Source organism: Podarcis bocagei (assembly GCF_964188305.1).
Source record: "Podarcis bocagei genome assembly, chromosome: 14".
In the NCBI taxonomy this organism is placed as follows: Eukaryota; Metazoa; Chordata; class Lepidosauria; order Squamata; family Lacertidae; genus Podarcis; species Podarcis bocagei.
The window spans coordinates 42338078-42403758 of record NC_138139.1 but is presented as its reverse complement, the minus strand read 5'-3'; the positions used below and the strand labels follow the sequence as shown (position 1 = coordinate 42403758).

Sequence of the window (65681 nt, the reverse complement as noted above, 5' to 3'; positions counted from 1 at the left end):
ATGCCTTATGAGGAACGGCTAAGGGAGCTGGGCATGTTTAGCCTGGAGAAGAGGAGGTTAAGGGGTGATATGATAGCCATGTTCAAATATATAAAAGGATGTCACATAGAGGAGGGAGAAAAGTTGTTTTCTGCTGCTCCAGAGAAGCGGACACGGAGCAATGGATCCAAACTACAAGAAAGAAGATTCCACCTAAACATTAGGAAGAACTTCCTGACAGTAAGAGCTGTTCGACAGTGGAATTTGCTGCCAAGGAGTGTGGTGGAGTCTCCAACTTTGGAGGTCTTTAAGCAGAGGCTTGACAACCATATGTCAGGAGTGCTCTGATGGTGTTTCCTGCTTGGCAGGGGGTTGGACTCGATGGCCCTTGTGGTCTCTTCCAACTCTATGATTCTATGATTCCTATTATCCTTGACCATTGCCCAAGTTAGCTAGGGCTATAGGGGGTTGTAGTCTAAGAACGTATGGAGGACTTTACCACCCACGCCATAAATGAAGAGGAAGAAAGAGAAATGCTCATTCAACACCTGCTGGATAAAATGCAGTTTTTCAGTGCCATTTTTGCTGTTCAAATGGAGTCAGGGATTTAGGCCCATCTGGGGAGAGCACTAACCTGAGAGTTCCGGTAGTTCAGGAAGTGGAGCAAAAGGTTTTTAGGAGAAAGGGCTTCTTCACGGGGCTCTGTCGCTTTTCAGGGCACCTCTGCCTTCAAAGCAGTTGTGGCAGCTATTGCTTGGAGAACATCATACGCACTGAGGTTCTTGAATTGCCTTGGCATGCACTTCCACAGCAAAAAGGTGTGTGGCCAAGTTTTGGATGCCAGTGTCCTCTAATAATTGACATAATCCGTAAAATATGATGGTACTTTGAGCCTTCTCAGGCAACAACTTGAGGAGGGAATGAGAGCAACAGGGAAAACATTTACATCTGCATACAGATTTCTTAACATTCTCTCCCCCACCCCCTTTGGGAGTGACCCAAAAGATCCTCCTATCTCTCTGTGTTCAAGGGCTTTAAAGAAATCTCTGAGTTTTGTGTTCAGAGCAACAACATAGTGAGTCAGACCATTGGTCCATCAGCTTGGATAGCTCAGTTGGTTAGAGTGTGGTGCTGACAATGCCCAGCTTGCAGGTTCGATCCCTGTATGGGGAACACCTGCATATTCCTGCATTGCAGGGGATGGGATCAGATGATCTTCAGGGTCCCTTCTAAGGCTACAATTCTAATTGGGTATCATCTGCACTAACTGGCTGTGAAGTACATTGAGCACTCAGCTGCAAACTATTATTATATGGTGGTACCTTGGTTTGCATACATCTTGGTTTGCATATGTTTTGGATTACAAACATGTCAAACCCAGAAGTGCGTGTCCCAGTTTGCAACCTTTTTTTGGATTACAACCCCCTTTTAGACTCCACTAACCCAGAAACAGTACCTTGGATTAAGAACTTTGCTTCAGGATGAGAACAGAAATCCTGCTCCGGTGGCGCAGTGGCAGCGGGAGGCCCCATTAGCTAAAGTGGTACCTCAGGTTAAGAACAGTTTCAGGTTAGGAACGGACCTCCAGAACGAATTAAGTTCTTAACCCGAGGTACCACTGTATAGCTGTAAACCAAGGTACCACTGTACTACCTATATTATTTTCATTTCTGGATGGCTAGGTGTTTTCACTGCAAACCTAAATGCCTGCTCTGAATTTTCAGCTGTTTGAAATTTAGGAACATCCAAAGCATGAGTATTTGTGGTCTGATCAGCTTAACATTTGAAGTGAGTCTGAAATCCTCCTGAAACCACAGCAGAGAATGATTAGTTATTCTGCCTTCCATATAACAAGGATACAATGAGTACAGAGATATTGGGAAAAGGTAAAATGGATGATTTGCCTGCTCTTTGTTACCAGAAAACAGGGAAATTAAGGGGGGGGGAGGGCTTTTACATTAAGGGATTCAGAGTCCCCCAAGGTTGTTATCAGTCAGAGAAGAATGAGCTAAGGTAAAATCTAGTGAAAGCAAGGCAGATCTTTATTATTCTATTGCAACAGAATCCACCCCACCCAGGAGGTGAGGACCCAGAACAAAAGTGTGCAAAACCTTTTAAAGACTTTACAAACTGTCCAGCTCCTTAGCCAAGGACCACCCCAAAAGCATCATACACGTGTCACAGAAAGAGGTGGTCTACAACATAAATTTGAGAGTGTAGCTTGTCTCACGTCTGTGAAGATATCTGATAACGTTTGCTGATTGCCCTATCTTGACCAGTCTGGGTCATCCTTTTGAAAAGGTAAATTAGGGCTGCCATAGATCTGGACATTACTGGGACTTCAAAGGTGGAATTGACGTCCGGGAGGAATTTCCGAGAGGTGGCGGCGTAGGCAAGTCAATAGAGAAATCTTTTTTGGGGGGGTTCAAGGTTTGTCTCAAAAAGCACAACAAATTTCGGAGTGTCCTACTTTTTACCTTTTGAAATATGGCAACCCTAGGTAAATACCTTAGTTCCTGATTCCTGTTCACAAATTTGTACCTACTGATACACAGAAGATGCTCTATTGACAGTCTGCTCTGCTTTTTTAAATTAGTATTTTATTAGAAGAATTTCGTTTATAAAAAGAGTGATGAAAAAGAAAAAGGAAAAACATGAATGAAAATAGAAATAAAAGAAAAACACTCAATTACATTTCCGTATGTTGTATACAGATGTGTATAGTCTTATTAGCCTAGTACAAATATCTTTATCAATAACTTAATATATTCTGTGTAAAGTCATTTCATATATCATTATATCCATCCAAAGAAAGTCTGTGTCTATACGCAGTCTGTTCATATGTTGCTAATGCTGTCATATTGTCAAGCTGTTGATTAAGGGGAATCATATCTCTATTCCTCCAGTTCATCAATATCAATTTCTTAGCCACCATTATGGCACGTAGATTCCGTTTTCACTGTTCCGTTTTCACTTTCCATACAATAGGTATATAGTTCAAAAGAATGTTCACATTTGAAAATCTTAAATTCCTCCGTAACGTGTTATTTATACAATGCAACATTTTCTCCCAAAACTTAGCATGGGACATTGTTAAAAATACGTGTTTCAAAGAAGCATTGCCCATATTACATCTCCATTTTACATCTCCTGCTTAACAGATACTTGCCAAACTGGATTTGCAGAGGTTTCATTCCAAGCAGTTTATTTATTTACAGGATTTACAAGTGAAAAATAACTATTTGGAAAGTTATTCTCCCCCAGATACATCCTTCTACAGCAGAGAAATATTTGGGGTCATTTAAGAGAGTCAAAATGGCTTTGGGATTGCTTTCCTGCACCATTTCAGAAAATGGTTTACATACCTCTGTATGTGTGTCCATCCTGGGTATTTATTAAATTTATTTTATTGTTTTTTGACATCTTAGAATTTGCATAATGCAAAACACAAGCAAAACAGTAGAAACTAGTTACTGTTAGCCATAATCCCCTCCCTCCCAAAATACAACTCCAAAATCAATAACCCATAGAACATATTACAGGGAGGACACTGAAATAATCTCTTCAGTTTTTGAAGGCCAGGTTAAAGAGCTCTGTCTTCAGCAACCATTGAGACCTGTAAAGAGCTGGTGCCACATGTATCTTTGTGAGGAGGTAGTTTCGTATTCTTGGTGCCATCACTGAGAAGGCCCTCTAACTAAAGACCCACTTTGAACCTCTGAGAGTGGTGGCACCACCAGGAAGATCTCCTTTGATGATCTTAATTCCTGGGCTGGTCAATAGGGGAGGAAGCGTTCTTTCAGATATTTCACATGTGTTTAAGGAATGAGAAAACCCCTTTCTTTGTAGGGGATGAAATTTAAGATATAGTGTTGAGGGAGGATCTAATAGTTTCTTTTTCCCTCCCTCCCTCCCTCCCTCCCTCCCTCCCTCCTTCCTTCCTTCCTTCCTTCCTTCCTTCCTTCCTTCCTTCCTTCCTTCCTTCCTTCCTTCCTTCCTTCTTTCGTTTCTTTTCTTTATTAGTTTGTTTCTTTTGTTGTATTATGAAAACTTTAATAACTATCCCCCCCCAAAAAAAGAGTGAAAACACCTTTATTTCCAGTGATTATTTATTTGGTACAATCAAAAAACTCTTTCCTTTGAAGAAATGCAAAGGTCAGCTCTGCAAACATGTTGCGCAGTGGGCAGCATAACATAAAAGTTTCGTGTACATTAATGTCTTATAAAATTATGGCTGGCAGAATGCAAGGGAAATATACATAGGCTATGTGGCATTTCCGACCCAAGTGTTTCTGCAAAACAGTGCAAAGAACTAATGTTCTTCAATATATGTATATACGATGAGAAGGATCACAGCCTATGGCACTGGGCAAGGGTATTTTGCAACAGCGACAGATTTGCTCTGATGTCACCATGAACTTTGGCATTCAGTGGTGTCTTGTCTTCTCTGGCTGCATTTGGTTAAATTACTGAGATGTAACAAAGGGATGGGCCAGTTGTATGTTGATTAGATGAGTGTTAAGGGAGCAGGTGGAGCTGTGATCTAAACCACTGAGCCTCTTGGGCTTGCTGATCAGAAGGTCAGTGGTTCAAATCAGCACGAGAGGGTGAGCTCCCGTTGCTCTGTCCCAGCTCCTGCCAACCTAGCAATTTGAAAATATGCCAGTGCAAGTAGATAAATAAGTACTGCTGTGAATGGAAGGTAAACGGCATTTCCGTGCACTCTGGTTTCCATCACGGTGTCCCGTTGTGCCAGAAGCGGTTTAGGCATGCTGGCCACATGATCCAGAAAGCTGTCTATGGACAAACGCCTGCTCCCTCGGCCTGAAAGTGAGATGAGTGCCGCAACCCCTAGCTTCAAACTGTTATTCTTAGCAGAATATATACGTTTTTCATTTCAACTCTTGAGTAGGAATTATTCCTCAAATTGAAAGTTGTGGCCAGAGTTCTTGGTATATCTTTTTTAGTGCATTTCCAACAAGAACTCCAATTTCTTTAGCAACCCCATAGTCGCCTTTGACTGGACTTAACCATCCAGGGGTCCTTTACTAAAGGACCATTGACAGTTAAGTCCAGTCGCAGACGACTCTGTGGTTGCGGAGCTCATCTTGCTTTACAACCATGTGCAACCATGCTCCTCAGCAACACATAGGAAGGGAAATATATGAATAACTTGGGGATGGGATAGATTAGTTCAGTTCATATTTTAATACAAACTTACCAGATTTGCACTTCCCAAACCAATACATTGGGGGGGGGAATGCAGCTCTCCTTTAAAATCCACATTTTACTGAATTTTGCAATGAAGTTTTCCAACCAAAGAATGTGTACACAGATGCACCTAGAAGTGCGCACATGAAAATAATACCCCAAAATTTGTGATGTTATGGGAAATTGTTTGCAAAAATCTATAAATTAGGTAGTGTTGCATACAAAAATGCATCTATTAGGAGAAATGCCGGCAGGAATGCCTATGGGTTTTTGCGCAGACTAAGACAAACTAATCTAGAAACCGATTTAAGATTGGAAAAACTAGAAACCAGAATGAACAAATTTGCCCATCGCTAGAATGAGCTGAAGAACTGCAAGCTGTAGCAAACTACACATCCATTGCATTCTACATAGCTGGGTCTCTCCAGATGTTGCTGGACTACAACTCCCATCATTTCTAACCATTAGCCATGCTGTCTTGTGATGGATGGGAGATGGAATCCACCAACTTCATCTGAAGGGCCACAGGAAATAATAATAATAAACATGTAACGGTGAAGAATTCCTGATGTATTGCAGGTTCACTTTGGCAACAAAGGCTGCATTCTCACTGCAATTTTGCACATTATATTTGAGCTTTCACAAGATGTAGAAAGGCAGTTCTGGAGAACTAAAGGAATGGAATGTAGTTTCATGCTCATTTCCATGTTATTTGGGTCTAGAAAAAAAATCAATTTGCAGCCCGACAACCTGGAAAATCACAGGAGCTTCACATGGCAATTTGCCCATCTTTTTCATGGGTCCATGCTATGAAGAGTTGTGAAGTGACACTCTCTGCTCATTTTAAGGCTTGTGCCTTTTCAAAACAGTTGGCCTGTTAAGAAAGCATGCTGGTATTTTGGCACAGAAAGTCATGCCGAAAAGGTAAAGCTAAGAAGAATGGTGGAATGTCAAGATATTCATATGAAGAGAAGCAAACTTAGGAGAAAGTATAGTTATTGTTGCTGGACAGCGTGAATCCCTTTGCTTGAGATATCAGAGCTTAGCAATAGATTAGGGTATGAAGGCAAGATGGGGAAACTCTCCATCATCAGAGTGAACAGCTGATTGCAGGGCGATTCTGTATATGCAAATGCCCTTCCGAAGCTAGACAGTCCCCCACTCACTTTTCCGTAAAACGTTCCTTCGCATTTTCCCTGCAGCTGTCTTTGGCAGCTCTTGGACAAACTCAATCTAGAAAAGTAAAAGACATTGACGTCATTTATCGCAGTCACGTTACCATGGCTCACAAGAGTTTAGTGCTTTTCATGTGAGTGGAAGTGTCAAGTTAATGGCTTCTTCCAGCCAACAACAACAACAACAACAACAACAACAACAACAACAACATCTCCCCCCTGAAAACGTCTCCAGTCTACAATCATTGTTATTATTCATTAGACTTGTTCGTTACTTGAAGGCCTCCAAGCAACTCAACAGGCATACAAAAATTAATATAAATATATTACACCTTACAAAGCTAGCAAAACAACTCTTGTAACAGCTGGAGGAAGCTTTGGTAGCACACTGGGAAGAAAAGGATAGCATCACGGTTATCCCAAGGCCTGGCTGGAAAAAGGAAAGGCTTGACCTGACACTGAAAATATGTCAGTGAAGGCACCAGATGGACATTGCTGGAGACAGCATTCCACAGATGATGATGATGATGATGATGATGATGATGATGATGATGAAGAAGAGTTTGGATTTGATATCCCGCTTTATCACTACCCTAAGGAGTCTCAAAGTGGCTAACAGTCTCCTTTCCCTTCCTCCCCCACAACAAACACTCTGTGAGGTGAGTGGGGCTGAGAGACCAGAGAAGTGTGACTAGCCCAAGGTCACCCGGCAGCTGCATGTGGAGGAGCAGAGATGCAAACCCGGTTCACCAGATTACGAGTCTTAACCACTACACCACACTGGCTCCTTTGTTGAATAGCCAGTTGAATAGCCACAACTGACAAGGCCCTTTCGCTTGTCACTACCCTCCAAGCCTTCCTCAGATGAGGGACCTGGAGAAGGGCCTCTGGAGATCTAAGGGCCCTAGTGGATCAGACTGAAAGCCAATGCAGTCCAGACTCTTCTTTCTCACGGTGGCAGCCAGGTGCTTCTGGAAAGCCTACAAGCAGAACAGGAGCATAATCACTCTGTTCCCTTGCAGCTAGTAATTCAGATGCTTGTTGCTACTGAAGCACAAGGAAGGAGGATCCTGCCACCATGACTAGTACCCATGGACAGGGCTGGGCAATATCTGGTTTTCAACATCGCGATATATCATTAGCTAAACATCTCGATATGCTGATATATCACGATGTCTGAAATAAGGAGGGTGCTATGTAGAGGCATTGGCTGTTTTCCCGGTTTTCCCTGCATTGTGATTTTTGCTGGAGCCTGTTCTTGTGGTTTGCAGGAGGCAGGGGAGACCTGAGCAAGCAGAGTTAACAGAGGCTGCAGGAATCGGGAGAAGATTGATAGATGGACTGTTGGTCTGACTTGGGATAAGGTCGCTTCCTCTATTCCTACACAATATCACATACAGAGAACCAGTGAAATCATTGCTGTCTTCCTGTACCTAGAGTCATGAGCAGGGAAAAGTCTCCCAGATCAGCACGAAGCCACTAGGACGCATATCACATCAGTCCAACAGGAAAGTGAGACACAACTTCTTGATTTCCCAAAGTTTGACTAAACTCCTGGTTAGGACCTGGGAAGATACTTGCCTTTCTAGGATACTTGTAAGGAGCAGTCACCTTTTTCACATGATCCTGGAGCTCCTTGATTAATTCTTCTGGGTCATGTGATAAAAAGGCAGGTGACAAGACGACAAAGGCTTTCACCACCTATAGGATGCCAATTGTATGTGCTTTGATGACTCAGAGAGAAAAAGTAGGTTTCAGTGTGATTAAGTGCTTGGTGTAGCAAAAGACACTCCATTCTATTCCCCCTTCCCCTCATCCCCCTACAGTCAGCCAGCATTTCACATTCACTAAGCATGCTCTATTCTCATGTAGTTTCACCCCACTTAGGAAATTCCCCTCTAAATATTTCAAATTTGGGGGGTTCCCCTGAGCCTGCTGTTGCCCCAACTCTTGAGCATGGATGGCGCCATTTTATCTACAGAAGGATTCTCACTTGAAGAACTACAGGCCAAGATGGATCCAGATTGGATTATTGTAACTCACTCTACGTGGGGCTGCCCTTGAGACTGACCCAGAAACTCCAGCAGGAGCAGAATGCCGCGGCGAGACTCCTTACGGGGTCCTCGCTGTGAGATCACATTCACCCAGTGCTATACCAGCTGCACTGGCTCCCGGTGGAGTACAGGATCAGGTTTAAGGTGCTGGTTTTAACCTCTAAAGCCCTATACGGCCTAGGACCCTCGTACCTACGGGACCGCCTCTCCTGGTATGTCCCACGGAGGACCTTACAGTCTTCAAACAAAAACATCTTGGAGGTCCTGGGCCACAGAGAGGTTAGGCTGGCCTCAACCAGGGCCAGGGCTTTTTTGGCTGTGGCTCCAATCTGGTGGAAAGCTCTGTCACAAGAGACTAGGGCCCTGCGGGACTGACATCTTTCCGCAGGGCCTGCAAGACAGAGCTGTTCCACCAGGCCTTTGGCCAGGGCACAGCCTGACCCCCTCCTTTGGCAACCCTCACAGAACTCTAGCCCAATGGTTGCCATTAATTTGATTTGAACTGATTTTATAATGAAATGATTTTAGAATGTTGTATTCTTTTACTGTTGTTAGCCGCTCTGAGCCTGGCTTCAGCTGGGGAGGGTGGGATATAAATTTTATTATTATTATTATTCATAAATTAATTTTGTGTTGGCCATAGCCAGAGCATAGCAAATATAACTGTTTGGAGGGAAGGGAAGACCAGGATTTAGGGATTCATGGAGGCTGGAAGCATCTCTAGGGAAAGGAAGATATTTAGACCCCATTGTGGTCCTGGTAAGATCATGCATTGGGCTGTTCCCCCCCCCCCGACTTTACATTTGTACCCAGCTGAGCTAAGGTGAGTTTGCTCACTGAGAACATTTGCATAGTTCCTCGACTTAGAAGCATCCCTGAAATGCAGTACTGCCAGTACCGCTGTCATGTTTCAAGATTTATTACGCTTTCCCCAAGCAAGCGCACTGCATGTGGCTTTCTGCTGCTGAGTATCGTGTGTTGCAGAATGTGTTGGCTGCCTGAATCTCTGTTACCTCTCCTCTCACGGGATCTGGGCTGCTGACCACAGCCGATTCCACCACAGCTGGGTGCTCTATCAAGGCACTCTCCACTTCAAATGGGCCGATACGATACCTAAGAGAGAAAAGGAGGTCAGTCCCGTGCCTTTTGTGGCAGAGCAAATGGAAAAGCCAACTGAACCAAACCTACCCAGCCGAATTAATCAAATCGTCTGATCTTCCGACAAAAAAGAAATAACCTTCTTCATCTTTAATCGCTCTGTCTCCAGTGATATAAAAATCGCCACGTTCACTAGCTGCTGTTTTCTCAGGGTTATCCTGGCAACAACAACCAGACAACATTTCAACCAATGACTGCTGATCTGTCCCTTTTGGTAATGGTGCCTCGAGATAAAATAGCAAGGCGACTGGCTCTTGGGTTGATTACAGGGCCAGCTCCAGATCTTGGAGGGTCCTTGGACCAGATGTTGTTACTTCCTCTGCCCTAACCGAGTGGGTCCTACCTCCTCCTCTCTGTTGCCTCTATTTTCTCATACGCTCCACCAGACCCTAAACCAAACCACCATGCAAAGGGAGAGTGGATGGTTTGAAAAGAGGATTAGACAAATTCATGGATGATGAAGTTACGAATAGATTCTAGCCATGATAGCTATTTTCCATCTCCACCATCGGAGACAGTATGACTGTGAATACCAGTTGTTGGGATTCACAAATGGGGAAAGGGCTGTTGCACCGAGGTCCTGCAAAGCCATTTCCCCTAATATAACACAGCTAGATAAGTTATTTCCACCAACGTATGCGTTTTATGCACTTTACCCTGGTGTATGCCCTTTTTTTGGGTACATATTCCACGACATTGCAAAATTCAGAAAAGTGCAAATTCCAAAGGATGGCTGTGTTTCAGTTTGGGTATTGTTTTGGGAAGTGCAAATGAAGAAGGTTCATCTTTACATGTGAATGGGATCAAATCCCTTCCGCCATCCCTTACCACAACCGAACCCTGTTACAAATGCAAACCCAGATCAAGAAGAGTTTGGATTTGATATCCCGCTTTATCACTACCTGAAGGAATCTCAAAGCGGCTAACATTCTCCTTTCCCTTCCTCCCCCACAACAAACACTCTGTGAGGTGAGTGGGGCTGAGAGACTTCAGAGAAGTGTGACTAGCCCAAGGTCACCCAGCAGCTGCATGTGGAGGAGCGGAGACGCGAACCCGGTTCCCCAGATTACGAGTCTACCGCTCTTAACCACTACACCACACTGGCTCTCTCAAGTGAAGTGAACATTTTCACCAGACCTGCTGGGGAACACCAAATCGAGTTATTATTATTTATTAGAAAACACTACACAAAAATGAACATAAAAACCCAAAATATCTCCATCCCGCAAGAACAGAGAAGTACAACTCATCATTAGAGCAGGGGCAGGCAACATGATGCCTTTCAGATGTTACTGAATTACAGCTCACATCTGTTGAGGCTGATGGGAGTCGAAGACCTACAATATCTGGAGGGTACAGCTTTGCCTCCCCCTGGCTTAAAAAGTTACACAGGAATATGTAGCAAGAGTCTTATGTGTTGATTTTCTTCTCCTTCCTTAGTTTGCCCACTTCATCATTTCAAACAATACTTACTAAGTACCCTGAGAAAAGACAAAATGGTCGCTTGGGTTTGATCCTGATCGCAATGTACCCTTCTTGTCCTGGAGGTTGTACATTGCCTTCATCATCTACAGTCTGTAGGAACAAACAAACAAACAAAACAAAAAAACAAAAAACAAAACAGAAGGAAGCTTCCCAAAATGCACATATTTTTTCAATTGACTGGCCTTGATTTAATATTCATATGCATACCCTTGGGTCTCTGTGGCACCCATTAGGTTCTATGGAATAAATAAAAATAGAGAAAGCTTGTTCTTAGGGTTCTGTTACATTTGAAGAAATGGGAAAGAGTAGGAACATGGAGAACTGAACTATGCAAGTGAGGATTTACTTAGTAATCAATGGCCCCCATTAAGTTCTCTAGTATACAGTGGTGCCTCGCAAGACGAAAATAATCCGTTCCGCGAGTCTCTTCGTCTAGCGGTTTTTTCGTCTTGCGAAGCAACCCTATTAGCGGCTTAGCGGATTAGCGCTATTAGCGGTTTAGCGGTTTAGCGGCTATTAAAGGCTTACCGGCTTAGCGGCTAAAAGGCTATTAGTGGCTTAGCGGCTTAGAAAAGGGGGGGACGAAAAAAATCGGAACACTCGCAAGACGTTTTCGTCTTGCGAAGCAAGCCCATAGGGAAATTCGTCTTGCGAAGCGCATCGAAAAACGGAAAACCCTTTCGTCTAGCGGGTTTTTCGTCTTGCGAGGCATTCGTCTTGCGGGGCACCACTGTATATATAATGCATGCATTGTGTGTGTGTGTGTGTGTGTGTTCACAGAGTTCTAGTACATGATATTCTATTGAGAAATGGAAAACATTTGAGAATCTTTAGATAAAGAAAGAGGGGGCTAATCAGTTTTCATTGATTCCCATTCAATTCTTTGGAACAAGGAAAATGGACTGCTCAGCTGGGACACAGCTGAGAAAAGAGCAAATTACTTTGCATACAAAGGACTTCCCCGCCATTCATAATAATGGGGATTTACTTGGTGACAGATAAATTATAGGGAATTAAAGTACAAGGATAAAGAATATTTATTCTCTGTTTTCTTCAAGCCTTTCGATGGACACCATTCTGGTAAATTTAAGTTTGTACCTGGACATCATATGGTGGAGAAGCCATTCCTAGTGAGCCCGGTTTGATTTTCATTCCCTTTATATTGGAACATATTGTTACCTGTAAGAAGGAGAGAAAGAGAGATCGAGACAGCACAATACAACTAAATGAAATTTGGGGTGATTTTGGAGAGGGAGGAGATTGTTTTCACTGTGGCATGAGAAGACAGCATACCAATCTAAGACAAGCAAGGTTTGGTCTAGGAGCAAAGGGGATCGAGAGGTGCATGTAGAAACTAGCACCCAGGAAAAAAGAAAGATTTACATTCCTTGCTCCGTCCACTTTTGTCCCTAGCCCCGCCCACCACTAGAATATACCTCCCAGAAGATTGGACAGAATGGAATGCAGCCCTTGGGCTAAAAAAGATCAGTCAAAAGACTAACAAAGACAGACATACTGTTTCTGTTTGTCCATAGCCTTCATAGATATCCAGCCCCGTATGAGCCTTCCACCGCTCCATCACTTCTGGGATGAGTGGTTCCCCTCCTGTCACACAGTGCTTCAGGCTCATGAATTTGCAGCTTGAGAAGAAATGGCAACCATCAGTAGCAATCCTATAGATCAGGGGTGAGGGAGCTTTGGCCCGCCAGATGTTGCTACAACTCCCATCACCCCGATCATCGGCTCTGCTTGCTGGGTCCCATGCCCTCACCAGATGACTCCTCTACCAAGGAGGATCCGGAGCCCCAGAAACTCAGGAATAGCCCAGAACAATATCCACGGAAGAGTTGGGACCCTTGGGAGAGGCTGGCAGGGCCCCCTCCCTGCAGAAAGGGAGCTCAGTCTGGGATGCAGAGGCAGAACAAGACCTAGGGGTGATGGTACCTCAAGAGGCAGGCCGAGACCCCCACAGCCATGAGAAATGCTCGGTTGCAGGAGACTCCTCGTGAGTAAAGGGCTATTTATTCATGGACCCTCCTCCTGAGTAGGTCTCTCTGCAGAATCTCGAAGAGGCTGCAGCAAGGCCCAGGCTGGGGTTATGGCATCTCTGACTTAACACCTCAATGTCTTGCTACCACCACGTTGTGTTGTACACAGAGCTATCTGCTTTCTTCATATATTTATGGTTTTCCTTTGCGTGGACAGGCGGAGTCCCCAGATCCTGCACGGTCCCCCCGTCATGTGAATAACGACTCAAGACAACGTGCTATGGGATTAAATTGGCCACAACTTTATTAAATTTCAAATGTGGGTAGACCTTGGCTCAGGCATTGGGCGTTCTCCCTCCCCGGTCCCCAGCCGGGGACCTAGGGAGCATCAGGGTTATCCAGTGTGTGGGGGGGGGATGGGCCGGCTCTGGAGAACATATGTTCAAGCAGAGATGGCCGCCCCCGTAACGCCGCCACCGCAGGAGGGAGCAATGACGACCTTTCGGTGTACGGCCAAAGCCTCCCTTCAGAAAACCCCTTTAACGGGGAACCCTGGTATCGCCGCCGCAAGAGGAAGATGGACAAAAGGATTCCACCCAAGGCCTGATACCGCCAAAGTTGTGATGTTTTGCTACGGGAAAGGCGAAACCTGCCAATGCAGGGAAATTCCTTTCCTGCCCTTTAACAGCGACCTTAACGTAGCAGCGCCCACATACCTGTGAAGAAAAGTTAACCTGCAAAACCTGTGAAGAAAAGTTAACCTGCAAAATAAGACCTTAACTGAGGGTGGGTAGGGTGGGAGAAGCTCTGGAGCCAAGTGAGGATTCCTAGGTAAGATCCTCCCTCTATTGTGTGGGCAGGTAATCCCTCCCCTACCTGGCCTGGTCTCCTTGGCAACGCTTCCCCCAGGTGGGATTGGACGACTGGGGTAGGTGGAGACCTCCAGGTATCCCACCTGAGGGAAGGCAAAGCCAAGCCTATGCTGTTGGAGCCGCTCCAGATCTAGGGGCTGCACGCGTCCACGCAAAGGGCGCCCCCCATTTTAAGCGGGGAGCGGTCATTACATACATTTCAATAGTAGTTTAACAGTAAATCAAACATTTCAAAACTCGACTTCCTCCTCTTTCTGCGGTTCATTAATTTTTTTTATCATCATTCCCTGCATATTCTAAATTAAATCATTCTTTTATTCATCAATTTTCATATATCTATATTCTAAAAACTGCAGGTTATTACAATAGTCCTGCCAATGTTTGTACAGCTAGCTGTTTTCTTACCTAGACTTTGACCCACCCTTTGACCTGTTCTTTATCTGAGCTGCTGGTGAGCTGGACCTTGGGCTACCCTCTTGTCTGAGTTCTTGTTTGAATCTCTGCTGCCCTGGACTGGAGCTCAGATGGACCCTTGCCTGAGCCCCTCTAGGAACCACTGCTTGTCTGGAATTGGACCTTGGGCTGCCCTTGGATGTTCCTGCTGCCCATACCCACAACAGTCTTGGTTATCTGGAATGTTTCCTGCAACCTGGGACTCACCTAGAGCAGGACACTGGGGCTGATGCCAGTTGTGTTCCCGAAACATCTAGAGGGCTGTCGGTTCCCCACACCTGCTACAGAAGCACCAGCTATAGCCAGCTGGATTTGTGCTGGTGTTTTCACCTAATCCCTTGAATTCGATTAGACTGTGTTTCATAAACCACTTTGCAGTGGTGTTATGCTTAACTTGATTATGCAAATGGATTATGCAGGGAACAGTATGCAATTTCTCTAGTCATGCAATTATTCAAATGATAGACTAGGTTAAGCATCTGTTTTGTAACATTTGCCATGGTGTATGGGCCAGGCTCCATTCCTAAGAACACCCCAAGCCTCAAACTACAGGCAATGACTCGAGAGTGTCTCTTTCTCCCATAATGCAATAGTGTAGAAATCAATTACAATCTTTCCTTACCGGCCCACACAGGTATTCTACAGTGTGAATAAGGTAAAAACACATACCCTTCAAGTGTTTTCCTGGGACATCGTGGAATTACAGAAGCCATCCCGGCTTCCGATTAGATCCCAGAATGGCCCCTTCCTTCAGCACAGCCGCTGCTGAGCTCGGCAGTGGTGCTGTGCTCTCGCACGAGTCATTTGGCTCTTGCAAGAGCACGGCACCAAAATATGCTCATGGGCTAGCAAAATTTTAACAACCCACCTCCATAAAACAAGGACAGTGATCTACTAGGAACTACAGCCGTCCGTGGTAAAGATGAGCAGCTGGAGCAAATGACAAGAACCTCTTGCCACCCATCCAATTCTCATCACACTTCTCTTGTGTTCATCTTTCCAGTTATGCATTAGAAAGTACCTGGTGAGATCGTGCTGAACCAACATCCGGTATGCAGTAGGAGCTGTGCAGAAAGTCGTGATTGGGTATTGGTTGAGAGTCTGAACGGAGGCAATGGAAGGACAACCATTATTGCAATCTCAAATTCTGGTTTTGGAGCATAGGGTGAGATCCAACGTTAGGAGGGTAGCTTTCGGTGGGACGTCAGAAGGAACTTTCAAAAGAAGCTCTCTTTAGAAACATCAGAAAAATGGGTATGCAGTGTAACAATGTACACAGACTGATTGCCCATCTCTTTAGCTTCTCCTTGCTGCCAGGTGGACCTCTCTTTTGACAGCCCCAGATCACTCTGGGTGGACTTGAGCTGATCTGGGGTGATCCCATGCTGCCTCAACCTGATCCAGCTGAAAGAGGTCTACCAGAATCAGAAAGATCCAGTTTAGGACCCAGTGCACAGCTCTAGATTCTACACACTCACATATTCCTCTCTATCTTCCGCCCAGGGAATCAAGAGGCATTATCAGAGTTGAAGGACACATTCTAGCTGGGCAAAAGTGGTCAAGGAGGCTGCAAAGCCGGACCAGTGAGGGTTGTGGCTTGGAAAGGGGTATGACCTAGGGGGAGTCTGGTAGGCCTTCTTTAGAAGCATAGAGGGCTTTATTTGGGTCCAGACCTTGAGGTTCCTCATTTCTGGTCCACAGACCCTACATAGCCTGGCAGAGGCTCTTGAGATCCTCAGACTGAAGTCTTTTCCATATTTGCCAAAGCTTGAATCTGAAACTTTTTGCATGAAATGCTCATCCCTTACAACTGAACCCTTTCCTTAAAAGTGAACCTATGACCTGCATGCAGGATGTTATGTATGCAGGCATTGTAGACTGAAGCCAGGCTGCATGAATGCAATGCAGGCCTAGGCCTTCAAGCCTCCTGGAGCTCAGGAGCTTCATCTGCATAACAAAAGACATCTAAAACCCTCCAATGACATTCTTAATAGCTGGCAGGCTGCCAATCACTGCTGAGATAGGGCCAGTGTTGTGATTCGCTAATTGCAGCATTCAGGCAGCCTATCACAGGTGGTGGGTGTGTTTTGCCTGGGCCAGCTTAAGGTATATATACTAGGCCAAGTGTCCCTGTTTGTCATTCTTGTTCTTCTTGTTCCTGATGATCCAATAAATCCTTTTTGAGCTGAATTTCAGTCTTTGGCCATGCCCCAACCCACCTACACTCCACAGGCCTTTATTCTTACATTTATTATGACCGTGGGTTCGAATTTCAACAGGTGATGTACAAAGACACACGAGCCATTGATCCATGGAGCAAACACACTGCTCCAAGCTGACTTCACCCATCCTGTGTCAGATGTATTCCAGAATATATCTGAAGGAGTCAGATTCATCCAGTGCCTGTTCAGTGAGAAAGAACACATTTGTACTGGCTGTTGATAGTCAGGATCCTAGGAAGCAGTTTACAGGATGTCTCGGCAGAGATGTTGCACATCTGATTTAGAGGGTACAGGGAGAGCTGGTGGAGAAGTGTAAAGTCCATATGGGCAGTGGAGTGGATCACAGAGAGAAAACTCCTCACCTCCAGCAATGCTTTTGTCTCTGCTGACAGGTAAGACTTTGGGGAGGAAGTCTAGGGCCCCACTTAGCAGAATAGAAGACCCACAGGGAACACATCATAATCTAAGTCAAGTCTAAAACTCTCTAATTGCACCATTGGTTGAGCCTGCTGCTCTGTTCTCCCCCACCAGCATCTTGCAAGTTAAGCCAAAGTTACATACATTATGTAAGTTACATAACTTGCATTAAGTAGCAGACAGTGAGACAAATAACACAGTATTGGAGGGAAACCAAACTGCAGTGCAAGAGAAGCAGTGCTGACAGTGCTGAATACAGTCCAGAACAGAAATCTTACAACCTTAGTAATGGGCAATGCTGCTTTACCTGGCCCAGGGGTGCCATCTAGGGGGGAGCTGGGGGGTGCCAAGTCACACACCCCATTTTCAACCAGGGGACTGGGCCCTGTCAATATTCCATGCCCCGTCAGGCCTAGCCAGAGCCACGTTGGGCCCCATCAAGCCTTCCTGTGGATGTGACAGTCCCCATCAGGCCTCCTTCTGTCACATGACATCATACTTCTGCTGCCCCCCAAAAGTTGGACAGAACCCAGCACCTGTGCCCCCACTTGAGCCTCCCATCCTTCTGCTCCACCTGCCTTCCTCTTAACCTGAAGCTTTCCAATCCTGTCAGGGCCCTTTGCACCCTAATCTAAAATGGTGTTGCACTGTTTTGCCACCGCAAGAGTTTGAAAGAAGTCAACGGGCGTTACCTGCCGCTTGATGTAAATCCAATCCCGTAACTGCAGTGGGAATGTTCCACCATTTTGGGAGACCCTGTGCTCCCACTTGTAAAGTAGATGATCATGGGCTCGTCGCTTGTTGTCTTAACACAGTCATGGCTGGCAGGTGCTGCTCTTAAAAACAGTGACATTGTACGGGATCAATGTGAAACATGCATTTCATGAATGAAACCCCCTGGCAAGCTTCCCAAACTATACCAGCTTGGCACAAATCCAATGGATTGCTGTACAGCATCCAAGTTTCTCGGCCACCAAGACGTTTTCTGGGCATGCTCCAAAGACCCCCCAAATTTGTCCATTTAAATAAATTTAAAATGGATTATATATTTTTAGTGTGTGCTCTCGTAGGTATCCCACTGTGGTGCCAAAAGGATTTCTGTGCCTGTCAAGCTCTTCCAAATTTGTCTATTAAAAAAAAAATCTTTAAAAAATGTTTTAACTATCCACTCCTGAAGAATCCTTGCTGTGGTGTCAAAAGATTTTTGTGATCTTACTGATCCCCCCAAATGAGTTCTTTTTAAAAAAAATAAAAAATAAAATTGGCTATCCCCACTTTTTCACTTCAGCTCCAGCCCCCTTAACACATGACCCCTGAAGCGTTTGTTGTGGGTCAATCTGGCCCTAGGCCTGAAGATAGTTATCCACCCTTGTTCTATCTATGCTTCCACCTACACCCAGCTGGTAAATAAATACCAATGTTACAAAACATCACTGAGTCCTCAGTGACTTTCTTCCAAAGGAAACTATAACTGAGTAAGTGTTGTATACCTGGAACATCTTAGCAGAGTGAGCATAGCGATTGGTTGCTCTCGTTTCATGCTCTGTCCATTGCAGTACTTACTGGAAGAGATCCTTGAAGTTCAGCCAGCCATCTCTGCTGCTGTTGGACACAAGAAGCTTGGTTTTCAGAAAATTGCATTCGGACAGGACTGAGTCCACTGCGGGGGCCAGCGTGTCACTGACCACGATGCATTTGGCTTTGGAAGCCTGTAGCCTGTAGGAGATGTCTTTGGCTGTTAACTGGGGCGTCCCTGGGATGAAAACAATGCCTAGAAAGGAACCAGGCAATGAAGTGAGCAGAGAACTCAGAAAGTCTCCTTGCTTGGAAAAACTGCACGCACAGTGGTATCTCATTCGAGGATAATGCGGTGGTTAAAGCAGGTGTGCTGAACCTCAGATAAATGAATCAGTAGCATAAGAACATAAAGAAGAGCTCTACTGGGTCAGAACAAAGGTCCATCTAGATCAGCATACTGTTTTCACAGTGGCTGACCAGATGTCTCTAGGATGCCCATTGTGATGGCCTGGGACTCAGGCTTGGACTCGGAGCCAGAGGAGTCTCAGTCCGCACCGGATCCTTTGCCTCAGGTGGCATCTGAACCTAGTCTGGGGCCTGATTCTGAAGAGCCCCAGTCTGCACAAGTTCCCCTGCAACAAGCACCAGCTGGGCCATGTCAGGGGCCTGATCCTGCCCTGGCTCCAGATGCGGGGATTACCTCGTTGCCCTCTGCTGGGCAATCATGTGCAGCTGCTCTACTACCAGTTGGGTCAGGAGAGGCTGAGGCGGCCTCTGGATCTAGTAACCCACCGACATCTCCCGAGCTGCAGAGACTCAGGTCTGAGAGAAGGAGAGACCTGAGTACTCGCAGGAGGAGTGCTCGCCTTTGGGCGAGACAGGGAGGTGAGTCACTGGGGGATCAGGACCGGCCGTTACCCCGACAGAGATAAAAGGCTGTTGGACCCCGCCCTAGGTTGCGGGAACAACATTGCTGTTTGCCAGAACCTGCCTGTGATCCTGTGCCTGACCTTGCCTGGTTTCCTGCCTCGTGTCCTGCCTTGGTCCTGTCGGACTGACTCCTTGCGGAATCCTTGGATTCAGGACTGGACCTGGACCACGTTACTTGGGTTACCCCTGGGCCCAGCACACCCATAAACAGAGTGTAATAATTCTCTTCCACACATGATCCCTAGCCACAGTTATTCAGAGGCATATTGCCTCTGATACCTGAAGGTAGTACAAAACCGTCAGGGCTAATAGCCATTGATAGCCTTATCCTCCATGTGTTTGCCTAAGTCCCTTTTAAAGCCTTCCAAGCCTTCTTCTAAAATGTTTATCTAGAACTGCTTCTGCTCTGCCTCTGCAGTCAAAGACAGGAATTCTTCTGAATACCACTGGCTGGAAACCGCAGGAGGGTTGAGTGCTCTTCTGCTCAGGTCTTGCTTAAGGATTTCCCACAAGGATCTGGGTGGCCTCTGTGAGAACAGAACACTGATCCGGATGAGCCATTGGCCTGATCTAGCAGACTCATCTTATGTTCTTATTCTGGGAAATAATGTCGCAGCCGAAATAAAATTTCATATGTTGCTAGATAAGCAAAGGGTTAAGACACATGGAGTTTCTCCTGTAAATTCCTAGAGATGGGGCTCTGTGAGGTCACATCCTTTGCTTGCCCTGGCAGGAAAAGTAAACATAGGAAAATAATCGTTACTACTTCCTTAAATGTATTTTTAACCTTCTGTTGGAAGCCGTCCCGAGTGGCTGGGGAAACCCAGCCAGATGGGCGGGGTAGAAATAATAAATTATTATTATTATTCCTTCCTGCTCAGAGCTCAGTTTTCTTTCTTCGCCATGTAGCCAACAGAGAAAAGATGTTACTAGACTCCATTTTTTATTTCAACCATGTATTTTGTAATCTAGAAGTACAGTGGTACCTCAGGTTACATACGCTTCAGCTTACAGACTCCGCTAACCCATAAATAGTGCTTCAGGTTAAGAACTTTGCTTCAGGATGAGAACAGAGATCGTGCTCCAGCGGCACGGCAGCAGCAGGAGGCCCCATTAGCTAAAGTGGTGCTTCAGGTTAAGAACGGACCTCCAGAACAAATTAAGTACTTAACCTGAGGTACCACTGTATATTCTGCCTTGTTTGTTTTTCACTGCTGCTTACCGCTGAATCAAGTCTGAAGCTTTATGTAAGTGAACAGTAATTTTATTCTTACATTACATTACATTTAAACCAAATGAAAGGGATAAAATGGGAAGATCTAGTCTGCTAAAGCATCCTGGATAATTACTAATAAGGTTAAGCAACCTTTGTCCCAGAAATTTCTACATTTGATGCTGCAAAGGGATGCTAAATTTTAAGCTCTGCTAACTAAACATTAAAGGTAAAGGTAAAGGTACCCCTGCCCGTACGGGCCAGTCTTGACAGACTCTAGGATTGTGCGCTCATCTCACTCTAGAGGCCGGGAGCCAGCGCTGTCCTCAGACACTTCTGGGTCACGTGGCCAGCATGACGAAGCTGCTCTGGCGAACCGGCACCAGAGCAGCACACGGAAACGCCGTTTACCTTCCCACTATAAAGTGGTACCTATTTATCTACTTGCACTTAAGGGTGCTTTTGAACTGCTAGGTGGGCAGGAGCTGGGACCGAATGGCGGGAGCTCACCCCCCCCCCGGGGATTCGAACTGCCGACCATGCGATCGGCAAGTCCTAGGCACTGAGGTTTTACCCACAGCACCACCCGCGTCCCTAACTAAACATTGGACTCACACAAATAAGAGGAAGGATAAATAATAAAACAATATCCTATCCTGCCCTCCAAATCCACCCAACACTAATGACTCTTTTCTTGCCCATAATATTGACTAACCTGTCCTCATACAAGCCACGCTTAGTAGCCACCATTCTGGAATCCGGGGTAGAACTGTCATGATCCGGTCACCTCTTTGCAAGCCGCATGGACCAAGGAGCATGTTGGCAGCTTTCCGGGATAAGACTCCCAGTTCCTCAAAGCTCCACTTCACCTCTTTGCTCTGGTCGTCCACCCACCAGAAGGCTGGGTATGGAGATCTCTTTCCCTCCTAACAGACAGCCCAAAAAGCTATAATAAGATGAAAGACAACTAAAAATGATGCCTAATCCACAGGGCCAAGCACATGCACCAATCAGATAGGATTTTATGACCAACAGGGAAAGGTAAGGGAATGAAAGAGCAGGCAGGAGTACTCTAGGAATAGACTTGCCTTGGAAGCAGTCATCATAGGGAGCTGTCTTATACTGAGTCAACTCATGGGCCCATCTAGCTTGGTATTGTCTACAATGAATTGGTGTGGGTCATCCCTGAGGAGTCCTTCCGGGTGAGCACCGTTTGTTTTTAGCTCCGCAGTTTGCTCAAGTTTTTATTGTTTTAAAGACCTTTTGAAGTCCTAATTGTTCCAAAACCATTTCTTTCTTTTATTTGGTTGTATTACTGTAAGCAACTGCATGTTGTTGTTTTTTAGGTAAAGGTAAAGGGACCCCTGACCATTAGGTCCAGTCGTGGCCGACTCTGGGGTTTCAGCGCTCATCTTGCTTTATTGGCCGAGGGAGCCGGCGTACAGCTTCCGGGTCATGTGGCCAGCATGACTAAGCCACTTCTGGCGAACCAGAGCAGTGCATGGAAACGCCATTTACCTTCCCGCCGGAGTGGTACCTATTTATCTACTTGCACTTTGACGTGCTTTCAAACTGCTAGGTTGGCAGGAGCAGGGACCGAGCAACGGGAGCTCACCCTGTCGCGAGGATTTGAACCGCCGACCTTCTGATCGGCAGGTCCTAGGCTTTGTTTAACCCACAGCGCCACCCGCGTCCCAATACCCTTGAGTACCCCCTGAAAACAACAGCATAGCTTTCTCTCCTCAGACCACCCCCTCCAAGGCCCTGCTTTGCAGCCTCCTTGGGTGCTTGTGCTTTCGAACTGCTAGGTTGGCAGAGCAGGGACCGAGCAACGGGAGCTCACCCCATCGCAGGGATTCGAACTGCCGACCTTCTGATCAGCCAGCCCTAGGCTCAGTGGTTTAACCCACAGCGCCACCCGTGTACCGTTGTTGTTTTTTTATCAATAACTTTTTAAATCTTATCATCTGTTTTGGCTGCGGTGAGCCTGCATGTGTGTTGGGAGTCGCCCTTCGCTTGGCGTTTTTTTTGTTTGTTTGTATCTTTTTGATTTAATTGCTAGACAAGATACTCTCCAGTTAGTTGCTGAACTGCCTAGAGTTTCTGCTTCTGTCTCTGCTTCTTCTGGTTGAGAGGAAAAGGTAACGTCTTGCCCAGGCATAGGCAAACGCCGGCCCTCCAGATGTTTGGGACTACAACTCCCATTACCCCAAGCTAACAGGACCAGTGGTCAGGGATGATGGGAATTTTAGTCCCAAACATCTGGAGGCCCGGAGTTTGCCTATGCCTGGTCTTGCCAGTGATGGCGTTTGCAACAAGAGAGGAAAGGTTCCTGTCTTTGTTCTCCCCCATTTACCGCCTGCAGCTTTCCTTTCATCGGTGAAGTTGCTACGAGGAGTTGCTAAAACTATTCCTGACATCGAGGGGGAAGTTATAAATTACAGGGGGCTGCATATTCAATATAATATGAAACAAATCTCTGCAATGAATGGCAACAGCTCTCCTGGGTTTCAGACAGCGATCATTCCTAGGTCAGAGGTCATTCCCAACCTGGGACCTCAGGCATGCAAAGCATGTGGTCTGCCACAATGAATGGGAGGGGGAATTCACTTCTGTTTGCATTATAATGAAAAAATACCTAATTTGGACTTTTTGAACCAAAATGTGAACTGAAACATGGTTATCCTTTGAAATTTGCATCTCTCCGAAGTTTGTGATGCAGTTCTCCAACCAAACGGTACAAAAAAACATATATTAAGGGAAATTATGCACAAAGAATGCATTCGTTCATGAACATACCAACATGCATCACATTCGGTAAAAGAGCTTTCCAGTATGCAGCTTAGTTTAAAAACTCCCCACAAAAAACACTGCTAGGAGAAATTCGCAGGCTTACGCTGATGAATTTTCGTGAGGATTAAAACAATCACAAATTGTTGCAAGAATGTGGAGATTTAAAATTGGAAAAATAAGGAAGTCAGAGACATCAAAACTGGTTGATTCATCGATACCTGTCTACAACTGAATTAGCTCCATAGTCAGCCCAGGTAACTCAAGGCAAATAAAGGGAGCTTACAGAAATCATGGATCAGAAACCTACCAATGACTAGAGTTAGATAACCTGTGTGACCAAATCCAAGACTTCCTTCAGTCTCTTAGTTTGGGGAACACGTAACTGAACAAAGCCACAGGTCCCCTGTACTCCACGGAGATGATAAAAGCATACCTATAGTAGCATCAATATCCTGTTTTCCTGCCAGCCACGAATGTCTTCCTAAAGCAGACAAATTCATACCTTTTCCACTTGGGTCCACCTGTCCAGAACATCACTAGCAAAATTGAAGTACTTTGGCACTTCCTGTTCACACCGGTTTATAGCTTCGTAGTGTGAGGTGATTGGAGAGGCAAGGTGTCTTTTGACTTGATGGAGCAATGTGTGAGGTGGCCGCAGATTCCAGAAGCATTTAAACAAGGTCTTCATGGCACCAGAGCAAAAGGCAGCTTGAGAACATCAACTTAGTTGGATTTTTCTGCAATGACGTGTTGTAAAAGCAGAAATGTTTTTCTGAAAAAAAACTTTTGCAGTTAACAGAAACATCTGATACATTAGGAACATTGTAAAATACATTATACCAAGTCAGTATTGTGTTAGATGTGCCAATCTAACAGTATTTGTTAGATGTGCCAATAGACTGACTTGCAGAATATTTCTGACTACACACTAGAGGTTGACTGTTTCCACAGAATCACTCAAAAGCATACAGGGGAAATGTGTGATGTTGGCTTCTCCAGTTTTTGCTTGTTTCTTCTTGTTTGAGGTAAAGATCTTGAATCCAGGAGATCAGGGAGGTTGTGAGCAACTTGGGTGAGGTAAAGATCTTGAATCCAGGAGATGAGGGAGGTTGTGAGCAACTTGGGTGAGAGCACTTGGGGCTACCTTTGAAGGTGACCCGGAAACTACAATTAATCCAGAATGTGGCAGCTAGACTGGTGACTGGGAGTGGCCACCGAGACCATATAACACATGTCCTGAAAAATCTACATTGGCTCCCAGTACATTTCCGAGCACAATTCAAAGTGTTGGTGCTGACCTTTAAAGCCCTAAACAGCCTTGGCCCAGTATACCTGAAGGAACATCTCCACCCCATCGTTCAGCTGAGGTCCAGCTCCGAGGGCCTTCTGGCAGTTCCCTCACTGCGAGAAGTCAAGTTACAGGGAACCGGGCTGAGGGCCTTCTCTGTAGTGGCGCCCGCCCTCCCAACAGATGTCAAGGAGATAAACAACTATCTGACTTATAGAAGACATCTGAAGGCAACCCTGTTTAGGGAAGTTTTTAATGTTTGATGTTTTATCGTGTTTTTAATATTCAACCAGATGGGTGGAGTATAAATAATAAATTATTATTATTATTATTATTATTATTATTATTATTATTATTATTAGCTATACAGTGTTGGAAAATGAAGTGGTTGGTATGGAAGGTCAGAGAAACCACACCTTTCCAGTATCTCTTTCATTCTACTTACTACACTGGGGATATTCTTACATTCTACTGTCCCTGCAGAGAAGTCAGCTCCACCTGGGAGACCAGAGTTCAAATCCCCACTTGGCCATGAAATTCACTGGGTGACTTTGGGTCACTCACTGCCTCTCGGCCTAGCCTACCTCACAGGGTCGTTGTGGGATTAAATAAGAGGGGGGGGGACTCTTGTATGCTACCTTGAGTTCCTTGGAGACAAATGTGGGACATGAATCCAATAAAGAAATACTAAAGGAATATGCTCACTTGTGACGAGTACAAGGTTTTTTTGGGTTTTTTGCAAAAGCTTCTTCTAGGCCTATAACAATCTTTTTAAATAGAATTGGGGGCAGGGCTTGTCACACCAGCTTATTTCTCCCCCCCCCCTTTTGGCAGTGGGGTATTGCCGTTCTCATTAAGCTCCCGGTTTTTGTTCTGCAAGGCTGTTTGTGCATGAACCTATCTTTCCCTGAAGCTGCTGCACACAGGCTCATTATATTAAGTATTCTGTGTGCTTAATGATAACAGGGGGGAAAGGTGCATTGTGGGTCATTTTCAAAGACTGCTTGTCATTGAGAGCACAAAAACGGCACTTTAGGTAGGGAATGTTTTCCAGCTTGCAGGGTGGATCAAGAACCGGGTCACAGACCATTTTTGACAAATGGATGGGACCACCCACCTGTAAATCATCTGATGTCATTACTGTGTCAGGTGACAACTTAAAAGCCCAGGTAGGGCTGGGAATGCCCCCTGCCTAAAACCCTGGAAAGCTGCTACCTGTCTGTGTAGACAGTACTGAGCTGGGTAGGCTAGTGGTATGAGACAGTTTCTATGTTAACTATATTTTTTTTAAAAAATAATATTTATTACTTTTCCAACAATTTAAACACTACAAAAAAAGATAAACAATACAATACAAAAACACTAGATAACACTACCACATTAAACTAACAAAACAAAACAAAAACAGTTTAAAACACATCAAACAATTTCAATATCTTATCTTTCATTCACTTATTTCAACGACCTCCTCACACCTCCCTTTTTGTATTCCACTTCTGTTAATTGTTTCAGCAATTCCTTTCCATCTTCCTCTGTTTTCTATCCTATAATTATCTTACACTTTCTAACCTTATTTTTTCCTTTAATACTCTATTAATACTTAATTCCTTATAACATTTCTACTAAAGCCATATAACATCATTCCAACATTTTTCTAACATTCATTAATTTTACAGTATTTCTGTAAATAGTCTTTAAACTTTTTCCAGTCTTCTTCCACCGACTCTTCTCCCTGGTCTCGGATTCTGCCAGTCATTTCCGCCAGTTCCATATAGTCCATCAACTTCATCTGCCATTCTTCCCGGGTGGGTAAATCTTGTGTCTTCCAATACTTCGCGATAAGTATTCTTGCTGCTGTTGTTGCATACATAAAAAAAGTTCTATCCTTCTTTGGCACCAATTGGCCGACCATGCCCAGGAGAAAGGCCTCTGGTTTCTTCAGGAAGGTATATTTAAATACCTTTTTCATTTCGTTATAAATCATCTCCCAGAATGTCTTAATCCTTGGGCATGTCCACCAAAGGTGAAATAATGTACCTTCAGTCTCATTACATTTCCAACATTTATTGTCGGGCAAATGGTAAATTTTTGCAAGCTTGACTGGTGTCATGTACCACCTATATGTTAACTATGATAACTATTGTACAGTGGTACCTCTGGTTGCAAACGGGATCCGTTCCGGAGGCCCATTCCAACATGAAAAGAGTGCAACCCGCAGCGGCACGTCTGCGCACGCGCAGGTTGCAATTCACTGCTTCTGTGCATGCGTGTGACGTCATTTTGCACTTTTGTGCATGTGCAAATGGCGAAACCAGGAAGTAATCCTTTCCGGTACTTCTGAGTCGCCACGGGACGTAACCTGAAAGAACGTAACATGAAGCGGACGTAACATGAGGTATGACTGCAATGAAATTTGTGGTGTCCTATATTTAATAAATAACTCCTGAATAGAGGTGAAATCAGAATGATCACCATCACGTGTCAATTTCTTTGACACAGCAATGAACATAACTTCCTTGAACCAGTTACCTAGGGCCAGTGCTTTTTTTCCTGGGGGGACGCAGGGGTACGCATACTCCTAAGCATTTTGTGAATCTTTGTACTTTTGTCCATTTACTTTTCCCGATTTGAACTATAAAATGGTGGTTTTCTTGAGTCAAAATGTGAGTAGCCCTAAACATGTGTTTTTTTAGGGAAAAAAGCACTGCCTAGGGCATCGCATGAAGTGTCTCTCCAGTCTTGAGTGGATACTAACTGAACAGCTACCAGAAGGTAAATGAAGATCTGCTTTACCTTTGTCAAAAACAGGCAAAATATGTCATCTAGGACCCAGGATTTCATTTTGACCTGTGAGCACGCCAATTTCTGTAATCACGTGTGGCAGCCATTTATGGAAGATCAGTTTTCAATTTGACAAAATGCTTAAACCTGTTTCAGGTGGTTTTGTTGTTTTAGAGTTTGTCAATTTGATCTATTGTTCTCAGAGTGTTTCTGCGCTGTATTTTTCTTTCACCCTGTGCACCACATGGTTGGTTTTATGCTACTGAAGCAGACTTTAAACTCGTTGAGCTAATAAGTAAGATGGACCAGTGCTATGACTTGGTATAAGCGGAGCATCCCAGGCAGTGGCGGAGCAAGCCAATCAGGCGCCTGTGGCGGCGTGCATGCCCTGCGCCCAGGGGCGGGGCCAGCCACAAGTGGGGCGGGGCCAGCCAGGGCAGGATGCTCCACAGGGCCCCTGAGGAGTCTGCCTGCCTCCTCCCACTCATCTGCCTGACAGCTGGGGGGGCGGCTGGTGGACCATTTGGGGCAGCGAGGAGTCTGCCTGGCACCCAAGCCGCCGTGTCACTCCCAGGAAAGACGCGTGGCTCAGGCGTGCTGCAAGCCCCGTGGTGAGTGCAACCTGGCATTTTGTCACCCCCCTCAGTGGTGACACCCGGGGCGTAACACCCCTACCACACACCCCTTCCTCCGCCCCTGACCCTAGGTTCCTAAAGTGTTAGCAGCTTTAACAATTCAAAGAGGGAGCAGACTCTATTCTCTTTGCAGTGAGCCCTGTCCCCTATCTCTAATTGTGTGGGAATTAAGCCACGTGGCCTGCTGATAAGGCCATGGACATTTTTAACCAGAGCAGACCCAGGCTAGGTCCCCTTTCTCCTCTTCCGTGGTGTCTGCAACATCCTGGAAGGCCAGAATGAGAGCTCTGTGGCTGCTTGTCCTGACTGGTTTAGCATGCCTTCCTCTTTCTACTGCAGAAGGTGGCATTGGCCCATCAGAGAAGAAACCAAAGAAAGCCAGACTGTCCCAAATCAAGGAGGAGGACAATGTTCTGGTCCTGAAAAAGAGCAACTTTGACAGGGCTCTGAATGGAACACAGTACTTGCTGGTGGAGTTCTGTAAGTACTTCTTCTTCCAAAAGAGATATTACTATCTACAGTGGTACCTCGGGTTACATACGCTTCAGGTTACAGACTCTGCTAACCCAGAAATAATACCTTGGGTTAAGAACTTTGCTTCAGGGTGAGAACAGAAATCTCGTGGCGGCGGTGAGGCAGCAGTGGGAGGCCCCATTAGCTAAAGTGGTGCTTCAGGTTAAGAACAGTTTCAGGTTAAGAACGGACCCCAGAACGAATTAAGTACGTAACCAGAGGTACCACTCTATCTATCTATCTATCTATCTATCATCTATCTATCTATCTATCTATCTATCTATCTATCTATCATCTATCTATCTATCTATATCACTACATTTCTATTTCCTCTTTCCTCCAAGGAGCTCAAGGTGCCATACGTGGTTCTGTTCCTCTCCATTTTGGCCTCACAACAACCCTGTGAGGTAGGCTAGGCTGAGAGAATGTGACTGGCCCAAGGTCATTCAGTGAGTTTCATGGATGAGCAGGGGTTTGAACCTCAGTCTAACCACTAGGCCACAGTGGCTGATGAGCTAATCTTCACAAAATGGGCACATTAAACCTGAATGTCTAACAGTGCTGGGGATGTAGGGTAAATTTTATTCTGCTGTCATTTAAAGGTGAATCTGCCTAATTTGTACTTTCGGGGGGGGGGGAGTACAAGAATCGAAACACAGCCATCCTGCGAAATTTGCACTTCTCTGAATTTTGTGGCACAGTTCGTCAGGCAACTCATATATACAAAAGCATATATTAGCGCAAAGTGTACCTGAAGATGCTTACATTCATGCTAACAACATGCAAAAATGTGTGATATTAGGGGAATTCACTACAAAAATGTAGATATTACACAAAATTGTGTGTAAGGAGAAATTTGCACTAAAATGCTGGTGAATTTTCAGAAATATCACACACACACACACACACACACACACACACACACACACTGATGTGGAAATGTGAAGCAAACTTAAGAATGGAAAAATGAGAAAACGAGGGAAACAGAAATCAATGTATTTGCCTCGTGCCACCTTAAACTAACTGTGCAATAAGTCCAACTGAATCAACGGGAATTACTTCCTATGTTGTCCAGAAAAGAATGCTTCCTTTGGAGTGAAAAGGTTTCCCCATCTCTTATTTATTCCACCCTTTCCATGGGCTCATTGAGCTGGGCTATCTAAAGGCCAACTAGTCCACTCGCCAAGCCAAATTTAGGACTGCTAAATCTCCCCCACTCCTAACCAATATAGAAACTGCAGCCAATGATCTGCTTCAAGCAAAGAAGAAGCATATTATAAGAGAATCTAGATACTGTGAAAGCAAGTCAAGGCGCCGTGCCCTTATTTTCTCGCTGCATAATGTATACCAGCTCATGGTGTGTTCCTGCTGTTGACTTTTCAGTTTAATCCATTGGTATAAAAATATGCCAAGGTTGATTTTGGCTTTGATCTAGCAGTAGTTGTAGTCACTTATTAACTTTTTAGCAAACTGAAAAATCAATGCAAATAATGAACATCCATTATTAGCGCAGAACGATTTTGTGGATATATGTTTTGCTAAAACATATACAGAAGAATTCTGTATATGTATATGTGTGTGTGTGTGTGTGTGTATATATATATATATATATATATATATATATATATATATATATATATATATATTCTTCTGTATATGTATTCTGTATATGTATTCTTCTGTATATACAGAAGAATTCTGTTTGAAGTTTTGAAAATGGGACTTTGGGGCAGCAAGTGAATTTGTCAATTCTGTTTTCTGTTTTTTCTGTTTCCCTTTTTTCCAGTTCTCCATATTTCTAGGTTTGTGATTATTATTATTTTAAGTCTCCATGGATGCCCATTAGCATTTCAGAACATTTTCTCTCTAATATACAGAGTTCTGAATGCAGTTTTTCCTGAAGTAAAAAGAATGCAAGTAATTTCCACTGATATAATGCATTTTAATATGATGTTTTCATGAATATATGCATTTCTATGCACATTGCTTGGCTCAGAAAACAGCATAGAAAAACACGAAGTACGAATTTTAAAGGATAATTGTGTTTTGGTTTGCAGATTGCTTTGGAAAGTGATAGGTTCATGTTACAATTTGAACAGAACTTAATTTCTCCCCTCTCCCTGGAGACTAGTCATACATGCCTTTCTTACAAAAAATAAACAAAGATAAAGGAGGTGAATATGGTATTGTGTGTTTTCTATGCGGTGGAGGGAGGGACACACACACACACACACACACATTTTGAATGTAAAATGTGTTATTGTGTGTGAGTCACTGAATTTCTTGGAAGAGGCTTATTCATGCAGCTTACTCTTTGACCTTCTTATGTAACAGTGGGGGGAAAATGCATATTTTTTCTTCCGACAAAGAAAAGTATGTTCATTAGAATTATGAAACTCTGGAGGATCAAAAGTTTGTTATCTCGAATGGGGTGGGGAAGGACTCTCCCCATTCCATCCACTTCCAGGGGTGCATCTAGGGACTTTCTGCAAGCTCCCTACCTACCCCTGTGCTGTGACCCTTTCCCTATAACGGAAGCACTGATGGGCACTGAGCAAACCCCCAAAATAGCATATTGCACAGTGCCCACAGCTGTCTGCATTTTTATTTTTATTTTTTTGTAATTTGAGAGTGAGGGCTGGTTGTCAGCACACACACACACACACAAAACTTTGGCTTGTATCTACCAAAGTTCTACTCAGAGTAAACCCATTAGAATCAATGTCCCTAAGTTCCAGTGATTTTTTTCCTGGGTACACAGTACTGGCAACTTTCCCTCCCACCAAATGTTAAAAGTGTGGGACTTACATCACAACTTCATGGTGAATGCCGGCACCTTTTCTTTGAAAGAAGAAGCACTGATCATGTCCATTAATTTCTCCCCTGAGTAGGACTAGAGTTGGATACGGCCATTTGTTCACAGGGCAGGCAAAAACAGAGTGCCCCAACTCCTCCTCTAAAATATTTAAGCCTTTTTAGTACTCACCAGTCCTCAGGAGTTGCGGGGTGGGTGGATGTCTTGACTGTCTCGCTATGACTGCTGCGTCCCTGGTTCCCCTTTGCAGATCCTTTTCTGTGTCCCGTGCCTGGGTTGTTCTTTTCAGGCAAAAGTGAAAGCTTGCTCGCAGCTGTAGCCTGAATTGCCTGGCCCGACTGTCATACAATCTGTGCAGTAGTGGTGGGACAAAGTCCAGCCTTGGCTTGGAGCGGTGCCCTCAATGCTCACATCTGCTGTGTTTAGTGAGGGGTACCCCATTCCTTCCTTTCTTTACTTATCGTTAGTGGTGGCTGCTGCCTGTCGAGACTGGTAAGGCAGACAACTGGGAGACCAGCAGTGGGTGGAGGCAGAGGCAATGACAAGCAAGAAGTCAGTAAGAAAAATGGCATGTAGGGGTTGGCCAAAGGCAGTCTGAGATTGATGGGGCCATGCAAAATTTGCCTGAATAGGTCAGCCTCCACTGCTTATAAACTGCTTTCCCTCTGCAGTGGTGACCCCCAAAGCAGCAGCAGCAACAGCTGCTATTATTATTATTAGTTTATTATTATCATTAGTTTATTTATTCCTCAAGGAGCTCAGGGTGCAGCAAGATAAGCTTTCATCATGTAACGGGGCAGGGAACCTTGGGCCGAGGGTCTGAATGCAGCCCTCTCTCTATCAGGCCCTTAAGACTCTGCCCAGGCCACGCCCCAGAGGCCACGCCCTTCACTGGCTTGGCTATGTGCCCTGATCTAGTGATTTTGCTAGGCTGGTATGTGTCCTCAAATGGTGATAAAACCTCTTGCTTGCCTGGATAGAGGTTGGAAAGTTGTGCATGTCTGACTACACTGATTTTTCCCATGGCCACCACCACAGGTATGTGGCCCCCGGAATGAGGAAATCTGGCCCTCAGGCTGAAAAAGTTCCCCATCCATATTATTTTCTAATGATGCACCACTTTACCCCGCTGAATTATATGCTTAGGAATTATTATTATTATTATTATTATTATTATTATTATTATTATTATTATTATTATTATTATCATTATACCAGTAGAGAGAGCCAGTGTGGTGTAGTGGTTAAGAGTGGTAGACTCGTAATCTGGTGAACCGGGTTCGTGTCTCCTCTCCTCCACCTGCAGCTGCTGGGTGACCTTGGGCCAGTCACACTTCTCTGAAGTCTCTCAGCCCCACTCACCTCACAGAGTGTTTGCTGTGGGGTAGGAAGGGAAAGGAGATTGTTAGCTGCTTTGAGACTCCTTCAAGTAGTGATAAAGCGGGATATCAAATCCAAACTCTTCTTCTTCTTCTTCATCTACCTGCAGGGCTCTCAGAGCAGCATACATGGTTCTCCCCCTGGTGTTATCCTCACAACGACCCTGTGAGGTAGGTTAGGTTGAGAGATTAGTGACTGGCCCAGGGTCACCCAGTGAGTCTCATGGCTGAGTGGGTGATCTGAACCTGGGTCTCTCTGACCATAGGTTCAACACACTATACTTACAGCCGCATTCCTTTATTCAGTTGGCGACGCTGAAAGATTTCCAACGCTCAGCCGCGTTGAGGCTAGGATCAGCGTCCATAGCATTGCAGACCCGCAAGAACATAAGACTCATGTACTTGGCCTTGTGGCAGCGAGCTACGCCTTGGTGGAGAGGCTGGATGATGGAGGTGGCGCTATGGGGCAGAAAGACAACTTCAAAGTTGCTGTGAGCAAACCGGTCTCCCTGGGGGTGGCCGGGAGCATCATTGACAATCAGCAACACCTTAAAGTCAATTCCTTTCTCTTCGAGGTACTGCTTGATCTCAGGAATGAAGCATCGGTGGAACCAATCCAGGAATATTGCTGCCGTCACCCAAGTCTTTTTTCTCCGTTACCAGAACAAGGTGTTTGTCTTTGCCTTTTAGGGCATGAGGATTTGCAGACCCACAGAGCAAGCCAGGCTTTATTAAATGCCCGGCCACGTTGCAACAAAACAACAATATCACACGGTCTTGGGCCGCCTGTCTTTCTGCTTTCAAAATGTACGTGCGGCTGGGCATTTTCTTCCAGAAGAGCCCCATCTCGCCAGTTCGGGGAGATACCCCTTTTCTTCTTTCTTTAACTGTTTGGAGTAGGGTTTCACCGATTGTTTATTGGCGGGCACAGCCTCGCCAGGGCTGTGCCCATTTTTCATGTTGAAGCTGTTGAGCCAACCTTGGCTGGCTTTGAACTCCTTCTCATCACACGGCCTCCCCTCTTTGATAAGAGGTTTGAACAGCGCATACAGGTCAAGAGCTTTTTCTCGCATCATGTTGCCATCGATGGGAACACCTTGGCCATTCATTTTCTTCCAGCCATAAGTACAACCCCTTTCCCGCCTTCACCAAAGTCTGATTGTGAACTTGGCTCATCACCTGAGCAGTTATGGGAGCACCCGAGGATTTCCCAAACTTGGGTCTCCAGCTGTTTTTGGACTACAGTTTCCATCATCCCTAACCCCTGGTCCTGCTAGCTAGGAATGATGGGAATTGTAGTCCAAAAACAACTGGAGACCCCAATTTGGGAAACTCTGCTCTAAATGCTACATCACACTGACTGTGTCAAAGTGGGAGCCAACTGCTATTCATGCCAGCTTCTGCATGTTGCCATTCACCCTAAGTAGCAAAATAGAGTGGACAAAATAGATTGGGCTGCCCTGGTTGGGACTCCACTCACAAATTACCCTAAAATGCATTATTCTTGAATATCCCCATTCCCAAATGTGGTTACATAAAAGCCTAACAGGCAAGGATCAAAAGTCTTCTGTTTGAGTTCTCTTCTCTATCGAATGCCATAGAAGACATTAGATGAAATAATTAACGTGCCAAGGAGACTGCTGGGTATTATTTCAAGGCGGCTGATGGCTGTGGTAGGCTAGAGGATGATTAATGGAGGTCTCCTGGTAATTATGATGAAAATAAATGTTTCTGGGATTTGCAACTGATCGGCATGTTAAGATGAACAGATTAAAACCTTCTAGCCATTTATCAAAAGTCTAATGAAAGTGACTGTCCCATGCTGGTTTTGGATGGGACAGTTACATAATACGGTGTCTTGAGGAATAAATACAGAAAAGTTATTTATTTCTGCATTCAGATGGCTGTAATGAGCCATAACTTTCTATGCTACCTCAGCCTTCTTCCCCGCTGTTGCAGAGGATGCTGTGACCATTGGTCATGCTGGCTGGGCTAATGGGAACTGGAGGCCAGTAAAATCTAGAGGGGCTTGGTTGGAAGGGGTCTTTTATTTTAATGGCTGTCTCCTCTCAAGGTCGGTTTAAAGAGAAAGGAGAGGAGGGGCTCTGTGGTTAACAGAACTCCTCTGCATCTGAGTCCAGCATTCGCTCTCTCCTGCTCATCAACCCGAGAACTGGAATACAGAGTTGATGCCTGGGTGTACAGATTACAGCCACTTCAGGTTGCGTTTTTTCGGGTTACAGACCGCCGAAACCTGGAAGTACCGGAATGGGTTACTTCTGAGTTTCGGCGGTCACGCATGCACAAAAGCGCTAAATCACGCTTTACACATGCGCAGAAGCGCCAAATCGCAACCCGTGCATGCGTAGACGCGGGTTGCGAACGCTGTGGGTTTGGAACGTGCATCCCGCACGGATCACGTTCGCAACCCGAGCGTCCACTGTATGTCAGAATCCACAGTGCACAAACCCCTATGCAGTTACATCCTCTGTCACAGAACATGTTTCTGATACACAACTGACCACGGCCTGCTACGTGCATGAACACATTCTCACCGTCACAACCACAACATATCTTTGCCACTGCCCTGTACTGGAAATGTGTTGGAAAGAAAGCCATCTCTCCCCTGCCTGCTTATTTTGCAAGGAATTCACTGCTGCCTTGGCCTTGAAGCTCTGACAGCTTGCTACTTAGTTTTAACAAAAAGCAGATACCTAGCTAAACAGAGATTTTTAATGCATTTGTTTTACACACTTGATGTAACGTTCGTTAAATCCCAAAGCCAGAGATGTCCAGTATCAATCAGATCATCTCTGTCAACTGAGTCAATTAAGGATTGAGGCCCTTTTATGTTTTCACACTGTTGAGTCAGAATCACAGAGTTGGAAGTTTAAGCATTTTCTCCTTGTAACCCCCCCCCCCAACCTGCAAATAGAAGATGCATTTTTGTCTTTTCGCTAACAGTCAGGGCCTCTCTTATCAGCTCTGCATAGCAGAATGAAACTGGCCTTCAACTTCAAAGCCAGGACAACAATAAATTTTCCTGATCCAGACAAGTCTTCATGTAAGAGATAGCAGAAAAGCAACATTTTGTATGGGACAGAAGAATACTGAATTTATAAGCTTTGATTAGTAAAACTTTGACAGTAAGAGCTGTTAGACAGAGGAACAGTCTCCCATGGGAAGCTGTGGACTCTCCTTCTGTGAAGAAGAAGAAGAAGAGTTTGGATTTGATATCCCGCCTTTCACTCCCCTTCAGGAGTCTCAAAGCGGCTAACATTCTCCTTTCCCTTCCTCCCCCACAACAAACACTCTGTGAGGTGAGTGGGGCTGAGAGACTTCAGAGAAGTGTGACTGGCCCAAGGTCACCCAGCAGCTGCAGGTGGAGGAGCGGAGACGCGAACCCGGTTACCCAGATTACGTGACTACCGCTCTTTACCACTACACCACACTGGCTCTCCAGGTTTTTAAGCAGATGGCCATCTGTTGTGGATGCTTCAGCTGAGATTTCTGCATTGCATGGGGTTGGACTAGATGCCCCTTGGGTCTTTTCCAACTCTAAGACTAAATTAAAGATACCTATTGCCATAGTAATTAGGAGCAAGCTGCTCTGACCAATGAAATTAGTTTTAGGGGTCTGTTATCCAATCATATTGCTGAAAGGGATCGCTCATGGGCTAATCATGTAAAGAGAATGTTTTAAAAGTGCCTTGAATTTTGTATCCGGCGTCCAGAATTTGGAGAATTCCTCTAGATCATTTATTCTTACTGTAGTCTTATTGGAACGTGTCCAGAGGAGGGCAACCAAAATGGTCAAAGGCCTGGAAACGATGCCTTATGAGGAACGGCTAAGGGAGCTGGGCATGTTTAGCCTGGAGAGGAGGAGGTTAAGGGGTGATATGATAGCCATGTTCAAATATATAAAAGGATGTCACATAGAGGAGGGAGAAAGGTTGTTTTCTGCTGCTCCAGAGAAGCGGACACGGAGCAATGGATCCAAACTACAAGAAAGAAGATTCCACCTAAACATTAGGAAGAACTTCCTGACAGTAAGAGCTGTTTGACAGTGGAATTTGCTGCCAAGGAGTGTGGTGGAGTCTCCTACTTTGGAGGTCTTTAAGCAGAGGCTTGACAACCATATGTCAGGAGTGCTCTGATGGTGTTTCCTGCTTGGCAGGGGGTTGGACTCGATGGCCCTTGTGGTCTATTCCAACTCTATGATTCTATGATTCTAGTCTGCAATAAATCTGAACTCTTTCCATGACGCTGCTGTCTTTATTTGGCTAAAGAGGACCAGTGTCATTTCCAGACCCCCTTTGTAGGGTAACAGAATCACTCTGGCTCTTGAACTGGAGGTAATCTTGTCATTGTGACTACTACTAGCCAAACCTTTCCTCACCAAAAGGGCATGCTGTGATCTGCCAGGGAAAATTTGGAATTTTAAAGCTCGTTTTACGTTGTACTTTATTTGGGGCTGAGCTAAACCTCTGTGGATGTTGCTTTGTGTTACTTTCATTCATTTTGTAACGGGTGGATAACCTGATACAAGTAAGCAATTCTGGATCTTATAGCTTTGTTGCCCACGAATTTGCCTAATCCTCTTCAAAGCCATCTAGATTAGTGGCCATCCCTACTCCTTGTGGGAGGGATTTCCATAGGTTATCTTCCTATGAAAAAGCATTTCCTTTTGTCTGTCCTAAATCTCCCAACAATCAATTTCATTGGAATATCCCTGCTACAGTACATAGTAATTGAAGTCTTGTTGCATCACAGAAGTTTCCCATCCTTAGCTACTGCATGTAATCCTTAGCTACATGCCATGTAATGTTTGTGTTGTATTTGTGGGAGATCAGTCTTTTAGTTCTGCAGCTCCTTTCCTCTGGAACTCCCTGCCTGCTTGTCAGGGAACTGCCATCGGAGGCAAGAGGAGAGGTAAGACGCTCCAGTGATGCAGGGGAGGGAACTAGCAAGGAGAGAGAGAGAGCTTCCGCTGGGGAAGGAAATCCAGGGGACACCAGGGAGAAAGGGGAGGCTGAGAGTACTGCGGAGGGGAGGCTCCGAGACTCTTCCAGTGAAATCAGCGGAGAGAGCACAGGACCTCCGCTTGGCACGCCCACGCTGTGCAGAAGGCTTCCGCGCAGAGAATCTAGGAGGAGACTTGGCGTCAAAGAATTTCTATGTTGGAGGAAGTTTAGGAGACACCCACTCACGGATTCTGCCAGTGACTAAGACAGTCGCGTTGTAAGGGCTGTCAAACCAGGGAAAGGTTTAGCTATACGACCAGCTTGGAGCAGTTTGCAGTTTACGCACAAGCAACCCCAATTCCCATTACACTGCTGATATTAGGCAGAGCCTTCATTTCACTGTTTTCGATAGCCACTAAAAACTTTTTAAAGGCAAACCTACCCAGACACCTGATTTTATTGTGTACATTTTTTTAATGTTGATGTTATCTGTGATAAGTTTAATACATCTACTGCTTTTAAAGCTTTATTACTATCGCCAATGAATATTTTGCATTGTTTTATTAATGCATTTATTATCGTTGAAATTTGTACACAGCCCTACATCTGTAGAGCTCAAAGCAGTTCACAATATAATATATAAACTGCTTAGAGATTATTATTATTTGATTAAGTGGTATATAAATCTTGCTAAGTAAATGAAATAAAGAAATAGCAAAAACACACTCTTTACCTGGTCGCAGTTCTTCCCACTATGAAGATGTACTGTACTTCTGTTTACATTTGCATAGTTCTTTCTAAATTTGCATCTATAAATATACATTAGCATATGCAACTTGTACACAAACCCATTCTCTTCTGTGGTGATCAGTGCAGGATTTACGTATAATCGAAACAAGCTATAGCTTAGGGCCCCACACTCTTGGGGGGCCCCAAAAAATTTAGAGGAAAAAAAAATCTGGGTGTACATTTCCAAAATATAAGATAAAAAACAAACAAAATAAAACTTACATACAACAACAGTGTTTTGTGTTGCGTAGGCTCCTATGATGTAAGTAACGGGCCCCGCCTACTAGCCTGCTCCCTAAAATATGACTGGTTTGCTCATTTTTAATATACTTCTTCTTAATTGTATTTCAGTTCAACAATTACTTTGATAAAATACATATTTTGTTATGTGCAAATGGCTTTAGATACCTATTAGGTCCATAAATTACCAAATAGCATATATTCAACAAAAAAAACAGAGACAATTTGTTGTTGACAAAGGACAGTTGGGCATATATAGGGCCCCATTACCTTCAGTAGCTTAGGGCCTCATCAAAGCTAAATCTGGCCTGGTGGTGATGCTGATTATGGGCTTCCTACGGGCATGTGGTTGACTGTTGTGAGAACAGGAAGCTGGACTAGACAAGCCATTGTTCTTATGTTCTTCTGTGTAAGGGGCATCCTAGCCAATGTGGATAAGCAACTGCTTTTCTTTGTCTTGGTTTTTCCCAGACATCCCGTTATCTGGACCTTCTCAGAGCTTGGCTGCAGAGTTCGCCAAAGCTGCAGAACAGTTGAAGAAGGAATCTGTGGATATCCGATTTGGCAAAGTGGATGTGACCGATCAGAAAGACTTAAAAAAGGAATTCGGCATCTTGGAATATCCGACCCTGAAGTTTTTTGTAGACGGTGACAGGAAAAACCCTGTTGATTGCAAAGGTAAACCCATACGCAGCTGCAAATATGCCTGTTTGCTCACAAGGGGGAGCTTGTGCCCAGCTCTCAAGCACACAACGGAATCGTTTCAAAACTTAATAAATTTGAGCACATGCAAGAGTGTTGAATAAGGACAGGGGCATTTAGGGCTGGGTGGAAAGGGGTGGGAGGGAGACAGTTTCACAAAACACTTCACCCACCACAAAATATGCCCACTGCATTGGGAACAGTTGGGTTGTGTGTGTCTATGAAATGGGATGAAAATGCTCACTTTTCATAGCAGGAACATAAATCTTTGCTCACAAAAGGCACACTCTGAACATGTCGTCTGCCAGCATCACCAGATGCCAGCAAATTCCAGAGATGGGGAATTCCTGGCCCTTCGGAGGTTGTTAGTGTTGGAATGAAGAGAGGGGGGAATGAAACAGAGTGGCTGCAATCTCCATACCGCAACATTTTGTTGCAGGGTTTCATTTGGTCAAATCTTTAAAAACCGCTGTAGATCACACAGGGCCCCCGGACATTTGACGGTCTATTGACCCTGTGCCACCACTGTGATTGCTTTTTCCGCTGCCACCACCCCATTTCTTACAGGGACACACGGAGTCCAGACAGTTGTTAACATAAACAAATAATCAAGTTTATTTTTAAGTGCAGGAACAAGCTTGTGGTTTCAGTTAGTTTTTCTTGACAGTTTCTTAATCTTAGTTCCTAACAACTTCAAACTGATTATCCCCAACTATCTATCTGACTCCACCTAACAATTCCTCTCACTCTCTCACAATACAACTCTACCAACCCACACCTAATCCTTCCCTCTTCAACTCTGAAACCTCAACTGACTTTCAAAACCTCCCACTCTAACTTTTACTCCCCCCTTGCATTCCCACTGGCCAATCACATTCTCACTCATTTAACCCTTTCCTAATGACCCACCTAGGAGGTAAATGCCACAACCGCTTTCAACTTAAGCAGATGGATTTTCAGGAGTTAAAACTTTGGATCCCTTCCCACTGGGGAAAGCTCAGCTTCAGGACTGAACAGCTCATGTACCGCTTCTCAGCACCTTTTTATTTCCCCTTTTGTTTAGCGGGAAAACATACAGGTTTTGCTTCTGATACCTAATTCAATTAGGCAGACTGCTCAATAAGCTGTGGAATGATCCCGAAATCATTCTGGATTAAATTGCTAGTCGATATTTTGTGCAGGGTTGGGCTAAACGGTGTTTTCCAGATTTGCCATGTAAATCACATCAGGACGTGCTCTTTTCAGGGTTTTCTTTAAGTAATAATAATAAAAAGGAGAGTGGCTTGACCTGAACAAACCTGAACAGACGCGAAAGCTGGTGATTAGGCAACTAATTGGCAGCACATCCAATTACACAGGAAAGGCACAATTGTGCATTAGTTAAGCCAGGAATGGGGAACCTATTTCAGCCCAAGGATCACGTTTCCTTCTGGGCAATCTTCTGTGGGACACATGCCATGCCAGTGGTGGGAGGAGTCAGAGTTAAAAGTGGGCGGAGCAGTGAATGTGAATATTTACATTTAGACTCAATTCTACACCCCTCTCTCCCTATCTTCCATCCAGGCAACCAACAGGCACTGTTACAGTTCAGTGACATATTCCAGCCAGGCAAAAACACTCAGGTCCTGTTTTGCACCCTTGTGAGAGGTGGGACAATGCTGAGGGTCAGATAGAGCGATCTTTAGGGCCGCATTCAGACTCCTGGTCTGAGGTTCCCCACTCCTCAGTTAAACTCTCTTAAAGTGCTCTGTTTGGATGTGTGAAAGGGCAAGTCGGGACATGTGGGGCATTGGGCCCCATCTGGACCACACATTTAAAGCACTCACATGCCACTTTAAACAGCCGTGACTGCCCCAAAGAATCCTGGGAATTGTAGTTTGTGAAGGGTGCTGAGGATTATAAGGAGATCCACTATTCACCTCACAGAACTACATTTACTAGTGTCCTGTGGGAAAGAGGGATTGATTGTTTAAAGATTCTGGTAATTGTATTGTTCCTGCTGATAAACCTGTTGATTCTTCTTCTTTTCTTCTCTTTTTAACAGGAGTTAGAGAAGCTTCTGCCTTCATTACATGGGTCAGGAGACAAATAGGACTCAGTACTGTACTTCTTAATAGCACAGACCAGGCCAAAACCTTCATAGACTCTGATGATTTGGTGGTGATTGGCTTTTTTAAGGTAAACTATTGTGGATGGGAATTAATGTGATGCAGCAGCAAAAAGAGCTAATGCAATTCCAGGCTGTAGTGTTCAGACCAAGGGAAGTAACAGTACCTTGGTCAGACCCCACCTGGAGTACCATGAAATTTAGCAAAACAAACAAACACATAACATCTGAGGTCCTAAACTGCAGCTGACTGAGCCTGCGTGCAAATTCATCCCTGAGTTGCCTGTCGAGTCCTCTTGTTGATGTGCAACCCTTAGATGATTTTAAGGGAGGCTTAGACAAATTCATGAAAGATGGGGCTATCAGTGGCTATGAACCGTGATGGTGATACTCTGCTTCCACAGTCAAAGGCAGAAATGCTTCTGAATACCAGTTGCTGGACAGAGGGCTCTTGTGGGTTTCCTACACACACCTGGTTGGCCAATGTGGGAACAGGATGCTGTAGTAGATAGGCCACTGGACTGACCCAGCAGGGCTTCTCTTATGTCCCCCCCCCCCATATACAGAGCCTTCAAGGTGGAGCTGTGGAGGTTTTCTATGATTCTGCAAGAGATGTCACTGAACTTCTGTTTGGAGTAACAGCCAGCGAAGAGGTTTTTGCTGACTTTGGCATCAGAGAAGACATGGTGGTTGTGTTCCAAAAGGTATTATTAACACGTGTTAAACTCATTCTCCAGTGGGATCCTTATGTAGCAGAAACAGTGCAGAAATACATGATATGTATAAAAAGCTGTAAGGGAACAGGGACAGGCCAGCAGCTGTTGGCTCTCCTCTCCTTGAACAATGTGGTGTAGTGATTAAGAGCAGTGGACTCATAATCTGGTGAACTGGGTTCACTTCCTCGCTCCTCCACATGCAGCTGCAGGGTGACCTTGGGCCAGTCACACTTCTCTGAAGTCTCTCAGCCCCACTCACCTCACAAAGTGTTTATTGTGGGGGAGGAAGGGAAAGGAGATTGTTAGCCGCTTTGAGACTCCTTCGGGTAGTGATAAAGCGGGATATCAAATCCAAACTCTTCTTCTTCTTATTCCTTCCAACTGCTTGTTACAAGAACTCCATTATGGTCTTAGTGTCTGGACTTGTTGTTTTCCTTCAAACTCCCAATTTCCTTTCCTTTTGTGCTATGTCTTTTATATTTGAAGCCTGGGGTGATATTTTGTGATCTACTCACAGAGCCTTTTTCTTTGCTGGAGTGAAATGTTTCAACTAAATAGCTGGATAAAATGAGAGCAGTGCAACTTTTTCACATTAGTGGAAACGGCCACTGCTATCTGTCATGTGATTAAACACAGCCATTATGCTTTGACCGATGGAAAAATGTTGCGGCTCTTTCAAAAAATGAGATGACTGTGTTTGATGGACATTGTAGTCCAGGACACCCTAGGGCTTCAGACATGGGATATTCCAAGCCCCAGCTGAAGAGGCCAAGGATTAAAACTGGGACCTTCTGCACACAAAGCAGATGGTTAGAGAAGGCTGCTTTATCATAGAACTGTAGAGTTGGAAGGGATCCCAAGGGTCATCTAGTCCAGCCCCCTGCAATGCAGGAATCCTAGCCCCAGCCATCCCTGGGTGGACTCGAACCATCAACCTTCTGGTTAGCAGCCAGACACACTGACTCATTGCGCCACAGGAGGGCAGCCATTTTTCAAACATCATTTCTCGAAAGGCACAAGGCAGGAACTGAATCCACCGATTCGCCCTCCCCATGTGAATGTTAACAGGGAATGTGGCCTGCTTTATTGTTAAATTGAATATTTCTTCTGCTCCAGGGAAAGCCCGTTCATAATGAAGCGTCTGAAGAAGGCAAACTGAACAAAGTGGACCTTACTGGATTAATAAAAACATTCACCATGGATTTAGTCATAGAGTATAATCTTGAGGTGAGTTTGGTGCTGCCTGAGTGATTGGAGTCTCCGATTAGGACTGGGGAGACCTGAGTTTGGGTCTCCACTCGATCATTAGGCTCCCTGGATGATCCGGGGCCATTCTCTATGACTGACGGTACACTGAGATGAGTGGGTCTGTGCCCCATTTGCCCTAATAGCCCAGACTTCTCTGCTCAGCTCAATACAGTGGTACCTCGGGTTAAGAACTTAATTCATTCTGGAGGTCCGTTCTTAACCTGAAACTGTTCTTAACCTGAAGCACCACTTACGTAATGGGGCCTCCTGCTGCCGCCGCGATTTCTGTTCTCATCCTGAAGCAAAGTTCTTAACCCAAGGTACTATTTCTGGGTTAGCAGAGTCTGTAACCTGAAGCGTATGTAACCTGAAGCGTATATAACCTGAGGTACCACTGTATTCTCTACAGCAGGGATGTGAGCTGCTTCTATCTCCCTCTCCTAGTAAATGCTCCAGCTCCCAATTGCAGTGGTACCTCGGGTTAAGTACTTAATTTGTTCCGGAGGTCCGTTCTTAACCTGAAACTGTTCTTAACCTGAAGCACCACTTTAGCTAATGGGGCCTGCTGCTGCTGCCACGCCGCCGGAGCATGATTTCTGTTCTCATCCTGAAGCAAATTTCTTAACCTGAGGTACTATTTCTGGGTTAGCGGAGTCTGTAACCTGAAGCGTATGTAACCTGAAGTATATGTAACCCAAGGTACCACTGTACTAGAATATCTCCAACAAGAAACTTTGAAATGGTCCCACAGACTTGTCGTCTCTGAACGGGGCAGTAAAGAAGTCAGGTTCATTCATTTCATCAGGTCTACTCTAAGTAGGGCTTAGCTGACTACAACCCTCAGTCTCTTTCTGGATTGTGACCTTCGTTGCCAGGCTTCTGTGAGAGAGCTCTGATGTTTTGTTTTCCAGACATCTGTGAAGATTTTTGACGTGCCCGTTGAAAATCACATCGTTCTCTTCATGGCCAAGAGCGCTGACATGTTTGGCTCAGCTTATGACAATTATACATCTGCTGCCTCGGAATTCAGAGGGAAGGTTAGTATAATGTCGCTTTCTGGAGTTCTCCTGGATTGCAAATATTGGATGTCAGAGTGCTGAGGACATTGTAGATGTTTGCTTTCCTGGGATCGTCTCGCAAGCCTAGGTTCAAATGCAGTTCCAAAGGCAGTCAGTAAGTGACGGACTGGGGGTGAGCAGCTGTGCAATATGAGAAATAACCCCAGTCATATAGTTGTTTAAAGGTTTGACATCTGACAGGAGGTTGTTCCACAGGGCGGGTGCCACTACTGAGAAGGCCCTCTGCTTGGTTCCCTGTGGTAGATATTTTATTCATTTATTTACACATTTATAACTTGCACTTTCATACAAATATATCAAGGAAATATATGACAAAAAGCATCCATAAAGATATCATTTTAAATATGCATGTTAAAGTTTTTTATACAATCAAACAGTATATTTTTATGAAATAAATAAATAAATTATTGTTATTGTTATTTGAATTTCTATACTGCCTTTCACTTGAGGGTCACAGAGCAGTTATAAAATAAAATAAAATAAAAATCAGTCTTCAAGCACCGTCTAGGACAGCCATTTTGAGGCCCCAAATGCTGTTACAAGGCCCACTGTCCCCAGACAGCATAGCCAATGGTCAGGGATGATGGGAGTTATAATCAGAACAATATCTGGGGGCCCAAGGTGGGAAACTGTTCTGGGATGTAAGGGGGGGTAGATATATTTCTTGCTTCTTTCATTCTTCAGATTATGTTCATCTTTGTGGATACTGATGAAACCAGAAATGGCCGTGTGATTGAGTACTTCCGGGTAACAGAGGTAGAAGTCCCTTCTGTTCAAATCCTGAACTTGACAAGTAATGTCAAGTACAAGATGCCTGCAGATGAAGTGACCCCGGAGAATATACGACACTTCTGCCGCAACTACTTAGAAGGAAAAGCAAAGGTGAGCTTTTGGGATGGAAGCAATCAGGGTCACGCTTTTCATTTGGTATACCATGGCAAACAATTTGTCGGTTTCATTGGTCTGGCTCCTATTGAGCCTCACAAGTGCATCAATTGCTTTTTTTGCTGTGTTTTATTAATGTGCATGTATAGTTTAAGTTAAACCACTCTAGAAATTGTAATGCTGATGGCAGCTGATGATCAGTGGGTTCTTTGGCTGGCAGCCAAAGGGAGCCTGTAAAATGCAGGCTTTTTTCTCTATCACCCACCTGGGGAGAAAATGCTTCGCCAACCCTATGATCAACGCTCCCTACAGCACTGAGTGTAGGGCTAGCAATGCCCTTTGTGCTGTGGTTCCCAGGCATTCACCCACCAGCAATAATAGTGCCATGTCAAATTTGGCCCACGAGGCTGATCCTGATAAGGATTTGGTTTGTGGAGCCAAAACAGTGCCCCACCATTGCACTAAACCCTGCTGTCTTTTAGCTATAGTCTGGTATTTTTTCTTTGCAGTTTCCTTCAGAGTTGCCTTACTTCTTTTTAAAAAATGCTGTTGTTGGTTGGTTGGTAGGTTTCAAAGCCACTTCCGCCTTAAGGAGGAGGTGGGGTTGCGGGCACTCACGACCCCTTCATGTGCGCAGGGGTGTGGTCAGCCCTGCGTGATTGGGGAGATTCCCATTTGTGTCACTGCCCAGACGACCAATCTGATTTGTCTGGGGGTGTGGCCTGCTTGATTTAAGCAGGACACAGTAGGAAGCTCTTCCCTTTTCGTGCTTCCAGCTGCTCCGGTTTTCCCACCCTCCCACCCTTTAGATTTTGTCATCTCTTTTGACCTTGCTATGGACTTTGGTTGGTCGCTGTTGAGGAGCCTGGTAAGACTTTTCGACTTGGCAAATTGGCACCAGCTACTTGGTTTTCTCCTACCTCATAGCAAATCATCACAACTTTGTAAGGTTTGGTGGTTAGGCATTGGAATATTGCTGGAGAAGAGGGGAGGGGAGGTAGCGCCATCACCTCCCCCGCACATTGAAGGGTATTCCATTGAAGGATTCTGGAGGCGTTGCCCTGTCCGAAGCCTGGAGAGGCTAGGGCCTAAGGCACGACCCCTATTGGTGACCCTGGGGGAGCTCCTAGTTGATGTGCAGCCGCAGGACTCCCCCTGTTGGTGGTTAACCCTTCCCGGACTCCCTGCAGATGGGCAGGAGTCAGATATGGTTAGGTCCAATGCCTAAGCCAATACCGCTCACAATATGTAACCAATAAAATTGTGGCCTTTTTTAGCCCATTAACCTAAAATACTGCCGTCAAGTGTCTTTATTCAACCGGGGGGGGGGGGGAGTCGGGACCTTGCCACGTAACAAGCCTTTTCCAGACATGTACTTTTAATATGTACATTTGTCTTTAATATCTGCTGAGTTTATCTCTGTCTTGATCATTTTATTATGTCTGCTGTTTTTAAAGTCTGTCTTGCTTTTGCTCTTTTTAATCAATATTGCATGCCACGTTATGTGAACTGCCTATATATTTTGATGAAGTGGTATATAAATCTTGATAAGGAACTATATAAATCCTCAGCCAGAGTTCGAGATGCATGGAATGCCAGGTGGAATCCCAGGTGGAGACATGGTTCAATAATATTTGGGATATTGCTAGTTCAGAACGACTAACTGGGCTCAGAAGAATTGCAGATGGGGTTATAAAAGAAAATACCTTTGATGAAACCTTGTTTCCCCTTTTTTCATATGTAAGAGGGAAAGAAAGTAAAGTTCTTCCACCAGCCTCACAAACCTTTCTATGAAGAACCTGTATGGCCTGCCAATGTTTTGTTGTTGTTGTTGCTGTTTAGTCGTTTAGTCGTCTCCGACTCTTTGTGACCCCCTGGACCAGAGAACGCCAGGCACTTCTGTCTTCCACTGCCTCCCGCAGTTTGGTCAAACTCATGCTGGTAGCTTCGAGAACACTATCCAACCATCTCATCCTCTGCCGTCCCCTTCTCCTTCTGCCCTCCATCTTCTTCTTCTCATGAGGTGGCCAAAGTATTGGAGCCTCAGCTTCACGATCTATCCTTCCAGTGAGCACTCAGGGCTGATTTCCTTCAGAATGGAGAGGTTTGATCTTCTTGCAGTCCATGGGACTCTCAAGAGTCTCCTCCAGCACCGTAATTCAAAAGCATCAATTCTTCGGTGATCAGCCTTCTTTATGGTCCAGCTCTCACTTCCATACATCACTACTGGGAAAACCATAGCTTTTACTATACGGACCTTTGTCGGCAAGGTGATGTCTCTACTTTGTTTTAAAACCAGTGTTTTAAAACCATGTAAATTGACGCCATGGTTTTGATGCTTTGTTCTTTGCTGTGACTGCATTGTATAGTGCATTTTTGTTTAAGATGAGTGGGATGCCAGACATATTGAATCAGAAGATGTTGAGGGAACAGAGTAGAAGGAAATCCACTCCCTATTCCGTACATGGTTGGGGAAGGTGCCTTACAACAAGGAAGGGACATAGCTCAGTAGCTGAATATTAGTCTTGTATGCAGAGGTTCAATCCCCAGATTCAATCCCTACCATCTCCAGGGAGAGCTTGGAGAGAACTCTGCCTGAAACCCTGGTGAGCTGCTGCTAGTCAGGGTAGACAATACTGGACTAGATGGAGCGAAGGTCGACTCAGAATTTCACCAAGTGCCATGGAGTGATAGAGCATCTATTTTGTATACAGATGGTCTCAGGGCGAGTCCTCGGTATCTCCCAGTAAGTCTGGGAATGTCCTCTGCCTGAAATACTATAGGTCAGCCTTTCTCAACCTGTGGGACCCAGATGTTGTTGAACTACAACTCCCATCACCCCTAGTTAGCAAGGCCAGAGCTCAGGGATGATGGGAGTTGTAGTCCAACAACATCTGGGGAACCACAGGTTGAGAACCGCTGCTATAGATGGACCCATGGCTTGACTCGGTATAAAGTATCATCCTGTGTCCCTGAGATTTTGACAAATTGCTCTACTGTAGTGAGTAGTTCTGCTCTCCTGCTATGGGACAAAACAGACAGCTGGTAATTAAAGTGAAAGGGAACATGTGGCCAGCCAGATAAGCCTCACCAAGGACTTTTAGCAAAGAGAGCCACTTAACCACCCAGCACAGCTTCAAAGATGAGCCCCTGTTGACATCCATCCTTATCTCTTTCCCCCTTATTAGCCACATAAATCCAGCGAGGAAATCCAAGAAGGCTGGGATAAGAAGCCGGTGAAAGTACTGGTTGGGAGCAACTTTGACCGGGTTGTATTTAATAAGAAGAACCACGTGTTTGTCCTGTTCTGTGAGTATCACTTGCGCTTCTGAAGAGGAGACTGTGGTGGATGAGCTCTCACAGGGAAAGAATTACTTGATTTGATTGAAGACAGCAGCAGAGTGGCACACTGAGCTGATATGGAGTTGGCGTGTGACGTTCAAGCAAATGCTGCTAGTTTAAACTTGCCTGCAGCGGAAACAGTTTTCACTCCCATAGCGCACATTTCATGCACACTTGGACCACTTTAACAGTCATGGAGGATCCTGGGAATTGTAATTTGTTTAGGCTGCTGACCTCACAGAGCTACAATCCCAGCACCTTTAGCAAACTACAGTTCCCAGGATTCCCCTTTGAAAGTTTTTTTAAATTTTTTTTAAAAAACTTGCCAGTGCATCCCAATACCTCTCTTTTGTTTCTCAGTAGTCTAACTTCGTGGGTGGCGCTGTGAGTTAAACCCCAGAGCCTAGGACTTGCCGATCAGAAGGTCGGCGGTTCAAATCCCCACGACGGGGTGAGCTCCCATTGTTTGGCCCCTGCTTCTGCCAACCTAGCAGTTTTAAAGCACGTCAAAGTGCAAGTAGATAAATAGGTACCGCTCTGGCAGGAAGGTAAAAGGCGTTTCTGTGAGCTGCTCTGGTTTCACCAGAATCGGCTTAGTCATGCTGGCCACATGATCCGGAAGCTGTACGCCGGCTCCCTTGGCCAATAAAGTGAGATGAGCGCCACAACCCCAGAGTCGGCCATGACTGGACCTAATGATCAGGGGCCCCTTTACCTTTACCTTTAGTCTAACTTTGGCTACAGTTCTGTCAGCACTCACTAGCTGACTACACCATTAGAAGGTGTTATAAGTTCCAGGACCGTCACTATTTATTTATTTTGAAATGGCATATTCTTGGTTTTCTATCCCAGATGCACCCTGGTCTCGCGACTGCCAAAAACTGCTACCTGTATGGGACGAATTTGGCAAGTTGTATGAAAGCCGGAAAAACGTTGTCATTGCCAAAATAGACTTCACGGCAAATGACATTCTGTTAATCAACCTGGAACGGTACCCGTTCTTCAGGTACTTTCCTGCAGGATCTGAAACGGAGGTGAGATGTTTTCCACCCTCCTGGGTACTTATGGGTAATGGATGTCTTCTGATGAAATAGGAGGGGGGGATGCAATTCTAGCAGCAAGCAGGGGTGTTCTGTGGACTCATAAGCAAAGGAAAACTACATTTCTTGCTGTTATCATGCGTGAATCATGCAGAAACAGACACACACATCTGCAGAAAGATAGGGGAGTAGCAACACTTTCCAATTACATTTGCGGGTGTGTCAGAGCTAGGGTTGCCATATGTCTGGAATTTCCTGGAAATATCTGGAATACTATTGTCCGGGAAAATCCATGTCAACCCATGTCAAAGCTCACCAGTGTGGTGTAGTGGTTAAGAGCGGTGGACTCGTAATCTGGTGAACCGGGTTCGTGTCTCCGCTCCTCCACATGCAGCTGCTGGGTGACCTTGGGCTAGTCACACTTCTCTCTGAAGTCTCTCAGCCTCACTCACCTCACAGAGTGTTTGTTGTGGGGGAGGAAGGGAAAGGAGATTGTTAGCCGCTTTGAGACTCCTTAGATATCAAATCCAAACTCTTCTTCTTCTTCTTCAACAACAACTTCTCTGTCTGGATTTTCACAGTTTGGCAGCCCTATTCAGAGCACACCCACTGGTGTGAATTAAATTTAGCTGGCAGATCAGTCAAAAAGCTACAGTTCCATAATGCAACAGGTATTGCAATGTGAAAAGCATTAGGAAACAGGACAGAAGCACTAGCATTATATTCAGGAAATGAATTCAGCATTCCCTCACATCTGAACGGGCACTTAGAATCATAGAATCATAGAATCATAGAATCATAGAGTTGGAAGAGACCACAAGGGCCATCGAATCCAACCCCCTGCCAAGCAGGAAACACCATCAGAGCACTCCTGACATATGGTTGTCAAGCCTCTGCTTAAAGACCTCCAAAGTAGGAGACTCCACCACACTCCTTGGCAGCAAATTCCACTGTCGAACAGCTCTTACTGTCAGGAAGTTCTTCCTAATGTTTAGGTGGAATCTTCTTTCTTGTAGTTTGGATCCATTGCTCCGTGTCCGCTTCTCTGGAGCAGCAGAAAACAACCTATCTCCCTCCTCTATGTGACATCCTTTTATATATTTGAACATGGCTATCATATCACCCCTTAACCTTCTCTTCTCCAGGCTAAACATGCCCAGCTCCCTTAGCCGTTCCTCATAAGGCATCGTTTCCAGGCCTTTGACCATTTTGGTTGCCCTCCTCTGGACACGTTCCAGTTTGTCAGTGTCCTTCTTGAATTGTGGTGCCCAGAACTGGACACAGTACTCCAGGTGTGGTCTGACCAGAGCAGAATACAGTGGCACTATTACTTCCCTTGATCTAGATGCTATACTCCTATTGATGCAGCCCAGGATTGCATTGGCTTTTTTAGCTGCCGCGTCACACTGTTGGCTCATGTCAAGTTTGTGGTCAACCAAGACTCCTAGATCCTTTTCACATGTACTGCTCTCAAGCCAGGTGTCACCCATCTTGTATTTGTGCCTCTCATTTTTTTTGCCCAAGTGCAATACTTTACATTTCTCCCTGTTAAAATTCATTTTGTTTGTTTTTGCCCAGTTCTCTAATCTGTCAAGGTCGTTTTGAAGTGTGATCCTGTCCTCTGGGGTGTTAGCCACCCCTCCCAGTTTGGTGTCATCTGCAAATTTGATCAGGATGCCCTTGAGTCCATCATCCAAGTCGTTGATAAAGATGTTAAATAAGACCGGGCCCAAGACAGAACCCTGTGGCACCCCACTAGTCACTCTTCTCCAGGATGAAGAGGAACCATTGATGAGCACCCTTTGGGTTCGGTCAGTCAGCCAGTTACAAATCCACTGAGTGGTAGCAGAGTCAAGACCGCATTTTACCAGCTTCTTTACAAGAATATCATGGGGCACCTTGTCAAATGCCTTGCTGAAATCAAGATAGGCTATATCCACTGAGTTCCCTTCATCTACCAGGCTTGTAATTCTGTCAAAAAATGAGATCAGGTTAGTCTGACATGACTTATTTTTCAGAAATCCATGCTGACTATTGGTGATCACAGCATTCCTTTCTAGGTGCTCACAGACTGTTTGCTTAATGATCTGCTCCAGAATCTTCCCTGCTATTGATGTCAGACTGACTGGGCGGTAATTATTTGGGTCCTCTCTTTTCCCCTTTTTGAAAATAGGGACAACATTTGCCCTCCTCCAGTCTGCCGGGACTTCGCCTGTTCTCCAGGAATTCTCAAAGATGACTGCCAGTGGTTCTGAGATCACATCTGCCAGTTCTTTTAATACTCTTGGATGCAGTTCATCTGGCCCTGGAGACTTGAATACATCTAAACTAGCCAAATATTCTTGTACTGTCTCCTTAGTTATTCTGGGCTGTGTTTCCTCTGCTGAATCATTTGCTCCAAATTCTTCAGGTCGGGCATTGTTTTCTTTATCGGAGAAGACTGAGGCAAAGAAGGCATTGAGGAGTTCAGCCCTTTCTGTGTCCCCTGTTTGCATTTCACCATCTTCTCCTCTGAGTGACCCCACTGTTTCTTTGTTCTTCCTTTTGCTACGAACATACCCATAAAAGCCTTTTTTGTTGCTTTTAACCTCTCTAGCAAGCCTGAGTTCATTCTGTGCTTTAGCTTTTCTGACTTTGTGTCTACACGTGCTGGCTATTTGTTTGAATTCCTCTTTGGTGGTTTCCCCCCTTTTCCATTTTTTGTACACATCCTTTTTTAATCTTAATTCAGTTAAAAGTTCTTTAGATAGCCACCCTGGCTTCTTTAGGCACCTTCCATGTTTCCGTCTCATTGGTATTGCCTGACGTTGTGCTTTTACTATCTCCCTCTTAACAAACTCCCAGCCATCATGAACTCCCTTTCCTTTTAGTATTGCTGTCCATGGGATCTCACCCAGCACTTCCCTAAGTTTTATGAAGTCGGCTTTCTTAAAGTCAAGAAATTGAGTCCTAGTATGCTTGGCTGCTCCTTTCCGCTGTATAGTAAACTTCAGAAGAGCATGATCACTCGCGCCTAATGATCCTTCCACTTCTACCCCACTAACCAGGTCATCAACATTGGTTAGGACCAGATCTAAAATGGCTGTTCCTCTTGTTGCTTCTCCCACTTTCTGGACAATGAAGTTGTCTGCAAGGCCAGTGAGGAATCTGTTTGACCTTATGCTCTTGGCTGAGTTTGACGTCCAACAAATATCCGGGTAGTTGAAGTCCCCCATTACTACTATCTCCCTTCCTTTTGCATGCTTGGCCATCTGTTCCAGGAAGGCATCATCTATGTCCTCCGTTTGGCTTGGGGATCTATAGTAAACTCCCACAATGAGGTCTCTGTTATTCTTCTCTCCCTTAATTTTGACCCAAATGCTCTCACATTGGCTTTGAGGTTCTAAATCTTGGATCTCTTCACAGGTATACACATCCCTGACATATAACGCCACTCCTCCTCCTTTCTTGTCTGGTCTGTTTCTCTGAAATAGATTGTATCCCCCCATTATTACATTCCAATCGTGGGACTTATCCCACCAGGTTTCAGTGATGCCTATTATGTCATATTTAGTTTGCTGTACCAAGAGCTCAAGCTCATCTTGTTTATTTCCCATGCTTTGCGCATTAGTGTACAGACATTGAAGTCCATTAATCATTCCCCCGTGTCTCTTATTTAAGGATTTTTTCCTCCCACCACTAGGTCCGCGTGCTGTTTGCTCCATTTGGTCTATGACATTTGGATGATCATCTTCATTAATTGATAGACTCCTACCTTCAGGAGCACTGTCTCCCTCCCCCACATTAGTCAGTTTAAAGCCCTCCTGATGAGGTTTCTGAGATTTTTGGCAAAAACATTCCTCCCAACCGTTGTGAGGTGCAGCCCATCACTTGCCAGAAGTCCATCTTCAAGAAACTGCAGTCCGTGATCTAAGAATCCAAACCGTTCCTGTTTACACCATTTGCGAAGCCAGCTGTTCACTTCCACTATTTTCCCCTCTCTCCCTGGGCCACGTCGTACAACTGGGAGGACAGACGAGATGACAATTTGTGCATTTAGTTGCTTCAATTTCCTGCCGAGAGCCTCGTAGTCTCTTTTGATCTTCTGGAGGCTATTGCTTGCAGTGTCATTGGTTCCCACATGAACCAAGAGGAAGGGGTATTTGTCAGTGGGTTTTATGATTCCTTGCAGTCGTTCAGTTACATCTTGGATCTTAGCCCCGGGGAGACAGCACACTTCCCGAGACATCTTGTCAGGCCCACAGATCACTGCTTCTGTTCCCCTCAGTAGGGAATCCCCTATCACCACTAATATCTCAAGCAATGCTTGAAACGTTTCTGGGTGCAACCGAAACTTCTGGCGCCTTCTTCCCAATTATGTTTCAGACCCACCATTCTCTTGTGCTTTTCAAAAAAAACAACAACAACCATGGAATTAGTCTTACAACAAAGGAGGTCACAAATAATAAAAAATACATCAAACAAATGGGTGTGCGCCACCATTTGGATGGATAATCTAACTGAAGTGAGAACATCACCTCTGGAGCCAAGTAATTCAATTCAATGGCACTCTTTTATAATTAAGACATTACTCAGGTTTTCATTTCCCCCCCTCCTCTCTCCCCCTATTCCCCACACATAAATTACATTCAAAGACATTTGTCCTCATTTAATCTCTTAGGAAGGTCCTCTGGTGCTGTGTGTGCATGCCCAGATTCTAATGAACCAAAGAGGGAGCCCTGAGCAATTAGGTGGCGTAAAAATGCGTCTGTTTACAGAAGCCTGGGGCATTTGGTTCTTTTTGGAATATAAATGCATTTCCTTTTCTTGTTTTGCATTGCTCCTGGACTGATGTGTTTTCACCCTCTAGGAATACTAATTGAGAAGGCTAGCAGCTGGGATGTGTTGCCATTAGTTCTCTCAATTGGCCATGCACTGGAATAAAATAATCAAATCACAGATTTGGAAGGTGGGGCAGGACTTGTATGCCACTGGGTCCAATTTCCTGCTTGATGCAGGCAGTCCAGAGTAGAGATGTAAAATTTCCGGAAATTTTGAAGCCATGAGGGGGAAAACGTTTCCCACCGGAAAAAAATGGAAATTTTGGAAAAATTGAAAAGAAATTAAGTGTGGAGTAGTTTTACAAATTGTGTGAAACACAGTGTAGATAAAGTATTATGCTTGCAATAAAACAGGTAACCACCCCCTTTCCCTCAAAAGCAAGAAACCATCAACATAAAAAATAATCAGATTTGCCCCTTAGCACCAACAGCAAATAAAGTTAAGGTCCACCTCAATATTTAAGCTCCATAAAAGGTCTACAGGTTTTTTCAGGTTTTTCCCCAAAGCCATTTTTTCCAGGAAAAATTGGGGGGGGGGGGGAAATAGTGTGCGGAATATTCAAACTATATCAAACTATTTTTTAAATATTTTTCCCCGGAAAAAGGGGCTTTAGGGGAAAAAATGGGGGGGGGGACCTGGTCCTTCCCCAATTTTCCCAGGTTTTTCCCAGGCCTTCCCATCTCTAGTCCAGAGTGAGAGCATCCCCATCAAATAGATGTCCAGTCTGTTTGAATATTACTAGTGTAAAAGAGCCCCTCTCCTTCCCAATCAATAATTGGTTTCATTATTGAACTGCTCCTGCCTTCAAAAATAATTATCATAATGTTTAACCAAAATTTACCCTGTAACTTAAATCTGAATAACAACAACCACCACCATAATCTACCATATATTTTGGAAAGTTGTTTGTCTCTTTGTCTGTTCTCTAAGCATTTGGACACCTCTCAAGATATTGTAAGCAGTTTTCTTCATGGTAGTTCTTCAGATCAAAGAGCAGGTTTTTGTCTAAGTTCAGATTCACTTGGATGACATTTTGAATCAAGATATGAAATAAAAAACAATCCCATTAATTAAAACAGAAGATTCAGGTTGAGAGTTCAAGGGAAATGTCTTCAAAAGCCAGCAGAATGCCAATATGGATTGGGACCTTCATAAGCATTGGAACAATGGGCTGTATCCAGCTAAGTCCTACCTTGAGCAAAATTCATAAACCAAAGTTAGTAATGTGCATTAACTTCAATGAGTCTACTCCAAGTATACAACCCAATATCTGTCTTAAAGGATACCAAGTTGCCCTATGAGTCCACAAAATAACAGAAAATTAACTGTTCCATTCACCTCTCCCCCCTGTTTTTTCCTCCTCAAAGGTTGTCCCATACAAAGGCGAGCACAATCTCGATGCTTTTGCTAAATTCTTAGAAGAACAAATTAAGGCAAGAAAGAAGGTAAGGTATACATTTAAGGTAAGGTGGTTTTAGGATTGTCTTGCACACAATGAATTCATGTACCCATGCCTGAGGAATCCTGTCTTTGTGGATTCACAATGTGAAATTACCTGATCCACACCTCTTGTGCTAATGTGTGGCTCAGAACTTATAGCACAGTCCTAAGCATGTCTACTCAGAAGTAAGACTTCTTGAATCCAGTGGGGCCCATGTCCTTCACAGAAGGCCATGGGCCCACCCCCAGGTTGTAAGTCCAGCCTGGCCAGTTTGCTGCTGCTTGTAACGCTAACTTGTTATGAAGAGTCTTTGTTGCATAACTTACTTTTTTATTTGATTGTTTATCAGGACTCATCCAAAGCCAAGAAAGAAGACCCTGAGAAGGAGAACGAAAGAACTGTGCAAAAGGAAGAGCTGTAGGTTTTCCTTAAAGCACAGATAACATTGATTTTTGAAGGATGGTAGAGTTGTTTACAAGAATCTTGACCTGATCATGGGGATTTGAGAAGGTATTCAAACAAATAAAGATGAGAGAAAGAAGTGCACAGGTTTGATTGTGTGTGTTTTGGCTCAGTGATGATCATTCTCAGCAGGAGTGGAGATTGGCCCATGATGGAGAATGGAGAACTGGCTTATCCACCTCTGTCTTTTCTGAGCCAGCCCCCATCTGCCTCTCTTCTTAATGCCAACCAATCAGGACATGACTCTGCCTGTCATTGCAATTAATCCAGAATGCGGCAGCTAGACTGGTGACTGGGAGAGGCCACCAAGACTAAATAACACCGGTCCTGAAAGACCTACATTGGCTCCCAATACATTTCTGAGCACAATTCAAAGTGTTGGTGCTGACCTGTAAAGCCCTAAACGGCCTCAACCCAGTATACCTGAAAGAGCATCTCCACCTCCATCGTTCAGCCCAGAAACTGAGGTCTAGCTCCAAGGGCCTTCTGGCGGTTCCCTCACTGCGAGAAGTGAGGTTACAGGGAACCAGGCAGAGAGCCTTCTTGGTAGTGGTGCCTGGCTGGTGGAACACCCTCCCATCAGGAAACAAGCAACTATCTTACTTCTAAAAGACAACTGAAGGTGGCCCTGTTTAGGGAAGTTTTTAATGTTTAATGCTATGTTGTGTTTTTAATATTCGGTTGGGAGCCGCCCAGAGTGGCTGGAGAAACCCAGCCAGATGGGCGGGGTATAAATAATAAATTATTAATATTATTATTATTGGCTCTGGTTCCACACACTGCTGATCTCCCCGCCTTTTGCCCCACTGGTCCCAATGAACCTCAGCTGCCACTGGAATAGATTTTGAGTCTCTTTAACTCAGCTTCCTCGTTGCTAACCAAAGCAGACCCAGGAAAGTGTCCCGTCCCGTAGAAAGAGGTCTGTAGGCTGCTCTGATAAAGCTTTTCTGTTGGCACAGCTCAAATGCCCAGTTTGCACTTCATATTAACTCAAGCATTTGCAGTTTTAATTCTTGCATTTTGGGAATTGCAGCTGTGTGGGGGGGAATAGGGGTTTCCTAATGGCTCTCAGCACCCTTAACAAACTATAAGCTTTCCAAGATTCTTTGGGGAAAGCTGCGGGTGTTTAAAGCTGCATCACAGTGGTGTGGATGTGACTTTTGCCATTTGAACCTGGCTCCAGGTGACCCTGGAATTTTTGGGAAAAGGTTAGAGCCCATAAGCCCAAAGCCTGCCCTTCCCCTACTCTACGGTGCACTGAATTATAGTCATCTTGTTTACTCAGCTCCTGCATAGATAACCAGCAAGTCGGGCTGCCAGTGAGTTGAATAGATTGAACTGAAGATGAAATGGCAAGATGCAGAAGCTGAATTAAAGATGCAGGTTTTTCTAGGAACTTTGAATATGTAAGATGCCTTACATCCTTCCTTGTGTAACCACAGATGGCAAGAAATTTGATCCCGTTTTAATTTAAAAGCAAACCTACCAAATCCACATATTTTTAAAAGGGGACAAACCAAAACACCATCCTCTTCTCAAAATTGCTTTTTTCTTAATTTTAAAACGCAGTTCTCCAGCCAAGTAATGTGCACAAAGAATGCATATACTAGAGTGAAGTGCGCACAAAAGCACATATAATACTAAAAATAGCATACCAAAATGCATTATATTAGAGGAAGTTGCTTTGCAAAAATGTGAACTGTATGTACATTGGGAAAACAGGCACACGCAAAATGTGTGTGTTGGGAGAAATGGCCACTGAAAATATATTCCTTTTCCTTCCCCACAGTGTGAGGGGGGTGCAGGAATGCTCAGACTAGCTGTGTACCTTGCCACCCCATGCTTGGCAGCTATGACATCTTCTGTCCACATATCACTGCTTGGTCCAGGATTTCCCTTTGCATGGAGCCCCATCTCAAGCACACCGAATGCATGCTCAGCCAGGATATGACTGCCAAGAGCATTGGTAGTGACAACTGGAACAGCCAGACAATGTAGCATAGTGGTTGGACTGCAGGGGTCAGCAAACTTCTTCAGCAGGGGGCCGGTCCACTGTCCCTCAGACCTTGTGGGGGGCCAGACTATATTTTGAAAAAAATAATAATTAAAAAATGAACGAACTCCTATGCCCCACAAATAACCCAGAGATGCGTTTTAAATAAAAGCACACATTCTACTCACGTAAAAACACTAGGCAGGCCACACAAATAACCCAGAGATGCATTTTTAATAAAAGCACACATCCTACTCATGTAAAAACATGCTGATTCCTGGACCATCTGCGGGCCGTATTTAGAAGGCGATTGGGCCAGATCCAGCCCCCAGGCCTTAGTTTGCCTACCCATGGGTTAGTCTGGCAGTGGTTCTCAACCTTGGGTCCCCTGATGTTTTTGGCCTACAACTCCCATGATCCCTAGCTCACAGGGCCAGTGGTCAGGGATGATGGGAGTTGTAGGCCAAAAACATCTGGGGATCCAAGGTTGAGAAAGGCTGGTAGAGGGTCGGATTGGGACCTGTGAGATCAGGGTTCAAATCCCCAATTGGTCATGAAGGCTCATTGGATGACCTTGGTTCAGTCGCTGCCTCTCAGCCCAACCTACCTAACAGGGTTATTGTTGAGGTTAAATGAGGGGGGGTGAACCATATATACCACCTTGATCTCCTTAGAGAAAAAGGTGGGTAATCAAGGCATTAAATAAATAAAAACTCCATTCCCTTCCTTAACACACAGGGACTATTGTGAAAATTCCTATACATAGTAGCAAATGGGTGTTTGTTTCAATATGATTTAATAATGATCAGGATGATAATGTTCTTAAGCAGCCTTCTGAAACAGGGCGAACCAGCAATAAGAAAAGCTAATGCTATTCTAGGCTGCATCAACAGAAGTCTAGCGTCCACATCAAGGGAACTCATGGTTCCACTGTATTTTGCCTTGGTCAGAGCCCACCTGGAGTCCTGTGTCCCGTTCTGGGCACCACCATTTTAAGAAGGATATTGACAAGCTGGAACGTGCGCAGAGGAGGGTGAGCAAAATGATCAAGGGTCTGGAAACTAAGCCTTATGAGGGAGTTGGGCATGTTTAGTCTGGTAAAGAGGAGACTGAGAAGAAAGCAACGGCCATCTTCAAAAAGGGTTAGCTAAAGGGTTGTCACATGGAAGATTGAGCAAGCTTGTTGTCTCCTGCTCTGGAGGGTAGGACCCAAACCAATGAAGATTCCAGCTAAACATCACGAATAGCTTTCTGACAGCAAGAGCTGTTTGATAGTGGAACAGACTCCTTCGGAAAGTGGTGGACTCTTCTTCCTTGGAGGTTTTAAAGCAGAGGTTAGATGGCCATCTGTGATGGATGCTTTAGTTGAGATCCCTACATTAGCTGAGATGACCTCCAGGCTCCCTTCTATGCTGTTATGAAAGTTGAGCAGGTTGGATGGGTGGAGTTTGGGGCAATGTATGTGCATGGGTTTTTAAGGGGGAGTCAGGGATCAGGAGCAGTGGTGGCTGGTACACATTGGGACTGGTGGGGTGGAAAGCAGGGAGACCAAGAGTGGATGGAGCCAGAGCCAAGGACAGAGAGAGCCAAATTCTGATTGGCTGTAAGAAAGAAGGCAGGCAAGCAAGCAAGGGCTGGTTGAGGGCAACAGAGGTTGGCAGTGCTTCACTCACCTTAATGGAGCTGCATTTGCTGATGAGAAGTAGTCCTTGAAAGAAGCAAACAGTCTCCAGGTGAAGTGATGTAAGAGCTTGAGTGGCTAAACTCCAATTACTTGACACGTCTTAATGTACAGTCAAGCCTTTCTTTGTTTAATTGAGGCTACTGAATCAATCAATTCTTTGAAAGCTCTTCAGTATCCCAAGGCAGCTTTGAGATTGCTTTGTTCCAAAGACCAATATTTACTTCAATGAGTTAGCCAAGGTCCAGGCATGGTCCATGCAAAAGAGAAGCAAGCTAACTATTCCACTCCCTATTCTTTTTTAAAAATATTGCATCATTGTTTGCAAGCTGGCATTGCTGAATCCCACTGGCTTCTGTTCTGAAGGTAACCACAAGGTTGTTGGGGCAAAAGATTGAGTTGCGCTCTTGGGTGGCAGAGAAAGGGAAATCATATGATATGTGAAATGCCAAACATTTATTTTATATTTATTTTATTTTATTTTTTGAAAAATGAGCTTGGTGCTTCTTTTTGCTCTCTTCTTCAAACGGTGTCTGTGACCCTTATTATTTATTGTAAAATAATCATAGGGAAATGTCAAACATCAGGGCAAAACTGCAAGGCAGATCACTCGTTCCAATTGGGATCAGAAAATGTGTCCTGCCAAAGTTAAAGACTGGCAAATCAAGCTAACTCCAGTCTGTGCTTCTTTTTATTTTTATTTCTATTTCTATATATATAGGCAACTTCCCACTTACACAGAGGTTATGCCTCACATGCATAAATGAAAATTGCATAAGTGAGGAATACCTTCTAAACGCCCTCTAAATGTCCTCTCAGCCACTCTCTCTCCAAAACACTACTCTCCAAAAATTAAAAAAAATACTGTACCCCAAATATCCAGAACCGGAATTGTAGCTCTGGGGCTGGCAGGAGGCCAGAGAATATGCAGGAACATGGCTGCTTCTGCTGCTTCAGCTGTTAGGTGGGGAGGCTGAGCAGCCTAAACAAAGCCTTGTTGTACCTCTGGTCTTTTGGGGGCTTCCTCTTCAGGCTCAGACTCCATGCACACACATCGCCCAATGCCACGCAGGCCAGTGCAGCCTTCTGTGATGTCGTGCCAGGCCCTCTCAACATTGAGGAGGCTGGGCTGCCTTCAAACAAATATTGAGGGGGCCGAAGACACCTCTGTCCCCTAGAGTTGGCGCATCTGCCACAAAGTGGTGACAAGCCATTGCGGCTTCTGGCAAGATTTTGTGTAATTTGTGAGATCTCATGAGATGACGATGAGATCGCGTGAGATTTTGCGAGATCTCACTGGAAGCTGGCACTGCTGTTGGCGGTGGCAGGGTGAGAGGCGTGCCCCTTGAGCATCTGCCACCTGAGGTAACTGCCTCACACCACTTTATGGGCAGGCCGGCCCCTGTGGAATGGTGACTGACCAGGAGGTGACTGGAATGGAGCTTCCGAGCAGAATTGGCTGGCTGGCTGGCTGCAACCCTGAATGGGAATATTCTGCACAGCCACATTTTGCTGTTAAAAAAAACAAACCCTCTCCTCTTTTTACACACCACTTGATATTTAGGGTTTTGGTAACATAGAGAAATTTGAGAACCAGGAAAAAGGAAATGTGTCCACATACCCCAAAGGTTAGTTTTTGTTATATAGTTATACAAATAAAGCTGATTAAACAGCCTTAGAAACATTTCCTTTTCCAAAGGCTATATAAGGGGAAAATAAAATCTAGCCCCCCAGGTTTTCTTTTCTTTGGCATCAATTGGTAAGTATAAGTTGATTTGATATTGCCTATTCCTAGGTAGTAACACAAAGAATTGGACAACGGTGGAGTTTCTACAGGGCAGCAGCTGGACTTAATTTATGTGATTGGCAGATATTATTGGTAGTCACATTTTAGGGGAGAAGAGTACACATAACCAACTTTTTTAAAAATAGGGATGGATTAAGGAGAGCCAGAACGAAAGAACACCTAGCCGAATGTGCTTAAGGTGACTACCTGAGTGATCTTGTGGAGGTCTGGGGGAAGGGATAGCCAGTGGCAGAGGAACGTCCACTTCTTAAGCCTTCATTGGCCAGGGCAGAAGGGTTGTAGTTCAGTGGTAGAACATCCACAGGTCAATCCCTGGAGCTTCAGGTAGGCCCGGGAAATGCCCCTGTTAGGAACCCTGGAAACCAGACACCTCAGTATTGTAAACAATACTGAGGTAACTGGATCAATGGTCTCATGGGGTGGAGATCCTGGCAGGGCAGCTTTTTTCCCCTTTCCCCCATCCTGTTATTGGAACTTTGTCTTTCCCCATCCCTTTTATTTCAATAGAAGAATAAAATACTTCCAGGGATGGAGCCATTTTTTCTCCCTTGTCAGGCTTTGTGTGTAAGTGTTTTTCCAGGGAAATCAGAGGACTATGATCCTAAAGATCCAACACCTTCTGTGATCTGTGCTGATGTACCCTGGCACATCCCAGACCCTCCAAGTGTCCCTATTTTCCAGGGACATCCCTCATGTAGAGAAGCCATCCTGGTTTCTGATTTGATCCTGGAATTTCCTACTTTTCCTTAGGACGTCCCTATTTTCAATTGAGAAATGTTGGAGGGTGTAGAGTTATCTGACCCCTGAGCCGCCTGAAGGCAATCCTGTATAGGGAAGGTGTTTTTTAATGTTTAATGTTTTATTGTGTTCTTATGTACGTTGGAAGCTGCCCAGAGTGGCTGGGGCAACCCAGTAAGATGTGTGGGGTATAATTAGTAAAATTATCATTATGGAATGGGACGTCCCTCTTTTCATCAGAAAAAATGTTGGAGGGTATGACATCCACTTTTGAGCCCTGCCACCATTAGGGCATCGATGGCAAAGTGAGGGCAGCAGAGCTGTCACAATGAGGAGGCTTCCGATGGCAGAACTTTTCTGCTCACAAATCTCCAATGGAAGAAACAACACTGCAATACCTAATGATCCTTCGGTCACCCTCTCTGCTAGGACTATCTCTGTAATTGTACGCTTGGGATTCCCACTTTTGGGATTTCCAACCTCTGGTTTTCAGAGGCAGACTAGAGCGAGAACATAGCTATCATGACTATCATCCCCCGCCCTTCACCATCAGTTCCCTGTGCCGGATGCGGAAATTTAAAATCCAGAAATTAAAAACAATGAAAACAAATTACAATCCTAGGTATAGGGTGGGTCCTGAAAACACGCACGTCAAGTGTCAAAGGCCAGGCTAGAATAGATATGTCTTTAGCATTCGAAAGCTGGTTAGAGCATGGTGCTAATGCCAAGGTTGCAAGTTCAGTCCCCGTATGGGACAGATGAAGAGCCCTGCATTGCAGAGGGTTGAGCTAGATCATCCTCAGGGTCCCTTCCAATTCTATGAATTTGTGAAGGTGTGCCTCTGTGGAGAAGGAGTTCCACAACTTAGCAGTGCCACAGATAATGCTCTCTCTTGGGTCACCAGTCCCAAACTTCCAAGAGCGAAAGATCCACCTCTGGTTATATTAATACCTGATGGGGTCTGTAAGGAGGGAAGTGGTCTATCAGATATCTGGGGCCTAAGTGGTCGAGGGCTTTAAATGCTAACATGGGCATCTTGAGTTGGGTCTGGAAACAAACTGGAAGCCCTATCCTCTGTTTTTTTTAAAAAAAGGAATCCAAGATGGTAGCCATCACTAAAAAAAATGGGGGGGATTCCATAGTTTAACGGTGCACTGTGAAGAAGTACTTTCTTTTGCTTGTTCTAAATGAAGAAGAAGAAGAGTTTGGATTTGATATCCCACTTTATGACTACCCTAAGGAGTCTCAAAGCAGCTAACAATCTCCTTTTCCCTTCCTCCCCCACAACAAACACTCTGTGAGGTGAGTGAGGCTGAGAGACTTCAGAGAAGTGTGACTGGCCCAAGGTCACCCAGCAGCTGCATGTGGAGGAGCGGGGAATCGAACTCGGTTCACCAGATTATGAGTCCACCACTCTTAACCACTACACCACACTGGCTCTGGGATAAATCTCCCAATATTCAGCATCATTGGATGTTCCCAAGTTCTATTGCTATGAGAGAGGGAGAAACAAAAAGTCCACTGTAGAAGCTATGGGAGCACAAGGATTATGTCATCCTGTTCAGGGTTTAAAAGCTACTGCAAGGGAGAGCCAGTGCAATACAGGGCTAGCGTATTACGAGCTAGGATCATGACAGCATGCAGTGATCCTTCCATGGTTCTTCTTGTTCCCACAAGAGCATGACATTTAATTAAAAAAAAATGCCTTTCAAAAAAGCTTAACGTCCTTTTGTGCAAATGTTGATATCAAATATTTGTTGGCTATTCTGAGTTTGCAGCTGAAACATGTTTGGTGGAAATTGCTCTAGGGTTGGAGCAATAAAATGCTGCACACTGACACTGGAAAGTATTTGATAGCTTGACATACAACGGCATTAAGATCTGACAGTGTTTGATAATGGCCTTGCGACGATATTGTGCATTTCATATTATTTGATAGCTGACATGCAATGGTAACTTAGTTTGACAATATTTGACAATTGACTTGCAAGGATACTGAACATTTCTTGGAACTGATAGCTGGCATGCAATAGTAGTTGAATTAAGACATGATTTGATACTTGACAAGGGGTTGTATTTTAAACTTGACCAATCAAAGAACTTCCTAACATGCCTAATGAATTACTGGCATGCTTTATCACTTATTTTGAATGCTGCAAAAAGCTTTTATTCTATCTAGAAAATGAAAATGTACCTCGGAAATGTGATCCTAGCATGTTTTATTATTTTTTACAAATGTTGAAAGAAATAAACAATTATAATTTCAAAAGAAGCTTCTACTGATATTAACGGTGTAGTCTTATACTGTGCTATCTTCATAGAAATAAGTCCCATTGAGTCTGAAAGGACTGGCTCCCTGGTAAGCAGGTATAAGGCTGTCCAGCAGGACAACCCAGTTTCACCAAATTTCAAAGTTTGAGTTCAAAGCCAAGGTCAAAATCTTAATTTCATTATGTGGAATTTCAATACAAAATTGACAAAAGATAACAAAAGGAAACTCAACATGTTCCAAAATTTATTTCGGTTCTAACGAATGTGCAGAGACACAACAATGTCCGGACATCATAGGCACATCAGCAAAGGTGGTTACTGTATTGACCATGTGCTGCAATGCTGCAAACTGCTTATAAGAGTTTGGGGAGTGGTTGGTTAAAATTTCGTTCTTTAAAACTAAAGCTTTAGTTTTCAATTGGAGCTCAACTGAAATACGGTGACTCCTGAGTGCTTTAAAGCTGTGTCCATGAGTT

At 44.6% G+C, this 65681-nt stretch overlaps 2 protein-coding genes across 3 annotated transcripts; one reads left to right on the top strand and one right to left on the bottom strand.

Annotated features, from left to right (window-relative positions):
• Nucleotides 1-6169: 6169 nt before the first annotated feature.
• ACSM5 (acyl-CoA synthetase medium chain family member 5) lies at nt 6170-24156 on the bottom strand (the record flags this gene model as incomplete). Of its 2 annotated transcripts, XM_081169548.1 has the most annotated exons (13): nt 6170-6423; nt 7947-8066; nt 9433-9532; nt 9608-9735; nt 11051-11152; nt 12161-12241; nt 12579-12702; nt 15397-15476; nt 16622-16778; nt 17707-17850; nt 18578-18785; nt 21391-21601; nt 23971-24156. In XM_081169548.1, the coding sequence occupies 13 exons, from the start codon at nt 24154-24156 to the stop codon at nt 6337-6339; spliced, it is 1728 nt and encodes a 575-aa protein (XP_081025674.1). In that variant the 3' UTR covers nt 6170-6336. The 2 variants fall into 2 exon arrangements, with proteins under 2 accessions (XP_081025674.1, XP_081025673.1); XM_081169547.1 differs by lacking the exon at nt 6170-6423 and having other exon boundaries at nt 7842-8066.
• Nucleotides 24157-28393: 4237 nt separating this feature from the next.
• On the top strand, nt 28394-56794 carry PDILT (protein disulfide isomerase like, testis expressed). The gene is made up of 11 exons (XM_081169573.1): nt 28394-28652; nt 39344-39550; nt 41619-41752; nt 42248-42385; nt 43514-43624; nt 44557-44682; nt 45409-45606; nt 48798-48918; nt 49804-49985; nt 56180-56257; nt 56603-56794. The coding sequence occupies exons 1-11, from the start codon at nt 28451-28453 to the stop codon at nt 56672-56674; spliced, it is 1569 nt and encodes a 522-aa protein (XP_081025699.1). The 5' UTR covers nt 28394-28450; the 3' UTR covers nt 56675-56794.
• The last annotated feature ends 8887 nt before the right edge of the window (nt 56795-65681 follow it).

What these genes read in the sequence shown, in the direction of transcription:
- PDILT (XM_081169573.1), top strand. Translation starts at nt 28,451, where the DNA reads ATGAGAGCTCTGTGGCTGCTTGTCCTGACTGGTTTAGCATGCCTTCCT. An exon ending in TGGTGATTGGCTTTTTTAAG is followed by an intron (nt 41,753 to 42,247) that starts GTAAACTATTGT and finishes CCCCATATACAG; the next exon opens with AGCCTTCAAGGTGGAGCTGT. An exon ending in TCATAGAGTATAATCTTGAG is followed by an intron (nt 43,625 to 44,556) that starts GTGAGTTTGGTG and finishes TTTGTTTTCCAG; the next exon opens with ACATCTGTGAAGATTTTTGA.